We start from the raw sequence: 72,089 nt of genomic DNA, 5'->3' as shown, positions 1-72,089 counted from the left end.
TGGGATTTACAGACATCACTTTATTGTTATTATTTCATTCAGCACCAAGCATGTATTTTTTGTGTCTTCTGAATTCAACTGCTGCTCACTTCTATTTTATTTCAGAATAGAATCTGTGCTGCTCTTTCATTTTCAGTTTTTGAATTTGTGTTGTTGAAAGATGGATCAGCTACACAATTGGATAATTAGAAATAGGAAGTTTTGACTTAAGTCTCCATTTAGATATCAATCAAGTGGAGATAAATATGATTTTGGTTTTCCTGTTATTTGGATCTGAACTTCCAAATTTGACCTGTTACTTCCAAAAGGCAACTGGTGATCTGGACTTCAATGAAGGCATTTAATTGAATTTTCAAGTGTGTTTGCATGAAGTTTTTCTATAAATAATTATGACTCGGGCCTGTGTTGCCTGTTTTCCTATTCTATTTAAAAGTATTCCTTCATAGCTCAGGTGATAAAGAAACAATCCACCTGCAATGCAGGAGACCCTGATTTCATTCCTGGGTCAGGAAGATCAGCTGGAGAAGGGATAGTCTACCCACTCCAGTGTTCTTGGGCTTCTCTTGTAGCTTAGGTGGTAAAGAATCCACCTGCAGTGTGGGAGACCTGGGTTCGTTCCCTGGGTTGGGAAGATCCCATGAAGAAGGGAAAGGCTACCCACTTCAGTATTTTGGTCTGGAGAATTCCATGGACTGTATAGTCCATGGGGTTGCAAGGAGTCAGACACGACTGAGTGACTTTCACTTCACTTCACTTCATACACCAATGCTTTAAAGTGCTCAACTTGGACAAAAAAAATTATAAGCAAAATAAATGAAGTGGAAACATCTTCCTATCAATGGAGACATTTGTTTCAAAACTGAAGCAGTTATTGAGGACAATGCTCTCATCCAGGGATAAAATGATGACCAAAGGTGCTTTTTTTATAAGCATGACTCTTCTTGGAACGTCCAATGTATCATGAAGAGAAGAATATTTCTGCATTGAGAAATAAGCAGTTCATTAAACTAGCCTAAGAGTTAAATGCCACTTCCTACATGTTACTTCATGTATGTCTTTCTTGTCACCTAAAGATAAGTTCCAACTTCTCTGATTGATGTGACTTTTCTTTATTTGGCCCCACTCTACATTTCTCACTTTTCATTGTCCCACATTCCAAGCTTATTCAAGATCTGGGGCATTATCCATTACCCTGTTCCTCATCCTTCTTTGAATTTCTTACTCTGATTTTGGTGCCCAGCTAAATGATCAAGTTTCAGTCCACTCCCCCCCCCCCACCACCATTTTTTTTTTTTTTTTCTTTTTCCAATAGATGACCAAGTGCCATTAATTCACAGAAACCATGAAAGACCCACATATCAGTGAATCTTTTGTTGTGAGAGTTAGGCCATTTTTAGATGCAAACATGGGTTATGATTGAACAGCGGCATACTACAGGAATTAGCCTTTTAAAATGGGCATGATCTGGAAAGGCAAGTCTCCCCTCTAGACATCCCTCACCTTCATCACAAGGTATTTATTGCTTAGTATTTATGTCAGATAAGAGTTTTAACTGATAATTGATGTAAACTAAAAGAATGCTTTAAAAAGTCATTGTTGTTGTTTAGCCATTCAGTCATGTGCGACTCTTTGTGACGCCATGGTCTGCAGCACACCAGGCTTCCCTGTCCTTCATCATCTCCTGGAGCTTGCTCAAACTCATGTCCATTGAGTTGATGATGCCATCCAATCATCTCATCCTCTGTTGTCCATCTCTCCTCCTGTCCTCAGTTTTTCCCAGCATCAGGGTCTTTTCTAATGAGTTGGCTCTTCATATCAGGTGGCCAAAGTATTGGAGCTTCAACTTCAACATCAGTCCTTCCAAAGAATATTCAGGGTCGATTTCCTTTAGGACTGACTGGTTTGATCTCCTTGCAGTCCAAGGGACTCTCAAAAGTCTTCTCCAACACCACAGTTTAAAAGCATCAGTTCTTCAGTGCTCAGCTTTCTTTATGGTCTTTAGGCGAAAAAAGTGATCATTTCACTTAAACTCATCACTTTTGCTTATAATCTCTTTGGCAAATATTAAGTGATCAATTATTAATACAGATAGGAATGCTTTAAGTGTGATCAATAAGATTCTTTTAAAATAATTTTTTGTATCTGAAGTGCTCCCTTTAACAGGACCTTGGCTCAATTGTTTTGTCAATGTGACATATTGTTTACTATCCTTCACTTCCTTGGAATGACCCCCTTTTTCCATCCATGTATGCCAAATTCACCTAGTTCATCTGATCTTTCAAAGTCATGTGTAATTCTCATGCTTTCTTCGAACATTTTTGGGATTAATGACATTGTATATTGACTTTCTATAGTACTTTTAAGCTGTACAAAAGTTTACTTGGAATTATTATTGTAACATTTTAGAATTAGAATAAATGTTAGAGATTTTCTAGTCCTATTTTTAATTTTACACAGAAAAAATTGAGACCTCTAGACTCCCTCCTCTTCTATGTCTCTTTTGCAGAACTCAATTTTGTTAAAGTCATACCTTAGGATTTACTTGGCAGGTCAGATGGTAAAGAATCCACCTGCAATGCAGAAGACCCAGGTTCAATCCCTGGGTCAGGAAGATCACCTGGGGAAGGGAATACATGAATAGATGTGATAAAGTTGTAAAAACCTACATTCACACTCACACACAAATGGTTAAAAGTTAGATGTAAGAAATACAAATAAGATTGATAGGATAACATCAATCTGGATGTAATATTATACTCTCGTTTTGTAAGGTTTTATCTCTGGGGGAAAATGGGTAAAGGTCACAGGAAAAGTGCATGTAAGTTTACTGTTATCTCAAAATAAGTTATTTAATTAAAAATAATATTACCTGCTTTTAAAGTATTTGTTGTTCTTACTTAGAAAATTTAAAATGTCATATGTGCAATGCACTATATTTCTATTGAGAATGCTGCCTTGGGAAAATGATATATTTACCATGAGTAATAATGCTGATGGTATATTTGTTAACATAGAATATATTTCCTTTATTTTTACCACGTGGCACACTCTTTGAAGAGATATATAATAATTTTCCTCCTTATCAACAAGTCACAGACTTCCCAAATGGCACAGTGGTAAAGAATCCGCATGCCAATGCAAGAGACACAGGATGAGTGTGATCCTTGCATTGGGAAAAACCTCTGGAGGAGGACATGGAAACCCACTCCACTATTCTTGCCAGGGAAATCCCATGGGCAGAGAAGCCTAGAGGTCTAACCCATGGAGTTGCAAAGAGTCGGACATGACTGGGCACATGCATACCAACAAATATCAATGAATTACTATACAGTGTGTGGGTATATATTATTATATTCCTGCCAGTCCCTACCTTTTATGCCAATAAATCAATATTTTTAATTTTTATCCTAAAAATTATAGAAAATGGGACATTTAGTTCATTCCTATTGTCTTATACTTAAAATTCTCTACAGAACTTCTTATATTGTTTGCAATTTCAGAGCCTTCCTCCACTAAGAGGCCACATTTTGAGCCCATCTGGAAGGGTTTCTGGAATTTCAGAGGTACTCCATCCATCTTTCAATAAGAAAAATAACATAGTGCTATACTGGGAAGGCATGAGTCTTTCTTTGGGAGCTGACATTTACTCAACATGATGTTATTCCTGCCTTCAAAACTTCCCTCTTATTTTATTCTGAGGGTCTATCACCATAAGAAGCTAATTTCTATGGTACATAGATTTCAGTGGGGGATTCGCTGGTGGCTAAATGGTAAGGAATCTGCTGACAATGCAGGAGAACCGGATTTGATCCCTGGGTCAGGAAGATCACCTGCAGAAGAGAATGGCTATCCACTCCAGTATTCTTGCCTGGAAAATTCCATGGACAGAGGAGGCTGGTAGCTATAGTCCATGGGGTCACAAAGAGTTGGACACAACTGAGTGATTAAGGTTCTTATGCCTTAGGAAGAATTGCTACGAACAAAGCTAGTGGAGGTGATAGAATTCCAGCTGAGCTATTTCAAATCCCAAAAGATGATGCTTTAAAAAAGTGCTGCACTCAATATGCCACCAAATTTGGAAAACTCAGCAGTGGCCACAATACTGGAAAAAGTCAGTTTTCATTCCAATCCCAAAGAAAGGCAATACCAAAGAATGTTCAAAATACTGCACAATTGCACTCATTTCACACGCTAGCAAGATAATACTCAAAATCCTAGGAGCTAGGATCAGTAACATGTGAATCAAAAAATCCCAGATGTACAAGCAGGATTTAGAAAAGGCAGAGGAACCAGAGATCAAATTGCCAAGATATGCTGGATCATAGAAAATGCAAGGGAATTCCAAAAAAACATCTAGTTTTGCTTCATTGACTACACTGAAACCTTTCATTGTGTGGATCACAACAAACTGAAATGTTTTTAAAGAGATGGGAATAAAAGATCACCAGATCACTCCTGAGAAACCTGTATTCAGGATAAGAAGCAACAGTTAGAACTGGACCTGGAGCAACAGACTGGTTCAAATCGGAAAAGGAGTAAGTCAAGGCTGTATATTGTCACCCTACTTATTTATCTTATATGCAGAGCACATCACACAAAATTCTGGGCTGGGTGACTCAGAAGCTGGAATCAAGATTCCTTGGAGAAAATATCCACAGCCTAGGATATGCAGATGATACTATTTTAGAGGCAGAAAGTGAAGAGGAACTAAAGAGCCTTTTGATGAAAGTGAAAGAGGACAGTGAAAAAGCTGGCTTAAAACTCAACATTCAGAAAACAAAGATCATGGCATCTGGTCCCATCACTTCAAGGCAAATAGGTGGGGAAAAAGTGTAAATAGTGTCAGGCATTTTTCTTGGGCTCCAAAATCAATGTGCACAGTAACTGCAGCCATATTAAAAGACATTTGCTTCTTGGAAGAATAGCTAAGACAATTTGTCTTACCTAATAGACAGGGTATTAAAAAGCAGAGACATCACTTTGCCAACAAAGATCTGTGTCAAAACTATAGTTTCTTTCAGTAGTCAGAGTGTGTGAGAGGTGGACCATAAAGAAAGCTGAGCACCAACAAGTCATGCTTTTGAACTGTGTTGCTGGAGAAGACTCTTGAGAGTCCCTTGGACAGCAAGGTAATTAAATCAGCCAGTCATAAAGGAAATCAACCCTGAATATTCATTGAAAGAAATCATGCTGAAACTGAAACTCCAGTCCTTTGGCTTCCTGATACAAAGAGCTGACACACTGGAAAAAAACCCTCATGCTAGGAAAGATTGGGGGTAAGAGGAGAAGGGGATGACAGAGAATGAGATAGTTGGACGGCATCACTGGCTCAATGGACATGAGTTTGAGCAAACTCAAGGAGATAGTTAAGGACAGGGAGGCCTGGAATTCTGCAGTTCATGGGGTCTCAAAGAGTCAGACATGACATAGTGAATGAACAGCGGACAATAGACTTCAGTAGCCTTTCTCATTAAGTGGTTGTATGGCTCATCATTATCTCCCAATATTATTCTTTTCATATCCCCCATCTACTGAGGTCTTTGATTCTTTGATTTTTTCTCACAATATTCCCATTAGAATGAAACAGGTCTACATTGTCAAGTAAACTACTTTATCTCTCCTATTTAAAGAGGTTTGGGGACCTCCTTTATATTTTGGTTGAGATAGCCTACTCCAGCTATTTAATTACCCCTTAGGCATTATCCATATTTTTAATTATTCCTGAATGTTTAACAATTGCTTCCTCTCAGACCTGATATATTCTTGGAAGATAGCTCATGGTCAGCAAAAGTATTGTTTTGAACAACGTCAAAGTAATGCAATAATTCTGACTCATCACATTATTTCATTCTAACTGATGTTGGTTATAACTCACTGATATTCTCAATTTAAAGATATTTTAACCTTTTCTTTTTATTTGTAAGAATTATAAGGCAAAATGAAACAATATAACATAAAGCAAAATACATATCAAAGCAACAGTTAAACACCCTATGACAAAGAAAGGATAGCTACATTATATTTATATGAGTTAATAAGATTCCAGGTTTATCAAGTTTTAATTTGAATTAACTTTACAGTAACATAAGAATGACATAAATTAAAGTTCATGTTACTCTTTCAAAGGTATATTTAAAAAGAAAATCAAGGTTTATTAAAGTGTTAAAATTGTCTTGTCAGTCTTCTGACTTCTAAATGCTACTTTTATCCAACAACTGATTATTATCAATCAATTAGATGTCCAACAATCTGGGTTGTTAATGACACCATTGATTCAATAGGATTATTTTTTTTAACCATGAGACATGAGAGGCACACACTAGGCCAGAATGGAATAACATGTGTTATGTTTGAAGGTAAGATGCTATAAAAAGCCACAAAGATAAGTATACAAGCAGACAGTAGGTGAATGTCAAGAAACCTTAAATAACAGAAAAGAAAATATGGACAGGAAGAGAGGGAGTAGAGTTGAATTATGAGTTCAACATTCATAATTGTTGAATGCCAATTCATGAGCTAAGCATTTTAACTTATTTTTTTTTTCTCCCTCTCATTGAATCACCTCAGTAACACCATGAAACAGTCAATGCTAAATTGGTTCAAAGATAAGAAACTAAGCCTCAGATTACCAACAAGATCCAAAGAGAATTTATGCATTTGAACTCAATTTCTGCATAAATTCAAAAAATTATACTTTATCTCCTCTACCACTGAGGCTCATGGGAATATCATTTTGAAGTTCAATCTCCAGAGCATCTCTCTCTGTTCTGATTGTGAAGGAGCTGGTAACAGGTTAAGCCCAGACGACTGGAAGAAGTAATCATGCAACATATGAGACTGTGTTTTCTAGCAAACAGGAAGCTCTATTAGCAGAAAGAAGCAGAGAATGGTGCTGTGTTCTGTCACCCCCTGCTTTTCCCATCCTGTTACTTACACTGATGGATACTTTTCCATCTCAACTAATGTTAACTCAGCAAAAAGGATATCAGCAAGCTCATCTCACTAAACAGTGGAATCTAGAACTAGTCCTGTGAGTCACAGCAATTCAGGTACTTTCCTGTCACAATGGCCCAAATATTTTGATTCAGTTTTATCCTTGTTTCCTTCATATCCTTCTATTCTAAAAATAGATGTTCTGATATTTTGCTTAATTTTCATAAGCCCTCTGAACAAAGCCATTGTTTATACTTTCCATACTCATAATAGAACTTATGGCATTACTATTGGTTTGGCTTTGGGTGTTATTTAGCATTTGGATTTTACTCTGGAATGAACTTTCTCATATATTAACACTTAATCTAATCAAGCAAAATTTGAAAACTATTTAGTTACCTTTAAGGGGCCAAATCTATAACTAAACTAATCCCCCCCATACATCATCCTTTGCAATTCAACAACCGTCTCTTCCCCTCTTTGCTCATGTGGCTGAGGTCCCAACACACCACGCAGTCAAGCCTAAAAAGAATAAGGTAGGGTCAAATGTGTCTGCTGGTAATATTATGTTTGAAAGGAAAAGAAGACTGACAACAGATACCTATAAACCCGATTCAGAATCTCCTGATATAATACAGCAAATAGACTGTCATTGGCAAAACCACAGGTAATACTGTTATTTAATATCTTCTTTTAGGTTTTAAGTGAATTAATCTTAAATGCTTTCAACTGAGAATTACTCAATAGTCCAAAAGTATTTTTCTCCCCTCAGATATTTAGGTAAAGACTTCAGCAAAGAGACGTTCATTGAATTTGTGAATGTAATGAGACTTTAGAATACAGATTTCAGTGAGACTGGACTTTTGAGGTGAAAACATTATCTCCAAGAAAACTACATGTGGTATGCCATAGAAATCTCATGGTTGCTTCATTCTTTAATTTTAATCCATTCAATTTTCCTTTCCTTTTGATATTTTGGCTACTGTATTTTACTGCAGAACCGATAGTAGATATAGATAGATAGATTAGATATAGGTATGTAAGAGAAGATTTATTGTGGGAATTGGCTTACTCAGCTCTGGGGTCTGAGGAAGTCCCATGATATGCCCTCTGTAAGCTAGAGAACCAGGAAAGTCAATAGTGTATAATTCAGTCAAGTTCAGCAGCCTGGGAATCAGGGTGTCAACAGTATAACTCTCAGTTGGAGATGAAAGGGTTAAGAATGTAAGTCCTGGAGTCCCAAGAACTGGGAGCTCTGATGTCTTAGAGCAGAAAAGGAATGACGCCCCACCTCAAGAAGAGAAAGGTCTTCTACCATTTTGTTCTACTTGTGCCCTCAACAAATTGGATAATTCCAATCCTATTGATGAGGGCAGATCTTTAATTCAGTCTGCTAATTCAAATACTTATCTCTTCCAAGAACACCCTCTCAGATGGATCTAGAAATAATATTTTGCAAGCTAAGTCATCCCTTAGCCCTGCAAAGTTGACACAAAGTTAACTATCATAGTTTCTGCACTATTACATCCCGGCTTCTTTCTACTGCTTTCTGTGATCTTCTCTGTGCAATTTGCCTTTTCTCATCCTCATTTGGCCTGCTTTCTGGCTCCCTTCTTTGTCTTAACCCCTGAGGTATGATAACACTGAGATCCTAGTTCATTCAGCTTATCTGTCTCCCAAATCGTCCTCCTTTTGCAAAATACAGCAAAGAATGACTGGAGGCAAAACTACCTCCTAAACCTGAGTCTTCTTCCCAGTAGTTTACATATTTAGTTCCTGGCTTCTTTGCCTGTATCATTTGCTCTTAGAAATAAAAACAGTTATAAACTTCTCAGGGTTGAGTTTCTTTTCTTCATTCATTGGAGACAGTCTTCCTATCCTGAACAAATAGTCTTCTTCCATGGCTCTGTAAAATGAATTATTTGATCTGAGGATCCATAATGAATTTTTCTTGGTCTTAATTAGACCATTAAACCAGAGGTTGAGATCATAACATGTCATCCTAATGATAGCCATTTAATCAAAATGCCCATTTGTTTTCATTACATCAAGTTTAGAAAGCAATGCCAAAGTGCTCTCCAGAGTGTTAATTGGTCTTTTAGGTTTCTTTCTTTCTTCTTTTTATTTTATTAACGTGGAGGTGAAGAATGTGATACAGTGGACAAAAAGAGAATGATTTCATTAGATCACTCACTGACTCTCCTTCTCTCTCATTATTCTCTGTTCTTCAAAGTTCATCCTAAATGCCAATGTTTCCAAAAAATCTAGACAAGATTTGCCTGTGATCTTTCAGCATGCTAGGTAATCCCTGGATCTTCATTTACCTACCCACATGCAAAGGAAATAGTAAAGAAAACACTTCCTAGAGAACAAAATAAAAACAAATGAAAACAAATAAAGAAACAACAACAACAAAAAAACCTTAGTGTCTTTTGTTTAGAAATGGCAACAGATGACAGCAGGTTTCCCAGAGAGAAAAAGGAAGGCTGCCAGAGTGTTTGACAAATTAGTTTAGCCTTATAAGACATGGCATGTGCTCTAAAACAGAGTTTCTCAAAGTTTGGCCCCAAACCAACAGCAGCAGCATCCCCTGAGGGCTTATTATAAAGCCCCACACCTGAACAGCTGAAGCAGAAACTCTAAAGATGGTTCCAGGAGATTCTGAATGCCTGCTGAAGTTTGAGAATGCTTAGAATAGAGTTAAGCAGTTACCAAAATAGATACTGTTAGGCAACTTCTGATGTGGCTATGAGTAACTGTCAATTCACAGTGTTCATATAATCATATAATCCCATTCCCTTACATATTGACTGAATGTAGACACTTACTTAGAAAATAGAGTATGGCTGTAATTAGGATACAAAAAAAAGAAAAAAAAAATGACTTTTATATTGCTAGTACACTTTTCCTGGCTTTTCTTGCTTGCCTGTCCTAAGAAAGCAAGTTGATGAGTGATGTGCAGTGAGAAACTAAGGGCAAGTTCTAAATAATAACCAACAAAGGACTGAAGCCCTTAGTCCACCAGTCTTGGAGGTAGTGAATCCTGCCAGCAACAATATGAGTGCGCTTAGAAGAGGGCCCTTCCTAAAACAGCCTTCAGATGAGTCTGTAGACATATCAGACCTTGATTATAGACTTGTACTTGATCCTAAAGCAAATGACTTGGCTATTTGGTCTCAAGATTCCTAACCCACAGAAATGGTGAGATAAAAAATTTGTGTTGTCTTAGGCAGCTCAATTGTAGGCCAATTTGCTACACACTAGTAGATAATACAGACAGACACAAACACAGTTACACACTATTTTATACATTTTTTTAAATTTGTAGCATAATTAAGCTTCTTATGTATTTAATGGGCACATATAGCATTGTACATTTGGCTCTTCAGAAGCTGTGGTAAAAATATTAGAAAGTATTATCTACCCTAAAAGAGAAAATATGTCTAAGAAACATAAATTTTTCCTTACATAGCACACTTATGATACAATACTTAAAAATAAACTGTAAAACACTAGATTTAACAAAGCTAAATCTCTAAAATAAAATGGCATAAACGTGAAAAGAAGTTATGTGAAAGAAAATTGTTATCTGTTTATCAGTAAATAATCATATGGAGCAATAGCTATGAGTCAATCATTTAATCTTTGTGCCAGTTTGTTAAATATGTATCAATAATTCCATTTCCCAGGTGAAAATGCAGTAAGTAGCTTAGACCAGAAAAATAACTTACCCCCAAATTGATGTATAGCAGAGCCAGGTTTCAAATGCAGGCTGTCAGACTTCAGAATGTGCACCCTTAACCACTGAAACATTTGACTCCATATTATAAAACTGGCATTTCTTTTGTTCCCACATGCATGGAAACATATTTATATTTATATTTATATATGTATGTATGTATGTATTCCTGGCAAAGACAGACACTTGGAATGTTTTTAAGAATAAATGAAAGAATGGAACTAATTTGAGATGGGTATAGAGAACAAGTAAAGAGGAGTAAAGCCTTTTTGCTTATCTACCCAGATTTTCACCTGCCCACTTTTCACCTACTTTTTATGCGATTCTTCTCTGTTAGGAAATACTTCCATCACTACACAACAGGAACAGATACTCAACTCAAAGTTGTAATGCTTTGTTCTAAGTTGATATCCTAAAAATACAACTGACCCTTGAACAACATTGTTTGAATTCCGCAGGCCCACTAGCCTGTGGATTTCTTGCCCTCAATACATACTACAGAACTACATAACCCTGGATTGGCTGAATCCCAAGAAGGCAGAACCAGGGATACAGAGGACTGGAGGGCCAACTATAAAGTCATAAGGAGACTTTTGTATAACCCTGGTGGAGGGTTGGTGCCCCTAACCCTCTACCCTTTTTCAAAGGTCAACTAGGTAATTTCATCCCTATGGTTCTCAGCTATTGGTCTACATTTGAATCACCTGGTGAACTTTTAAAATTACAAACACCTAAGCTCCACCCTTAGAGATACTCATTCCAAAGTTCAGAAGCAGGAACTGAGATCTAGAATTTTTTTTAACTGAGCCCTAGGAGGTTTCTATGGACATCAGTGAAACTATTTTTTTTAACATAAAGAAGATATTTCAATCTACATAGAAAATTGTTTTAAACCCAAGACAAGGAAATATAAGCAAATCAAAAGTGAGTGAAGTGGCTCAGTTGTGTCGACTCTTTGCGACCCCATGGACTGTAGCCTACCAGGCTCCTCCCTCCATAGGATTCTCCAGGCAAGGGTACTGGAGTGGGTTGCTATACACAAATCAAGCAGGAGAGGATTATAATTCATATTGTTGTAGTCAATATTACACACAGATTTTTCAGGATCGAGTTACAGTTTCTTAGTGATTTCCACTGAGTTATAAAAATATACTGAGGATTAATTTGGGAAAATAACATTGCAAGATTGAGAGAAAAGAGTCCAGTGTTAATGAGAGGTTGATTATATTTGGTATCACTTGCACTAATTGAAGTACACTGATCTTTGTTAGCTGGGTCAGGCAGGGGTCAAGAGAACAGGTGGTTGAGCACAATTTCATAAGCACCTGTTTAATATTTGGTTCTGCATTTTCCCTAACGTTGATAAAAGTGGGGATATGATCATTACCCAAAGATTGTTTAGAGAGACAGCCTTGACTGATGAAAAAGGAGCTAATTAGAAACTCACCTTTCCAATCTGGAAAGTGATTAAGTTTAAAGAAGAATGGTGAGAAACAGAATGACCTGATAATTTTGGTCTCATGCCACTGTTCTTGTCCCTCCTACAACAAAACTTTTTCGTTCACTTTTCTTAATTATCCCTGACTCTATTAGAACGCACATTTGTTTTCTAGTCTCATTTTATTTTTCTCATCCATTATTAACTGGATCTAACATTGTCACAAAATGTTTTAAAATTCAAATAGATCACATACATTGTTTGTCCTTACCCATCTGTAGATTAATCATCTTTAATAGCCTCAGTAAGTTATTTGCACAAAATTTTCCATGTGACTCAGCTGGTAAAGAATCCGCTTGCAACACAGGAAACCTGGATTCCATCACTGGGTTGGGAAGATATCCTGGAGAAGGGAAAGGCTATCCACTCCAGTATTCTGACCTAGCAAATTCCATGGACTGTATAGTCCTTGGGGTCTCAAAGAGTCCCTCTCAACTAAGTGACTTTCACTTTCACTTTCCTTTATAGAACTCATACAGCCTTGATTGGCAACAATATGCTTGCTATGCACTCTTCCTAAATTACTCACTAAGAAGAAATGTGCTGTATGCATGCTAAGTTGCTTCAGTCGTATTCAACTCTTTGCGACTCCATGGACTGTAGCCTGCCAGGCTCCTCTGTTCATGGGGTTCTCCAGGCAAGAATATTGGAGTGGTTGCCATGGCTTCCTCCAGGGGATATTCCAGACCCAGCAATCAAACTTGAGTCTCTTAGGTCTCCTGCACTGGCAGGCAGGTTCTTTACCAGTGGCACCACCTGGGAAGCCCTAAATATAAATGTAGCAATGGGTAATGTGGTCGTTTTTTAGGGAACAAAATGTGTCTAATATAGATATTGGGAGAATTTAGATCTGGAATTAAATTTATAATGAAAACCAGTGAAACTGTTTTAGTTTCAGTAACTTCACAGGGAAGTATTTTGAGAATGAGATATTATGAAAGTATAGAGCACTGATATTTCAGCAAGAGTTTGGAAATTAAGTAAAAGAATGAGTGACAGAAGACTAAACTGAAGATTTGCATCTATCACTAGAATTAATGTATATTTTAAAATAAGCACTATACAATATACAATTTAAAGTAATAATATTTTTCTAAAGAAGTAGAATGCATCACAGAAATGGTAATGCTATTCTGCTTTCATCAGCTCCTGAATAAATTCTATTTTTTTCAAATGAAAAAATAGCATGTTTATAGTTATAGAGAACAGATTTGGGGTTGCTATAGGCACAGGATGAAATGGGTGAAGGGAGTCAAAAGATACAAACTTCCACTTTTAAAACAAATAATTCATGGGGATGCAATGAACAACATGGCAAGTGTCCTTAATAATGCTATATTGTATATCTGAAGTTGCTAAAAGAGGAAATCTTAAACATTTTCATAATAAGAAAGAAAATTGTGACAAGGTATAGAGACAAATATTAAACTTACTGTGATGATCATTTTATAATATATTTCACAATACTCAAATACCAAATCATTATGTTGTATATCTGAAACTAAGGTAATGTTGTATGTCAATTATGTTGTTGTTCAATCTCCAAAATAGTCATTATATTTATGAAAACTTTATAGGCTATAAGCAAGATAACCTCTGAATAAAAGAGAAAATTTATATTTTTAAGCTTTTTGATTGAAAATCACATGGTAGGTAAACCCTGCTAGGGGAAAATAGAATTTATAGATATTAATAAAAGCATAAAGAAAAAATCACAATCACCAGGGTTACATGCATAGACAAAGCTTCAGCATCTCATATCCTATTTCAGGACTGAAAGTTGGTCATTGCTACTAGAATGTACAAACATAAATATAAACTATAAACATATCATCTTCTATCTTTTATTGCTCATACACCTAATTCAACCAATATTTATTGAAGACCAACCGATGGGGCTACATAAGAGAAAGAAGAGCAAAAATCCTGCCCTCACAGCACTTCCATTCTGGAAGATTAAAGGTAGTGAATTTTATGAGGATGGAACTATTTTCTTATTGATTCTCTTTCTTACTCATCATGGAAGCAAACACTCAGAAGCATAGCAACCATACTGGTGAAGGACAAAAGTGGCCACCAAAGTAGTAGATGAAGGAGAGAGTTTAAGAGACCCTGACATTGGTCAAACTCCTTTACATGAAAAGAGCATATATTTCTGATAAATGATGAGAAGAGCATATAATCATTCAAATCCACTACAAGAAATTTTATCAGGTTTGGAAGAACTTATATAGTTTTTGCATAGCCATAGATGTAAATGAGTCACCATTTATGCAGGAGAAATTTTCTTATGTGCTGCCAAAAAATCCTAAATTATATTCAATTAGCAAGCATTTTGTGTCATTGTATCATGTGGTTTAGATTGAAATGAAATGCTATTAGAAATATAAGTTGAATATAGTATATTATCTCTTATATCGGAGAAGGCAATGGCGCCCCACTCCAGTACCCTTGCCGGGAAAATCCCATGGATGGATGAGCCTGGTAGGCTGCAGTCCATGGGGTCACGAAGAGTCGGAAATGAGTGAGCAACTTCACTTTCACTTTTCACTTTCATGCATAGGAGACGGAAATGGCAACCCACTCCAGTGTTCTTGCCTGGAGAATCCCCGATAGTGTACATTTACACTTTGGTTCAGTATATAAGCAAACTCATGGACCAATACATTTATGTGTGTAAGGAGCTGTTAAAAAAACCAGTGTGCCAGGCAGACAAATCTCATATATATATACATATACATATATATTTATATTTTAAAGTTTTATTGGGGTATAGTTGATTTACATTGCTAGATTAGTTTCAGTTGTATAGCGAAGTGAATAAGTTATATTAATATATAAACATATATCCACTTCTTTGTAGATTCTTGTCCCATAAAGGAAATTACAGAGTATTGAGTAGATTTCCCTATGCTATGCAGTCGGTCCTAATTAGTTATTTATTTTAAATAGAGCAGTACGTATGTGTATGTATATCAATTCCACTCTCCCAATTTGTTTCCTTCCTTGCTTAACCCTGGGAACCATAAATTTGTTTTCTTCATCTATAACTCTATTTGTGTTTTGTAGAAAAGTTCATTTGTACCCTTTTCTTAGATTCTATATATGCGATGTGAAGGTGAAATTTGCTCAGTCATGTCTGACTCTTTGTGACCCAATGGACTATAGAGTCAATGGAATTCTCTAGGCCAGAATACTGGAGTGGGTAGCCTTTCCCTTTTCCAGGGGATCTTCCCAACCCAGGGATCAAACCCAGTTCTCTCACATTGCAGGCGGATTCTTTACCAGCTAAGCCACAAGGGAAGCCCAAGAATACCGGAATGGGTAGCCTATCCCTTCTCCAGCAGATCTTCCCCACCCAGGAATCAAACCAGGGTCTCTTGCATTGTAGGCAGATTCTTTACCAACTGAGCTATCAGGGAAGCCCACATATATGTGATATCGCATGATATTTGTCTTTCTCTGTATGACTTACTTCATTCAGTAGATAATACCTAGGTCCATTCATGTCATTGAAAATGGCATTATTTTGTTCTCTTTGTGGCTTAGTAATACTCTACTGTATATATGCATCACATCACCTTTATCCATTCTTCCATGACCTCCTGGCTATTATAAATAACATTGCAATGAACATTGAGGTGCATGCATCTTTTTGAATTCTGTTTTTTCTCCAAATATATGCCCAGGAATGAGACTGCTAGATCATATGGTAGCTCTATTTTTAGTTTTTTAAGGAAGCTTTATACTGTTCTCCATAGACTGTACCAATTTACATTCCAACCAGCAGTGTAGGGGAGTTCTGCTTTCTCCCAATCTTCTACAGCATTTATTGTTTGTAGATTTTTTGATGATGGCCATTCTGACCAGGTATAATTCTGACCATTATACCTCATGGTAGTTTTGATTTGCATTTCTCTAATGATTAGTGATGTTGAACATCTCGTCACGTGTTTGGCCATATATACATGGCCATCTGTATGTTTTCATCTTAGAAATATCTATTTAGATCTTCCACCCATTTTTTGATTAGATTCTTTGTTTTTTTGATATTGAACTGCACATGCTGCTTGTGTATTTTGGAGATTAATTATTTGTCAGTTGTTTCATTTGCAATTGTTTTCTCCCATTCTGAGGGTTGTCTTTTCATCTTGTTTATGGTTTTCTATGATATGTTTTTTTAAAAAAAGCTTTTGAGTTTAATTAGGTCATTTTTTTTGTTTGTTTCTATTTTTATTAATCTAGAGGGTAGGTCAAAAAGGATCTTGCTTTGATCTATGTAAAAGAGTGTTTTGTCTATGTTTTCTTCTAAGAGTTTTATGCTGTCTGCCACTACCTTTAGATTTTTAGTATATTTTGAGTTTATTTTTGTGTACAGTGTTAATAAGTATTTCAATTTCATTCTTTTCTATGTGTTGTGCTTAGCCTCTCACTGGTGTCCAACTCTTTGTGACCCCCACTAAGTCCCTCCATCCATGGGGATTATCCAGGGACGAATACTGGAGTAAGTTGCCATGGCCTTCTTCAGGGGGTTTTCCCAATCCAGGGATCGAACCCGGGTCTCCTGCACTGCAGGAGGATTCTTTACCATCTGAGCCACCAATGAAGCTTTTATGTGTAGCTGTCCAGGTTTCCCAGCACTGCTTATTGAAGAGACTGTCTTATCTCCATTTTATATTCTTGTCTTTGCCAAAAATAAGGTAACCATAGATGCATGGCCTTATCTATGGGCTTTCTACCCTGTTCCACTGATCAATATTTCTGTGTGTGTGTGTGTGTGTGTGTGTGTGTGTGTGCCAGTACCATACTATTTTGATGACTATAGATTTGTAGTATAGTCTGAAATCATGAAGCCTGAATCCTCCAACTCCATTTTGCTTTCTAAAGGATCCTTTGGCTATTTGGGATCTTTTGTGTTTTCATATAAATTGTGAAATTTTCTTCTAGTTCTGTGAAAAATCCCATTGGTAATCTGATGGTGACTGCACTGAATTTGTAGATTGCTTTGGGTAGCATAGTCATTTTCACAATATTGATTCTTTCAAGAACATGGTATATCTCTGCATCTGTTTGTGTCATCTTTGTCTTATCTCAAGAGTATCTTATAGTACAGGTCTTTTGCCTCCTGAGGTAGGTTTATTCCTAGGTATTTTATTCAGTTTGATGAAATGGCAAATGAGATTATTTTCTTGATTTCTCCTTCTGATCTTTCATTGTTAATATATATGGCTGCAAGAGATTTCTGTGTATTAATTTTGTTTCCTGCAATTTTCATTGATCTCTGGTAGTTTTCTAGTTGCACTTTTAGGGTATAGGATCATGCCATCTGCAAAAATTGACAGTTCTACTTCTTTTCCAATTTGGATTTCTTTTATTTATTTTTCTTCTTTGATTGCCATGGCTAGGATTTCCAAATCCCTGTTGAGTAATAGTGATGAGAGTGAACATCTTTGCCTTGTTCCTGATCTTAGAGAAAATGCTTTCAGTTATTCATCAAGTATGATGTGTGCTGTGGGTTTGTCACATTATGGCCTTTATTACATTAAGGTATGTTTCCTCTATATTCACTTTCTGGAAAGATTTTATCATAAATGGGTATTGGATTGTTTTCAAGTTTTTTCATCTACTGAGATGATCATAAGGATTTTATTCTGCAATTTGTTGATGTGGTGTATCACACTGATTGATTTTTGTATATTGAATCTTCCTTATCCCACTCAACCATAATGTATGATCTTTTTAGTGTGCTGTTGGATTCAGTGTGTTAATATTTTATTGAGGAACTTTACATCTATATTCATTCATGACATTAGTGTGAAATTTTATTATTTTTTTATAATATTTTTGTTTTTGTTATCAGGATGATGATGGCCTCATTGAATGTGCTTGGGAATGTTCCTTCCTCTGCAAAATTTTGTAAGAGTTTCAGAAGGGTGTTAACTCTTCTCTAAATGTTGGATAGAATTTGCCAGTAAAGCCATCTAGTCCTATACTTTGTGTGTTTTAAGATTTTTATAACAGTTTCAGTTTCAGTACTTGGTGATTTTAGTCTCTTCATATTTTCTATTTCTTCCTGCATTAATCTTAAAAGGTTGTATCTTTCTAATAATTTGTCCATTTCTTCTAGGTTGGCTCTTTCATTGACATATAGTTGCTTGCAGTAGTCTCTTACGATCCTTTGTATTCTGTTGTGTCCACGGAAACTTCTTTTCATTTCTAACTTTGTTGATTTTAATCCATTTTTTTCTTGTAGAGGCTGCTTGAAGCTTTATCAGTTTTGTTTATTTTTCTCAAATAACCAGCTTTCAGTTTCATTGATCTTTGCTATTTTTTTCATCATCTCTATTTCACTTATTTCTGCTCAGATTTTTATGAATTCTTTGAATTCTTGTCACCTACTAACATTGTGTTTTGCTTTTTTTTTTTTTTTCTTTCTCTAATTGCTTTAGGTGTAAGAATAAGTTGTTTATTTAAGATTTTTTTTTTCTTGTTTCTTGAGGTGAGACTATATTGCTGTAAACTTTCCCCTTAGAATTGTTTTTGCTGCATCCCATAGGTTTGGATCATAATGTTTTTATTTTTATTTGTCTCTACATAAGTTTTTTGTTTGTTTGTTTCCTTTTTGACTTTTCCAGTAATCAATTGGTTATTTAGTAACATATTATTTAGCCTTCATGTGTTTATGTTTTGTTTTGTTTTGTTTTATACATTTTCCCCCTATAAATGATTTCTGATTTCATTGTGATTAGAAAAGATGCTTGATATAATCTCGATTTTCCTAAATTTCCTGAAGCTTGATTTGAGACCCAAGATATGATCTATCCTAGAGAATGTTTCATGTGCACTTGAGAAGAAACCATTCTGCTGCTTTTGTATGGAATGTCTTATAAACATTAAGTAAATCTCTGGCTTAACATGCCATTTAAGGCTATGTTTCCTACTAATTTTCCGTCTGGATGATATTTCCATTGGTGTAAGTGGGGTGTTAAAGTCCCCCACTGTTATTGCATTACTATCAATTTCTCCTTTTATGGCTGTTTGCATTTGCTGTGTGCATTAAGGGGCTCCTATGTTGGGTGCACATATATTTACCGTTATATCTTCTTCTTGGATTGATCCCTTCATCATTATTTAGTGTCCTTTGTTGTCTGTTGTAATAGTCTTTATTTCCTTTGTTGTCTGTTGTAATAGTCTTTATTTTAAAAACTTTTTTTTTTTTTTTTCTGACCAGTCTGTGTCATTTGTTTGGAGCGTTTGATCCATTTACATTTAAGGTAATTATTGATATATGTATTCCTATTGCCATTTTCTTAAAAATTTTAGTAGATCTTTTTTTTTTTTTTTTTCTTTTCTCTTGTTCTCTTCTCTTATGGTTTGATAACCACCTTTAGTGAGGTGTTTAGTTTGCTTTTTCTTTTTTTGTGTGTGTGTGTGTAGACCTATTGTTATTTTTTGGTTTGCATTTCATATGATGTTTTGATAAAAGTCATATATTCATAGTGTATATGATAGACCTTGTATATATATACACATACAAACTGCTTTAAGTTGTTGGTCTCTTAATTTCAAGTGCAATTTTCATTTCCTTTATTTGTACTCTCCTCTTTGGAATGGTTGCTTGTTTTGCTATAATATTTGTGTATGAAAGATTTCCTGCTTTCACTATATATTTAGCTTTAACAGTGAGTTTTCCCATTGGTGATTTTCTTTTTTCTAGCACTCCTCCCCATGCTTAGAGAAGCTCCTTTAGCATTAATTTTAAAACTGGTTTGGTGATACTGAATTCTCTTGGCTTTTGTTTGTCTGTAAAGCTTTTCATTTCTCCTTTGGATCTGAAGGTGAACCTTGATGAGTACAGTATTCTTGGATGTCAGTTTTTCCCTTTCATAACTTTAAATATATCATGACACTTCCTCCTAGCCTGCAGAGTGACTACTGGAAAAACAGCTGATAACCTTGTGCTGATGCACTTCTATGTTATTTGTTGCTTTCCTCTGGCTTTTATATTCAACTTATAATTAAATTTCATATGAATTCTAAAGAAAAATTTGTATCTAACTTTTGTTAGATACTTTGAATTTAACCATGTGTTCTTTCTTAGGTTATCTTGTGTGGGACTCTCTACTTCCTGGACCTGAGTTACTATGTCCTTTCCCACGTTAGGAAAGTTTTTGACTATAATATTTTCAAATATTTTCTCAGGCACTTTCTCTTTTTCTTCTTCTATTATCCCTCTAAAAAGTCTCTTGATAAAAGTGAAAGAAGAGAGTGAAAAAGTTGGCTTAAAGCTCAACATTCAGAAAACGAAGATCATGGCATCTGGTCCCATCAGTTCATGGGAAATAGATGGGGAAACAGTGAAAACATGTCAAGCTTTATTTTTTTGTGCTCCAAAATCACTGCAGATGGTGTTGCAGCCATGAAATTAAAAGACGCTTACTCCTTGGAAGGAATGTTATGACCAATCTAGATAGCATATTCAAAAGCAGAGACATTACTTTGCCAACAAAGGTCTGTCTAGTCAAGGCTATGATTTTTCCATTGGTCACATATGGATGTGAAAGTTGGACTGTGAAGAAAGCTGAGTGCTGAAGAATTGATGCTTTTGAACTGTGGTGTTGGAGAAGACTCTTGAGAGTCCCTTGGACTGCAAGGAGATCCAACCAGTCCATTCTGAAGGAGATCAGTCCTGGGTTTTCTTTGGAAGGAATGATGATAAAGCTGAAACTCCAATATTTTGGCCACCTAATGCAGAGTTGACTCATTGGAAAAGACTCTGATACTGGGAGGGTTTGGAGGTAGGAGGAGAAGGGGATGACAGAGGATGAGATGGCAGGATGGCATCACTGACTCGATGGACATGAATTTGGGTTAACCCTGGGAGTTGGTGATGGACAGGGAGGCCTGGTGTGCTCCGATTCATAGGGTTACAAAGAGTCGGTCACTACTGGGCAACTGAACTGAACTGATCCCTCTGATCCAGATGTTGGTTTGTTTAATGTTCTCTCAGAAGTTTCTTAGGCTGTCTTCATTTCTTTTCATTCTCTCTCTCTCTTTTTATTTTATTCTGTTCTATGACAATGATTTCTACCGTTTTTTCTTCTAACTAATTTATCTGTTCTTCTGCTATTGATTATTTTGCTATTGATTCCTTCTAGTGTATTTTTCATTTCAGTTTTAGTTTGTTCATCTCGGTTCTTCAGTTCCTCTAGGTCTTTGTTAAATATTTCTTATATATTATTGATTTATGCCTTTTCCAAGATCTTGGATCATCTCTATTATCACTATGAATTCATTTTCAGATAGGTTATCTATCTCCATTTAATTGTAAGTTTTTATCTTGCTCCTCCATCTGCAACATATTTTTTTGTCATCTCTCTTGTATTGTTTTCCCTAACTTACTGTGTTTGTGTTCTCCCTTCTGCAGATTTCAGGTTTGTGGTCCTCATGCTCCTGGTGTTTGTGAGGTTGGTCCAGAAATTTGTTCCATCATCCCCTTGATATGGGATTTGACTATTGTTTTCTGCTATGGATATTGAGAGGGACCTCCCCTCTCCTCTGTGGTTGCCACTCCCTTGTCAGGGACAGGGTCTTCTCCTTAGTTATTCTAGTAAAGGCTCCTTGATCTGTTTCTTGGGTTTCTTAGCTGTGTTTCTGGTCTGTGGTGCAAGGTAGGGGGGATTGGAGCACTCCCACTGGGAGAGAAACCACTGAGTATTCCACCTATGGAGTTGTTCACTTGTGAATATGCTCTCTTGTGTCTTCTTTTGCTCTTTGTGTGGCTTACAAAGTATACTGTTGTTGGTACTGTTCTTAGTCCTATCTCAACTGTTGATATGCCAGAAATTGGTCCTGGTGACTCTCAGATACTATTTTCCTGAAACCATTAGCACAGGTCCTCTGAGGTCAGGTCCCAGGACTTGGGTAGTCATGCACCTGGACCCACTGTGGGCACTATGAAGGCAACTGACTCTGGTCATGCCCAATCCCCATGTGTACTTGTCAATAAAGCCCACAGCTGTGAAAGCTAGAACTATCCCAACCATTGCAGCACTTGTCCTTTCAGGTATTTTGCAAATGTTGAATTTAGGAAGCTGTCAACAGAGGTATAACTGCACAGTTCATGCAGCTGTGAGGAGAGACTTCAGCTCTTCATCCTTAGTTACATGGCCCATGGGGCTCAGCTATGGTTTCAGCCTCCATCCACCTCCATGTACATTTCCCCCTCTCATTGGAGTCAGCTGCAGAGGTTGGCATAGCACAGGAGCCCATCTGGCATGAAGGACAAAAGGAGTAATCTGGGTGAGCAAGACACTCAGGCAGGAAAATGCTGGGGTAGTGATTGAAATGTGCAAGCCCATCAGTCATCAGGGCTAGTGGGTTGTATAAGTTGGGAGGGGTGCAGAGGAGGCAATGGCAGGTGTATTTGAGCTGGCTCTGGCCAAACTCCTCCCTAGTGCTGTTGGAAACAGGAGCCAATATGTGAGGAAAGAGTTTGCAATGACAATGCTACCATTTATATATCACTTAACAATGGTGCTTCACTTCTCTGGTAGTCTGAGCTTCCTCTGTGATCATTCCCAGTTGTAGAGCTCCTCACGCCCATCCACTCAGGCTGTCTCCTCATGGCCAACAGTAGTCCCCTCCCCGGGTCTGCTCTCCAAACCCCATGTTACAGCAGCTGTCCCTGTGCATAATGGTCAACACTCATCTCAGGAAACTGTGAGTAGCCTTGTGGCATGGATCATCTGTGTAGGTCTCACTCTGTCCTGCCTGGCACAGATGGGTGGCTGGGCTCTTTCTGAGTCCTTGAAGCACCTCTGTTCTAGTTGCCTCTCCCTGCTAGTGAGAGGGCTATCATAGCTAGATGCAGGAGCTTCTCACTTTCAGTTCCCCACAGGTAGAACTAGTCCTATCCTGTTAGCTCTTCTCTTCCTTTTTCTTTCTTTTCTTTTGTCCTATGGCTACATGGGGATCTTTCTTGTCCAAGGTATCCAAGGTCCTCTGCTAGTGTTCAGCAAGTTTGTTCCATTTGTAGATGTATTCTTGACGCTTTTGTGCAGAAAGATGAACTCCATGTCCTCCTACTCTATCTTATTTTCCCAAGTCTCACATATTTTAGAAAAAGAGCTGTTGTAACCTTTTAAGGGTTAAAACAAAACAAAACAAAACAAAACACAAATAGCCACAATAAAATAAATAAAACCAGATAACCATGATGGAGTGATCACTCACCTAGAGACAGACATCATGGAGTCAAGTGAGCCTTAGGAAGCATCACTATCAACAAAGCTAGTGGAGGTGATGGAATTCCACCTGGGCTATTTCAAATCCCCAAAGGTGATGCTTTTACAAAGAAAGGCAATGCCAAAGAATGTTCATACTACCACATAATTGCACTCATCTCACACGCTAGCAAATTAATGCTCAAAATTCTCCAAGCTAGGCTCTAACAGTTCATGAACCAAGAAATTCCAGAAGTTCAAGCTGGAATTATAAAAGGCAGAGGAGCAAGAGATCAAATTGCCAACATTCATTGCATGATAGAAAAAGCAAGAGAATTCCAGGGGGAAAAAAAATCTACTTCTGCTTCACTGACTATGCTATGGTCTTTGACTGTATGGATCTCAACAAACTGTGGACTATTTTTCAAGAGATGGGAACAGCAGACCACCTGACCTGCCTCCTGAGAAATCTGTATGCAGATCAAGGAGCAACAGTTAGAACCAGACATGGAATAATGGATTGGTTCTAAATTGGGAAAAGGGTTAAGTCAAGGCTGTACAGTGTCACCTTATTTATTTAACTTATATGCAGAGTACATCACTGTAAGGCTGGGCTGAATGAAGTGCAAGCTGGAATCAAGACTGCTGGGAGAAATATCAACAAACTCAATATGCAGATGACTCCATCCTTATAGCAGAAATCAAAGAGGAAATAAAGAGCCTCTTGATGAGAAAGAGGAGAGTGAAAAAGTTGGCTTAAAACTCAACATTCAAAAAATAAAGATTATGGCATCCGGTCCCTTCACTTCATTTCAAATAGATGGGGAAACAATGAAAACATTGAGAGATTTACTCTTTTGAGCTCCAAAATCACTGCAGGTGGTGACTGCAGCTATGAAATTAAAAGACACTTCCTCTTTGGAAGAAAAGCTATGACAAACCTAGTGAAGTGAAAGTTGCTCATTCGTGTCCAACTCTTTGAGACCCCATGGACTATACAGTCCATAGAATTCTCCAGGCCAGAAAACTAGAGTGGGAAACCTTTCTCTTCTCCAGGGGATCTCCCCAACCCAGGGATCGAACTTAGGTCTTTTGCATTGCAGGCAGATTCTTTACCAACTGAGACACAAGAAGCCCTAGACAAACCTAGACAGCATATTAAAAAGCATTACTTTGATAACAAAGGTCTCTATAGTCAAAGCTATGATATTTCCAGTAGTCATGTATGGATGGGAGAGCTGGACCATGAAGAAGGTTGAGCCACAAAGAAAGGATGCTTTTGAACAGTGGTGTTGGAGAAGACTCTTGAGAGTCCCTTGGACTACAAGGAGATCAAACCAGTCCATCCTAAGGGAAATCAATCCTGAATATTCATTGGACAGACTGATGCTGAAGCTCCAATACTTTGGCTACTTGATGTGAAGAACTGACTCATTGGAAAAGACCCTGGTGTTGGGAAATATTGAAGTCAGGAGGAGAAGGGGATGACAGAGTATGAAATGAATGTACAGCATCACCAACTCGATGGCCATGAGCTTGGGCAAGCTCCAGGATTTGGTGATGGACAGGGAAGCCTGGCATGCTGCAGTCCATGGGATTGCAAAGAATCGGACATGACTGAGCAACACTTGCCAAAGTATTGAAGTTTCAGCTTTAGCATCAGTCCATCGAATGAATATTCAGGACTGATTTTCTTTAGGATTGACTGATTTGATCTCCTTGCCATCTAAGGGACTCTCAAGAGTTTTTTCCAACACTACAGTTCAAAAGCATCAATTCTTTGGTACTCTGCTATCTCTATAGTCCAAATCTTACATTCAAACATGACTCACATCATCTAACCGCAAATGGTAAAGGAAAAACAAATTATTGGTAAGATGAGAAGTAGGAAGCTCTAAGAAAATACACGTGTTAAACCTCTTCAATTTAGAGAGAAAGAGAAAGAATGTGAGACAGACAATGAATTTTCTTTAAACTTTACATAAGTAGTGTCTGTAATTTGTGAATCCAGAGATATAGAATTCTCAAGGATTCTCTTAGAGGTTATGTGACTTATTGGAAGTTATGGGTCTAGAAACAACATGCTAATTTTCTTAATTTTATTTTTTCATTTTTGGCCCTCATATGCAGACACCTATCATCACTGGCTTTGAAAGGTTTTTATTTTGTTATCTTATTTCATATGACTCATCTTTCTATCTAAATCCCTCTACCACGCTCACATATGCACTTAATCTTCACTTTCCTTTCTAGTGTTTTTATGCATGTCTCTGTGTATGTATTTTTTTAGTATAGTATTATTTTGATATTTCAAAATATGTAAGTGGTATTGGACATCGGATATCTAATTTGTGCTTTTAATAATTAATATTACATTTTAACAATTATTCTTGATCCTATACTTTAGAAGTTCTTAAGTGTTTTTGCTCTGGAGAGGATTCTGCAGTCTAGAAACCTCAGAATAATGTTTTATAGAACACTATGGACCATAATGTCTTTAATACTTATGGTAGGTATACACAAGTACAATGGATTACAAAATAGACCAATTATACTGAAATACACTTAACAAAATAACAAAACAACAAATGTGTGGCATAGCAATATATGAGCTTACATGTTCATACATTAAAGCAATACAATCTAGGAGCCAGTTTCATAACTACCAGCATTTCATTATGGTGACTAGGACATACAATATTTTAGAATGCCTGATATAAGTAATATAAAAATAAATGTGACTTCTGTTAGTGATAAGGTCAGTGCAGTTCAGTTCAGTGGCTCAGTCGTATCCGACTCTTTCAGACCCCATGAACTGCAACAGCCAGGCCTCCATGTCCATCACCAATTCCTGGAGTTTACTCAAATTCATGTCCATTGATTCAGTGATGCCAACCAACCATGTTTTTCTCTGTCATCCCCTTCTTCCACCGTCAATCTTTTCCAACATCAGGGTCTTTTCAAATTAGTCAGTTCTTTGCATCAGGTGACCAAAGTATTGGAGTTCCAGCTTCGACATCAGTCCTTCCAATGAACACTCAGGACTAATATCCTTTATAATGGACTGGTTGGGTCTCCTTGCAGTCCAAGGGACTCTCAAGAGTCTTCTCCAACATCACAGTTCAAAAGCATCAGTTATTTGGCACTCAGCTTTCTTTATAGTCCAACTGTCACATCTGTACTCTACTATTGGAAAAATCATAGCCTTGACTAAATGGACCTTCATTGGCAAAGTAATACCTCTGCTTTTTAATATGCTGTCTAGCTTGGTCATAAGTTTCCTTCCATGGAGTAAGCATCTTTTATTTCATGGCTGCAGTCAACATTTGCAGTGATTTTGGAGCCCTCCAAAATGAAATCTGCCAGTTTCCACTGTTTCTCCATCTATTTGCAATGAAGTGATGGGACCAGATGCCATGATCATACTTTTCTGAATGTTGAGCTTTAAGCCAACTTGTTCACCCTCCTCTTTCACTTTCATCAAGAAGCTCTTTAGTTCTTCTTCTCTTTCTGCCATAAGGGTGGTGTCATCTGCATATCTGAGGTTATAGTTGTTTCTCGTGACAATCTAGATTGCAGCTTGTGCCTTATCCAGGCCACTGCTTCTCATGGTGCATATAAGTTAAATAAGCAGGGTGACAATATACAGCCTTGATGTACTCCTTTTCCTATTTGGATCAGTGTGTTGTTCCATGTCCAGTTCTAACTGTTGCTTCCTGACCAGCACACAGATTTATGAAGAGGCAGGTCAGGTGGTCTGGTATTCCCATCTCTTTCAGAATTTTCCACTGTTTATTGTGGTCAATGCAAAGAAATAGAGGAAAACAAGAGAATGGGAAAGACTAGAGATCACTTCAAGAAAATTAGAGATACCAAGGGAACATTTCATGCAAAGATGGGCTCAATAAAGGACAGAAATGGTATGGACCTGGCAGAAGCAGAAGATATTAAGAAGAGGTGGAAGAACTGTACAAAAAAGATCTTCACGACCCAGATAATCATGATGAAGTGATCACTAATCTAGAGCCAGACATCTTGGAAAGTGAATTCAAGTGGGCCTTAGAAAGTATCACTACGAACAAGGCTAGTGGAGGTGATGGAATTCCAGTTGAGCTGTTTCAAATCCTGAAAGATGATGCTATGAAAGTGCTTCACTCAATATGCCAGCAAATGTGGAAAACTCAGCAGTGGCCACAGGACTGGAAAGGGTCAGTTTTCATTCCAATTTCAAAGAAAGGCAATGCAAAAGAACGCTCAAACTATTGCACAATTGCACTCATCTCACATGCTAGTAAAGTAATGCTCAAAATTCTCCAAGCCAGGCTTCAGCGATACATGAACCGTCAACTCCCTGATGGTCAAGCTGGTTTCAGAGAAGGCAGAGGAACCAGAGATCAAATTGCCAACATCCACTGAATCATGGAAAAAGCAAGAGAGTTCTAGAAAAACATCTACTTCTGCTTTATTGACTATACCAAAGCCTTTGAGTGTGTGGATCACAATAAACTGGAAAATTCTGAAAGAGATGGGAATACCAGACCACCTAACCTGCCTCTTCAGAAATCTGTATGCAGGTCAGGAAGCAACAGTTAGAACTGGACATGGAACAACAGACTGGTTCCAAATAGGAAAAGGAGTCCGTCAAGGCTGTATGTTGTCACCCTGCTTATTTAACTTCTATGCAGAATACATCATGAGAAACGCTGGACTGGAAGAAACACAAGCTGGAATCAAGATTGCCGGGAGAAATATCAATAACCTCAGATATGCAGATGACAACACCCTTATGGCAGAAAGTGAAGAGGAGCTAAAGAGCCTCTTGATGGAAGTGAAAGAGGAGAGTGAAAATGTTGGCTTAAAGCTCAACATGAAGAAAACGAAGATCGTGGCATCTGGTCCCATCACTTCATGGGAAACACATGGGGAAACAGTGGAAACAGTGTCAGACTTTATTTTCTTGGGCTCCAAAATCACTGCAGATGGTGGTTGCAGCCATGAAATTAAAAGACACTTACTCCTTGGAAGAAAAGTTTTGACCAACCTAGACAGCATATTCAAAAGGAGAAACATTACTTTGCCGACTAAGGTCCGTCTAGTCAAGGCTACGGTTTTTCCTATAGTCATGTATGGATGTGAGAGTTGGACTGTGAAGAAGGCTGAGCACTGAAGAATTGATGCTTTTGAACTCTGGTGTTGGAGAAGACTCTTGAGAGTCCCTTGGACTGCAAGGAGATCCAACCAATCCATTCTGAAGGAGATCAACCCTGGGATTTCTTTGGAAGGAATAATGCTAAAGCTGAAACTCCAGTACTTTGGCCACCTCATGTGAAGAGTTGACTGATTGGAAAAGACTCTGATGCTGGGAGGGATTGGGGGAAGGAGGAAAAGGGGATGACAGAAGATGAGATGGCTGGATGGCATCACAGACTCAATGGACGTGAGTCTGAGTGAACTCCGGGAGATGGTGATGGACAGGGATGTCTGGCGTGCTGCAATTCATGGGATTGCAAAGAGTCGTACATGACTGAGCAACTGAACTGAACTGAACTGATTTTGGTCACAGTTGAAGGCTTTGGCATACTGAATAAAATAGAAAGAGATGCTTTTCTGGAATTACCTTGTTTTTTCAATGATCCAGCAAATGTTGGCAATTTGAACTCTGGTTCCTCTGCATTTTCTAAAATCGGCTTGAACATCAGGAAGTTCACGTTTCATATACTGTTGAAGCCTGGCTTGGAGAATTTTCAGCATTGCTTTACTAGCATGTGAGATGAGTGCAATTGTCTGGTAGTTTGAGCATTGCCTTTCTTTGGGATTGGAGTGAAATCTGACCTTTTCCAGTCTTATGGCCTCTGCTGAGCTTTCCAAATTGGCTGGCATATTGAGTGAAGCACTTTCATAGCATCCTCCTTTAGGATTTGAATTAGCTCCACAGGAATTCCATCACCTTCACTAGCTTTTTTCATAGTAATGCTTCCTAAAGCCCACTTGACTTCACACTCCAGGATGTCTGGCTCTAGGTGAGTGATCACACCATCATGATTTTCTGGTTCGTGAAGATCTTTTTTGCATAGTTCTTCTGTGTATTCTTTCCACCTCTTCTTAATATCTTCTGCTTCTGTAAGGTCCATACCATTTCTGTCCTTTATTGAGCCCATCTTTGCATGAAATATTCCCTTGGTATCTCTAATTTCCTGAAGAAATCTCTAGTCTTTCCCACTCTATTGTTTTCAACTATTTCTTTGCATTGATCACTGAAGAAGAAGCCTTTCTTATCTCCCCTCGCTATTCTTTGGAGCTCTGCATTCAAATGGGTGTATCTTTCCTTTTGTCCTTTGCTTTTCACATCTCTTCTTTTCACAGCTATTTGTCAGTCCTCCTCAGCCAGCCACTTTGCTTTATTGCATTTCTTTTTCTTGTGGATGGTCTTGATCCTTGTCTCCTGTACAATGTCATGAACCTCCATCCATAGTTCATCAGGTACTCTGTCTATCAGATCTAGTCCCTTAAATCTCTTTCCCATTTCCACTGTATAATCTAAGGGATTTGTTTTAGGTCATACCTGAATGGTCTAGAGGTTTTCCCTACTTTCTTCAATTTAAGTCTGAGTTTAGCAATAAGGAGTTCATGATCTGAGCCACAGTCAGCTCCCAGCCTTATCTTTGCTGACTGTATAAAGCTTCTCCATCTTTGGCTGCAAAAAATATAATCAATCTGAATTCTGTGTTGACCATCTGGTGATGTCCATGTGTAGAGTCTTCTTTTGCTTTGTTGGAAGAGGATGTTTGTTATGACCAGTGCATTTTCTTGGCAAAACTCTATTAGTCTTTGCCCAGCTTCATTCTGCATTCAGAGGCCAAATTTTCCTGTTACTCCAGGTGTTTCTTGACTTCCTACTTTTGCATTCTAGTCCCCTATAATGAAAAGGACATCTTTTTGGGGTGTTAATTCTAAAAGGTCTTGTAGGTCTTCATAGAACCGTTCAACTTCAGCTTCTTCAGCATTACTGATTGGGACATAAACTTGAATTACTTTGATATTGAATAGTTTGCCTTGGAAATGAACTGAGATCATTCTGTCATTTTTGAGATTGCATCCAAGTACTGCATTTCGGACTGTTTTGTTGATATGATGGTGAGTGATAAGGTCAAGATACTGCTAACAGAACTGTGATTTGTTGCCTTCATTCTCAATTAAATGAAATACTAAAATCAGATATTTGTGAATTTGAAAATATAATTTTTCCCAGTTTAATTTCATTGACTCTCTGAAATCCCCCTGATTTTTAGTCAAGGATAACAACTACTGCTCTAGTTTACGGTCTTTCTTTGCATACACCCCTTTTACTTTTTCATTCCCTTAGTGATGGGCACCTAAGTTGCTTCTGACTTTTTGATTCCACAAGTAATACTAGATTTTATTCTTCATAGTTAAAAATGTAGTTAAATATTGAATTATTATTCTTGCCTGGAGAATCCCATGGACAGAGGAGCTTGGTGGGCTACAGTCCATGGGTCTCAAAGAGTTGGACACGACTGAGCAACTTCACTCACTCACTCAATGATCATTTATGTCTCACTCTGAGGTTTGGGGCAAATTACATAGGATGTATATAGTAATGTTGTTGAATTGGATTAAAATGTGTAAATGGTTTATAAAATACAAAATGTTATATACAAGTAGGAAAATATCACTTCCTTTCCTCACTGTCAAGGTTTATTCAGTTAACCATATTGAATTCTTCTAGAAAACAGAAAAAAAAAATACTTTTAATATAGTCATCATGCAATCTCTAATAAAGTTTTATACTGTCTCTTATAGATGATTTTCTTGAGATTTGCATATGTTGTTTACTATGTAACTCTTGCAGATATGAAAACCCAAACTAGAAAATTATAATTTAGGCAACTGCTAGACATAGAATGAAGTATTTTAGAATTGAAACTGACACTGTGGCCCTGAGGAAAAAGAAAGACACTCAGACCTCAGGCATGAATATCACAGAATTCTGAAAGTTTGAAAGCAGTAATGCTGGTATTTTGTTATGCACAATAGTGTGCTGATTTTTTAGTATAATAAATATATATAATACTTAAAAATTGAAATTCTTGTCTCTGGAAGCACACCAGAATTTTCCTTTGGTTGAAATTAACAGTTATTAACTTTAAAATATACTAGAATAGGCAATTTTTGTATACCTGTTATATATCTCTAACTGGAAACTTCAGAAAACAGTTGTAAGAGTATTCTATACACTACCATTAAAATATCATGGTAATGGAACTTGACAATTGTTATTTGGTAAAACTGAAACTATTTTACCTATTTAAAAACCCAAGATTAGCAAATGATGGACAATAATTTAAGGTGCGTGTGCTTAGTCACTTAGTTATGTCCAGCTCTTTGCGACCGCATGGACTGTAGCCCACCAGTTTCCTCTCTCTGTGGATTTCTCCAGGCAAGAATACTGGAGAGGGTAGCAATTTCCTTCTCCAAGGGATCTTCCCAGCCCAGGGTTCAAACCCATGTCCCCTACATTGCAGGCAGAATTTTAACTGCCTGAGCTACCAGGAAGCCCTGGAATAATTGAATATCTATATGCAAACCAATTACAAAACTTTATAGCTCATACCACACACAAAATATTAACTGTGTGTTTTCAAAAACTACTACTATTAAAAAATGAAAAGACATGGATGCAACATGAATGCAACTAGATATTATCATACTAAGTAATATAAGTCAGAAAGTGAAAGACAAATACCATGCAATGCCATTCTTATATGTAGAATCTAAAATATGACAGAAATGAACCTTCTATGAAACAGAAACAGAATCACTGACATAGTGAATAGACTGGTGGTTGCCAAGTGGTGGGGGAGGTGGGAGAGGAATGGACTGGGAGTTTAAGGTTAGCAGATGCAAACTGGTATATATAGAATAGGTGCCAAAAAGAGCACATATTTAGAATAGATAAACAACAGAGTTTTACAATGCAGCATAAAGAACTATATTCAATATCTTGTTATAAACCATAATGGGAAATATTATGAAAAATAATGTATATATATTTGTATATATATGTACATGTGTGTGTGTGTGTGTGTATGTATAACTGAGTCAATTTGCTGTACAGCAGTGATTAGCACAATACTGTAACTCAACTATGTGTCAATAAAAATAAATAACTCATAAAAGAACAAAATGAAAAGACCACTCACAGCCTCAAAGATCATAATGTGTAAAGAATCTATATTATATAAGTATATATTACTTTCAAAGCTCAAGTAAACAATACATTTTTTAAATGACAAAAGATCAATATCAATATTTTACCAAACAACATGTATATTTGTAGCAAATAAGCACAGAAAAATATGATTAATATTATTAGTCATTGGGGAATGCAAATTAAAACTATAATGGGATACTGCTACACACCTATTAGAATGGAAAACATTTAAAAAGGTGATCACTTAAAATTTGACAATGATGTGGAGTATTTGAAGCTCCCAGACACTGCTGGTGAAAATCTGTTATATTCACTTGGATAAAACATTTTGACAGATTCTTAAAATCTTAAATATTTACCTACCATATGATCCAATGATTCCATTCATAGATATTAAACCAAAGAAAATAAAGCATATATTCACACACACACACAAAAACAAACTAAAAGCACTTATAACTGAATACCCACTAAGGCTTTACTTGTAATAGCAGAGAACTGGAAACAACTCAAATGTCTTTCAAGAAGTGAATGAATAAACAAATTTTGGAATATCCATGTAAATCTAATCAGAAATCAAAGCAAACTCCCACTATACATAACAGCTTAAATGTAACTTAAAGTTAAAATGTTGAATGAGAGATTTCTCCAAAGAAGACATACGGATGGCTAACAAACACATGAAAAGATGCTCAACATCACTCATTATCAGAGAAATGCAAATCAAAACCACAATGAGGTATCACTTCACACCAGTCAGAATGGCTGCGATCCAAAAATCTGCAAGCAATAAATGCTGGAGAGGGTGTGGAGAAAAGGGAACCCTCCTACACTGTTGGTGGGAATGCAAACTAGTACAGCCACTATGGAGAACAGTGTGGAGATTCCTTAAAAAATTGCAAATAGAACTCCCTTATGACCCAGCAATCCCACTGCTGGGCATACACACCGAGGAAACCAGAACTGAAAGAGACACATGTACCCCAATGTTCATCGCAGCACTGTTTATAATAGCCAGGACATGGAAACAACCTAGATGTCCATCAGCAGATGAATGGATAAGAAAGCAGTGGTACATATACACAATGGAGTACTACTCAGCCGTTAAAAAGAATTCATTTGAATCAGTTCTGATGAGATGGATGAAACTGGAGCCGATTATACAGAGTGAAGTAAGCCAGAAAGAAAAACACCAATACAGTATACTAACACATATATATGGAATTTAGAAAGATGGCAATGACGACCCTGTATGCAAGACAGGAAAAAAGACGCAGCTGTCTATAACGGACTTTTAGACTCAGAGGGAGAGGGAGAGGGTGGGATGATATGGGAGAATGGCATTCTATCATGTATACTATCATGTAAGAATTGAATCGCTAGTCTATGTCTGACGCAGGATACAGCATGCTTGGGGCTGGTGCAATGGGGATGACCCACAGAGATGTTATGGGGAGGGAGGTGGGAGGGGGGTTCATGTTTGGGAACACATGTAAGAATTAAAGATTTTAAAATTTAAAAAAAAAAATGGAAAAAAAAAAAAAAAAAAAAGAATGAGAGAAGCCAAGACAAAAAAAAATGAAAAAAATACATGTGGTATTATGTTTCTGTAAAACTCTAGAAAATGCATACTAATCTATAGTGACAGAAAGAGAAATGCATTAATGTTGGGAGGGCACATTTTTGCACACCAGTAATCTCACCAGTTTGATTTCTCTAGGTAAGAATACTGGAGTGGGTAGCCATTTCCTTCTCCAAGGGATCTTCCCAGCCCAGGGATGAAACCCATGTTTGATCAGACAGGAATAGACTCAGCCTACTTTGAGGTAATTAGTACAATAAACCTTTTTCCTTTTCCTAATCATCTTTTTAATCCCTGATTCTTCTATGATCAAAAGGTCAGGAAAACACTTTATTTACATGAACAATCAAAGTATTTGTTGATTCCTCTGTCAGTGCCTCAGATGAGATGGGCAAAAGCTTACTATTAAGCCACATTTTCTAAACATCAGTGGAACCAAACAACTCATTTTTGGAAATACTAGAATTTGCTTAGTATCAGTCTGGGTTTACATGCAAAATATTAAAATGATAAATGGCATTCACATTAAGAAGAAAGTTAAAATATATTTACTTTTATCTAAGAATCAACTAAAGTAGCTTTACCAAATATAATGGTCCTTCATTTCACCTAGGGAGACATTTTAAGCACTTTCATATATATATCAATTAATTTGAAGTTTCTTTTGACAAAGTTTGAGATTGGCCCTTACTTACAGGTGAGGAAGCTGAGTGTCAGAAGTAAATTGTCACACATGCCTTTATCCATGGAGGCTAGAGAATTAAGGCCCAACCATGTGAATTCAGTGATTTTTGGACTTCAGTATTTCATTTCCTAATATCAAATATGTTTGCTAAATAAATGCACATTAATATCATATGCACATTAATCCTTATTTTTATATTGCCCAGGCTTTTCAACTGTAAAATTACTACATTAACAACAACAACAAAAAAAAAAACACACCAGAGAGAGAGAGAGAAAATGAAAGATAGAGTGAAATAAAAGACAGAGAGTGCCATCCATGAAAGGACCCCTGTTATGCAGGTGGTCTCATCAAGTTTCAGACCCTGGAAGAGATCACAAAACAGTGCAAAGAAGGGAGTGCCTAGGTAGTTGTCAGTCAACCTCCAGGGCCTGATTCAGACAACTTTTAACCCTAACTTTTTAGTCTTTTAATCAACTTTTAATGTTAGTGACATCTAGAAATTTCCAAAGTATTTAAGAGATTCTCTCAATCCTCTAGAATGCAGGGCATCTGACATGAAGGGTGTTTCTGGGTCAGGATTATCAAACAGAACATTTGCATTTTGTTTCCATTTTTCATGAGAGCTACTAAAGGTTTCAAATAAAGATAGCCAAATCAGTAATTAAAAGAAAATATCTCTTTGTTCTAAACTGACATTGTCACTACTGACTTAAGCAGTATATCTTTAAAATAAAAAGATCCACAGAAAATCTTCAATTTAAAATCCCAGGCTTGTCTGCCCATCTAGACATCCAGAGTCAGACATATGTGTGTGTTTGTGTGTGCTAAGTTGCTTCAGTTGTGTCCAACTCTTTGAGACCCCATGGACTGTAGCCCACTGGGCTCCTCTGTCCATGGGATTTTCCATGCAAACATACTAGAGTAGGTTGCCATTTTCCCATCCAGGGATCTTCCCAATCCAGAGATTAGACATATGCAAAATAAGTCATCAATACTGATGTAGGAAAAGAGAGTAATCAGGGTGAATCCTTCTGCTCTAATTTAATCTTGACCTAATCATCCCAAAATGGGTTCAGTGGCATCATATTGCTGGCTTTGGGGAGAAAGATAAACAGAGAAGAAAAAGCAAAGTTCAGAAAATGAAAACTAGATCTCCATACTATCTGTTCCATCTATTCCTGACTGAGTTTTTACTTACCTCAAAGGGGTGGTGACAGGGAAAGGCTCAGAGACTCCAGAACTGCTGGAATGGAAAAGGAGACCTCTGCAAGGTCTTCTGCTTGTACTGCACAAGCCAGTTGCCCCTAAAAGTGGGGGCAGGGATGATCATTGAAGTCAATACAGCACTCACTGTGGAAATTATTTTCCAACAGCTTTGCCACCTCCTGGGAGAAAATCCTAAATGCTATTGTTGATCCCAGACCAGCTGCTTCCTTAGTCCTTTCTTCTCTACCTTTGTAACCTTTGAATGGCACCTACATTGATTTAATGCTCCACATTATCCCCCTTACCCATCTCTTCCCTTGCTGTGTTTCTTAATGAGAATTTACTACTTATTTAACACTTCTAAGTTTGAGCAGAGCCCTATGTACTTGGCTTATTTGCCTTTAACTTCTCTTAGGAGTATAGGACTTGTTGGGCCCCTTTGAGATGATTGAATGGCATCACTGATTCAAGGGACATGAGTCTGAGAAAACTTCAGGAGACAGTGAAGGACAGGGAAGGCTGGTGTACTGCAGTCCATGGGGGTAGCAAAGAGTTGGACACGACTGAGCGATTGAACAACAAGATGATGCTTAAGGATGCAAATAAATGACATAAAAGGTAGAGGAATCTATGTGTTTTTGTGAACTAAAAATTCAGGTGCATTGTTATAGTCTGGTATTGCTTCATACTGGATCCTTTAGGGTATGATAGATGATGCTGTGAAAGTGCTACATGAAATATGCCAGCAAACATGGAAAACTCATCAGTGGCCACAGGACTGGAAAACGTCAGTTTTCATTCCAATCCCAGAGAAAGAAAATGCCAAAGAATGTTCAAACTGCCCCACAACTACACTCATTTCACATGCTAGGAAAGTACTACTGAAAATTTTCCAAGCTAGGCTTCAACAGTATGTGAATTGAGAACTCTCAGATGTTCAAATTGGATTTAGAAAAGGCAGAGGAACTGAGATCAAATTGCCAATATCTGTTAGATCATAGAAAAAGCAAGAGAATTCCAGAAAGAAAACAAAACAATACAAAACATCTGTTTCATTGAATAACTTAAATCCTTTGACTATGTGGATCACAACAAGCTGTGGAAAATTCTTCAAGAGATGGGAATATTCTACCACTTTACCTGCCTCCTGTGAAACCTATATGCAGGTCAATAAGCAACATTTAGAACTGGGAAAGGAACAGTGGACTGGTGCCACATTGAGAAAGAAGTACGACAAGGCTATATATTGTCACCATGCTTATTTAATTTATAGGCAGAGTACATCATGCAAAATGCTGGACTGGATGAAACACAAGCTGGAATCAAGACTGCCAGAAGAAATATTAGTAACTTAAGATAAGAAGATGACACCATCCTTAGGGCAGAAAGTGAAGAGGAACTAAAGAGCCTCTTGATAAAAGTGAAAGAGGAGAGTGAAGGAGTTGGCTTAAAACTCAGCTTTCAGAAAATGAAGATCATGGCATCTAGTCCCATCACTTCATGGCAAATAGATAGGGAAACAATGGAAACAGTGAGAGACTTTATTTTCGTGGGCTGCAAAATCACTGCAGATGATGACTGTAGCCATGAAATTAAAAGATGCTTGCTCCTTGGATGGAAAGCTGACAAACCTACAAGTGTATTAAAAAGCAAAGACATTACTTTGTCGGCAAAGGTCCATATAGTCAAAGCTATGGTATTTCTGTAACGTATGGATGTGAGAGTTAGACCATAAAGAAGGCTGATTACCAAAGAACTGATAATTTTAAACTGTGGTGTTGGAGAAGACTCTTGAGAGTCCCTTGGACAGCAAGGAGGTCAAATCAATAAATCCTAATAGAGATCAATCCTGAATATTTATTGGAAATACTGATGCTGAAACTGAAGCTCCAATACTTTGGCCACCTGATGGCAAGAGCTGACTCATTAGAAAAGACCCTGATGCTGGAAATGATTGAGGGCAGGAGGGGAAGGGGACAACATAGAATGAGATGGCTGGATGGCATTACCAACTCAATGGACATGAGTTTGAGCAAGCTCCGGGGAGATGGTGAAAGACAGGGAAGCCTGGTGTGCTGCAGTCTATGGGGTAGCAAAGACTCAGACACAACTGAGTGACTGAACAACAAGAGGATGCAACTGGAATGGAAACTCTGCCACCTCATTCTGTATTACAGTGAGTTACCTTTGGCTTAGATGTTTTTCTTCAATACAATCCCTTCCAAACGTGAATCAGAAGCATAGCTGGGGAAAAGTTCGATTCAAACACGATTTAGTTCTGATGGGAAGTGGAAATGAGGCCACTCAGTCCCACTTTTTGTATCTTTACTTGCTTTTCATCTTGCTTCCTCCAATAATCATTATTAATTTTTTGAAATGTATAAATGTAGTATATGTTCTCCAGTTCATGTACCTTCAGTCAATATATATACTACAGATGAACCAGACTATACACCACCAGATAACATTTATCAAACAAACCAACAACAACAAAAAAAAAGTTATTTGTCTTGTAAGGGCAAAAAAAAAAAAGTGTACATTTTTAAAGTCCTAATTCCTTGGCTAGGTATCAGGTTGGTCTGGCCTCATGGGCAGCACCTCTATTTTTAACTATTTGTCTTTCTACAGTCACTAGATAATCTATTTGTTTGATCTTTAACCAAGATAAGGGGCTTTTCATTGACCACCTTTCTTGCAATCTACATTTCTTTCTAATTTCCGTTTGTTAAATTATGCCTTTCCCCCAAGTAAACTTTTTCACCCTGAAAGACTTACCCATCTTTCAAGGACAAGTGAATTACTTACATCTGATGTGAAGTCAGCTTAATTCCAGTTTGTTTAGACATTGGTTCTATGAAATTACCAGATATTCATCTTCTATACCAATTGCATTGTCATTAAAAAATACATGAGAGACAGGATGACAAACTGGAATGGGAAATATCTTAAAAAAAAAAAAAAAAGATGTTTCAATTTGAACTCTGTTCAAATGCATGACTTCCTTTTCTTCATCTGAAAACAGGGTAATATCTTAAAACGACAAGAACCTTAGAGCACTATTATAATTGTTAGATGACATATGTATATGTAAGCATCTGGCTTGAAGTGGCCTCAATTCTCCTTTCCTCAAAATGTTTTTCAGTTTAGTATCACAATGGTATTGCTGTGCACATTTATCAGGCACTGCTTTGGATTCTTATTTCTGATATATCATGTTTCAAATCATATTTTAGTATCCTAAGGGTAATAACCAGGTTTATTGTTTAATATCTGTTTTATCTAATCATAATAGGTTCTAATTAAATATTAATTTTCATTCTCAATATATTATCTATGAATGCCAAAGAGCTATTTGGAATAAAACTATAATTTCTTTACATACACAAAATCATATATTGATATTTTTTTAGTAATTGTTTGATAGGGAATGTGAGTCAAATCTGCTCCTTTTTTCTCAAATCTTATCTCACTATTCTTATCTTTTTTAAACATTTAAAATCATTTTTTGAGCCCAAATCTGACATCCCCATTGTTGAGTTATTCTTGGGATAAATGAAGTAGCCATATGGTCAATTCCAGATGTGACAGAGAAATTTGGAGAGGTTGATCAGAATTCAGTGAAGATCCTTCAAATTAGTCTGCTAACACTTAGGAAATCTTCTAAAATCACTTCATATATATATTTCCCACCTAAACTCTCTATCTTTCTAAAGACCATCTCAATATTGGGTCAGATTATGCATGTTAAAGGATCTGCAAAAGCCATGCTAATTTAAGCTTTAAGCACTACGCATTATAAATGACCCACACTACTAAAGCCTCTAAGTCTCCATGTGGTGACGCATCAACTTCCAGAAAGTCAGGTCAGAGACTGCCAGTTTTAACAGTTAAGGCTCTGCAATGGAACAAAAGCCATGCAGACAGAATGCTTAGCAGTATCACTGAACTGGACTTAGTATCACTGAACTGCAGCAGATTTTAATGCTTGAGTCTTTTCCTCACCTTTCATCTAAAATCTAAGCAAGACAGTTCCTATTGTTTTTTTGATGAATCATCAGAGAACACTTTGCCTCCCACCCTCAGCTTACTATGTATTATCCTGTTATATATATAGTTCTATATTCTTTCTTTGCTTAATGCTATCAAAATAAATGTCATTAACTAGTGAAAATCAAGATATAGTCTGACATCCAGCCTGACATTCAAGGTCCTTGGCAATGGGACCCCAACATCCTAATAGCCAACATTATGTAAACATTTAAGCACATATTGCATCCCTACCAGTTGCTCCAAGTTGCTTAGAGTCCAGTGTAAAGGACAGATTAGTACTCAGTTCAGTTCAGTCGCTCAGTTGCGTCCAACTCAAGAAAGTACAAATGTCAGGGCAAACAAATAGATTTATAGAAGATTTAAAATAATGTTAAAATAGTCCTGATGAAGGAGCCTAATGGGGGCTAGGGCTTTAAGAAGAGGATTTAAGATAAGATGTCAGCCAAATTGAATCTTGAAAGAATAGGACATCAGAGAGTGGTAACCGGTTTATATTCCATCTACAGAGATGAACATGTGTAGAGGAAAATATACTAAATATTTTAACTATTTTGGAAATTGTAATTAATTCAGCAGAGTTAAAATACAGATTACAATGCCAAATTATCAAACAATGAAATTGTGTGTAAGATTAGCGTCTTAAAAAACAGCATCAGTGGTATTTCTGACTCCAGATACTCTTCCAGAAACTTGTTTTTCTCCCATTAAGAAACAGAGTCCATTTCCCACTCCTTGAATCTAGCAGGACATGTAACTAACCTATATAGTGTAGACAGAACGATCTCACATGACTTGAGGCTACATAATAAAAAGTTCATCGGTTCCATTTGGCTCCCTCTTACCCCTTGCAATCTTTCCATTACGCTGTCAGAAAGCCAAGTATAAACTTGGAAAGTCTATGAGTAAATATTTTCACTGTCTGCTTCAATTGTGTGAGTCTTCCCAGCCAACCACCAGCACTGACCAATAGATGTGTAAAGGAGTCTGCCCTCAGATGGTTCTAGATCTCAACCTTTGAGCTGCCTCAGCTCATACTGAATGAACAGCAAAGATTTGTCCTTGCCCAACTCTATACAAGTTGTACTTTTTGAACAAAATAAATGGCTTTGTTGGTTTAACCCACTAAATTTGGGGATAACTTATAACAGAGTAGTAAATAATTGACTCAGACTGGAAGATGGCTAGGTCCTGAACATTTTTAGGGTGTTAGTGATATGATTGCATTCTCCTTTCAGTACAATTAGTCTAGAAGCAGAATAGAGTCTGAACTGGACAAAAATGAAACAAGAGTCAGGGAACCCAGTTGATATGATAGTTCAATAATTCAGACTAGAAATATAAAAGTTTGATATACTTTAGTAATTTTCAGAATGGAAACTTAGAATAGGTTCATAATATCTCATAAACAAAAAAAATACCAAAAAATCTTGGCATCTATTACATGTGCTGAGATTAATTTCCAATTTCTAATTTTCATGATAGGAGGAGTGACAAAGTCACCACTTAGACAAAGAATACTAGATGATAATCAAGTTTGGTGAGGAAGGTGCATGCTGAGAATAACATGTATTTGAGGTCAAGTCTAAAGTTATATGTCAAGTGGAAATATTTTGAGGGAAACTGAATGTATGATCTATAATTCAGAGTATACCTGTGGGATGCAAACACAGATCTGAGAAGTATTAGCATAATGGTGGTAAGTGAAGTCATGGGAATGAAAACAATTTTTCTAAGATATTTTATAAATGGAAAAGAGAAAAGATCAAAGAAGATTACCTGGGAAACAGCAACTTTAAAAATGCAGAGAAAGAAAGAAAGAATATACACAAAAGGAACCAAGAAGCATCCAAAACTGAGGAAAGGGATCAGAAGAGAGTGTTAGGAAATCCAGGTGTAAAGTTTATATCTATTATTTTGTAAAGAATAAACCAAGGGCTTAGACAAAAACAATGCTAAGAATTTGTTATCTCACAATCTGTAGGTAAGGGTTTGGAAACAACTTAGCTGGCTGGTTTTGCTTAGCTCCAGACCTTCTCATAATCTTGCTACCAAGATGTCATCTGGGGCTGCAGTCATCTGGAAGCTTGAAAAGGCCTAGAGAATATGCAATAGCAATATAAGCTATTGTCAAGAAAGCTTCTTCAAAGAGGAGAGGCACAATATGGTAATTAAATTTTCTAGGAATGAGTGATTAAGAAAGCAAACAAAGAAGCCACAGCACCATTGTGACCTAGTCTCAGAAGTCATGCATTATCATTTCTACAATACCCTATGAGTTATACACGTCAGCTCCATTCAGTGTGTGGGACTGCAAAAAGCACAAATATCACAAGATGGTCCATCTTGAAGGATGGCTCCCCTGCAGGGAAGGTGACTGTCTACAGAAGAGAGTAGTGTTCAGTATAAAAGAAAAATGTTGTTCTACATGACCACACATCATTTTTCCATTCAAGTAGCTTACTCACTGTCTTAGACTGTATCATGAAATTTTTCTGTTTGGTCTATTATTCTTTTTTCTCTTAACAAAAAGTTCTCTTCTTATCCTCTACTTCCCATCACCAGTCTCTAAATCCTTTTCTACTTCCAGTTCAGCTTGTAAGCAAATCCCTCCTTGTTATTTAACCTAATAATCCACTATGATTTCTTTAATCTCTGAACCAGCCTGGCACTATGCATCTCACTTATCAGACATATACTTACAAATAGTTAGTAAGTATTGGCTATATGCCAAGTCATAATCTAGAAAGTGGATACAGCAATAAATGAAAAGAAAGTCCCTCTTCTTGTAGATCTTATATTCTAATGAAGCAGAGGGTAATAGACTCACACAATAATTAAGGAACTTTTCCTGTGATAAAAAATAAAACAAAGTTATAGGAACTAGCTAGTTAGCAGTGTGTGACTTTAGGTAGGATTGACAGAGAAGATCCCTCTGAGGAGTTAAGTTTGAGAGAAGTCTAAATGAATTTAGAGGGAGAAAAGAATGTAGAAATAATAACAAAACAAAATATGGTGCTGTGCTTAGCTATTGCTACCTAATAAGCCACCTCCAAATTTAATGAATTAATATTTCAAATAATATTTTGTTTTCTCAGAGAGCTGTAATTTCAGCAAGGCTTGGTTATAGTGGCTTATCTGTCTGCACTAGTATCAGTTCAAGGAACTTGACTGGGGCTGGAATATCCATTCACAAGACGACTCACTCATATGGCTGGCAAGCTGGTTCTGGTTGTCAGTTGTACTTTTCAGCTGGGAACCTTAGTTCATTCTACTTGAGCCTATCAGTGAGACTTTTAGGAACCTCTTATAGAAAGATGGCTGGTTACCAAATTCAAGTATTTACAAAGGAAATGTAAACTTCTTATCTCTTAAAATCCATGCAGGTTAACTATTTTAGTAGAGTCACTTCCATTGCATTCTATTGGACAAACAGCCACAAAAGCTACCAAATTCTAAGAGAAGTGACGTTTGGCCACTTAAAAAACTACTGCAACTCATTTTTATATCTTGTTACTTATAATTTCTAATCAGAAATAGTCCCCAAATTAAACTTTAAATATTTTGAAAGTAAACACTCTCTTATATTATCTTTAAATGAGCACTGAAATACCTTGGAAATCATGTAAGGAATATTTGTTTAAATGAATATGAATATGTAAGGTTCAGAATGGTGCATACCTTAAACACAACTGTATTGATGTCGATATTCTTAAAAAGTTTTTTTTTTTTTAGTAATATCTTATTCCAGCTCCACCTTATGGACAAATACGGAAGCATAGCTTCTGACACCCAGTTCATCTATTAACAATGTTAGATTCTAGTTACACATAAAGGCATAAACAGGGACTTAAAAACTGGAGATAGATTAGGATACATGCAAGGCATCATTTAAAATTAGTTACAAGGAGGGAATGAGGTCAAGGAAGACAAATTTTCAAAGTATTATTGTTTGCCTACAGTATATCCTATTGAGGTTATGTTGAGCAAAGAAAAATATGTTTTTTAAAGGGCAATTGTAGCTATATAGTCACAAAATATCTCTTCTGAATCTGTCTTTATTTTTCAAGCAAAAGATCCTTGAACGACGTTTTCTCAAAGTAGCGCTATACTTGAATTCTTAAACAACTTTTAAGACTCCTTTAAGTTTAGATGAATTGTGAGATTTGAGTTCAAATCCTGATTATGATATTTACCATATCTCCTTGAGATATTGTAAAAATCCTTTAATTCATTGTTTTATAATTTTTGATCTGTAAGGTAAAAATTATGAGTCCTGTCTTAGGGAACGAGATAAACAGGTTGTTTAAACAATATAACTGTTCTTCTAATCAACACTTTCTTTAGTCTTTAGGTTCATCTTCCCCAACAAGTCACATGTATGCTAATTGACTGAGCATGAAATTAAGTGCACCAAGTCAGAATTCCCACGCTGGTCAGGGTTCTTCCCAGGTTGACTCAATCCTACCTATATAACCTACAGTCTCAAATTAAATGCTTCATTGTGTTTAGCCATCCTGTGCACCTGTGATGATACCCTTTTTGAATCTAAGATGTTACACTATACAATTTAATTTTAATTATTGGCAGTTGAAAAATTTAAAATTGAAAAGGTCTTCAGAGATCTTTGTCATTATCTCCCTATATTTTACACATCAAGACAGCAAACAAAAATAAGAAGCTCAGAGATACTGAGTTTTCCAAGATTAAAAGTCTAGAATTTAAATCTCTTAAGTCCATGAATGCTGCCTTTTAAAGTACAACGTGCTATTGATCTCTATTTCCTGCTAGGGTTGTATGTAAATCCTTTCAAGTAAAATTTTTAAAAAGTAAAATAAAATATATTGCCTGACAAATTTCTGTTTGATCTTTTATTTTAGAATCAATTTGTGACAAAATTATGGTGAATGATGCTGCAATATTAAACATGTGTACCCATGACAGCCCCTACTGGTTCACCACCCTTCTTCAAATTATCCTCAAATAATATTGGCTATTTTTTCTTTTTTCTTTTTTTTTTTTTTTTTTTTTGCATTCTAGCATGAATATAAGCTGTTGGAATGTGATACTGGGGAGTTTTGAGAAGGAATTTATATTCTAGGGCTAGACACTTTCCTGAAAAACCCACAGGTACATCACCTGAGTGGCTATATGTTTGATCTTCTCTATAATCTCTTAGTATTATAAAATATATTATTTCATTTTGAAGTAATCTTTTTCACTTTGTGTATTAATATTTTTCCTTAGTCAATGAGGATATGTGTCTGGTGCACATAAGTCTGGGGAGACTTGGGGGAATGTTATTTCTGACACATGATCTTCCAGATGCTAAAGGAACCAACAACTAAATATGTAAGTCCTGACTAAACTTAGCTAAAGATAGTGTGCTCTCTCAAAATTGCTCCTGCTCAAAGGCTCTTATTTCAGCATTACATATTTACAAGCAAAATCATATAGTGCTTGACTTTAAAAATGAATTCTCAATCCTGTGAATGTTAATGGTGAATAAGGGATATGTTTTATAATAGTTCACTTCCCCCTGTGGACAGGTACCTCTTTGATGCTGGCATTTCCAATTGCAGTGATTGCATTTATATGTTATTTTTAATCATATTTTAGCACATTTCCTCCTGTCTTCCCTCCCCTGACATCTGCCATTTTGAAAGCCTCTACTAAAAAGATAATGAAATTGATATCAGACCTAGAAGTTATGCTAAACATGACCTAATCATTTTTTACATTGTTATTTTTGTTTGTTTAACAGATTATCATATTAAAGGCTGAAAAGTCCACCTGGCTATGCAAAGTCCCATGGCCAAAAGGAGCAGAGGGTAGAGGTGGAACTAAAAGTCAGGCTTCAAGTCCAAGTTCTCCACCTTTCAAGACAAACTAGAACTGCCTACAGCTTATCACCCAGGTTAATTCAACTTACTATGCCCTCCTAGTCCTTCTTACTCCAAATAAATTCTATCCCACCTTTTTCAATCAATATGTAATAGTTATAAGTATATACCAGACACGGGACTTATACCAGTAAACTAACAAGCATGGTCCCTGTTCCTGCGATTAGTAAGATTTCACTTCTGAGTCCTTATGAAGATCAAGAAGCATATCTCATGTTTCCCTGAGACACTCAAATTTATGCAGCCACCCCCTTCACCTTGTTCCTTGCGGCTTCTCCATCATCAGAAGGCTAGCCTCTTGCCACACCTGCTTAGACACCCACTCTCTTTCTGTCATTTATACAATCCTCTGTTGATAGCAGTTGCTGGCAGCATCTTTTACTCAAGGTATTGTGGTTTGGAGATAAATTAAAAGCATGGAAGAGTGCCTTGAGCAATGGTGGCTGCTGTTAAAATGCTTTGGCAGTTTGTCAAGATTTAGCCACCTGCCTGGAAGTTTTATTCACCAGCGAATTCTCTGCTCCCTGTCACCTCCCTGCTTCTCTTCTCCAAAACTCATACACTCATCAGCAGTGGATCATTTCTGTATTTGCTCATTATAATCTTCATGAAAATCAAAGGTGTTTGACTCAAAAAGCCACATGGCATAAAACCAGACTTTTACTTTTTTTTTTTTTAATCTCTAATTTATTTTCTTCCAGATGACTACTTTCCAGTTTTCCTTCAAACACGGCATCATCCATTGCCAGAACACCTGATGGTTATGAAAGAGCAAATCCAAGTGCAAACAGAGTCATCTTTTCTAATTCTTCTCTGTTTCTCAATGGAGACAAAATAAATACATAAAAATAAAATCGAACTGATGAAAAATAATTAAAGCAAATCTCAAGATATTGGAAAGAAATAATTTTGAGTGATGCCAAAAAATTCTCCCATCTTGCCAAATTTCACACATTTTGTTTACTTCTTTAAAAAAAAATAACAGAGGAGACGTCTCTTTGTAAAGTTGTAGATATTTGGAGTAAATTATGAAATTTCAAAGAAAAGGACAGATGTGGTTTGAAGCCTGGAACTCTTGGGTTTTATTAAGAGAGAGGTAAACAATGGAGCCCAGCATTGGAGAGAAATGAAAGTAAACATTTTAGAGTTGGACCATTCTGTAACCCTGGAAAATTAATTTGTGCTGTGTAGAAACACAACAAGCACTCTGTGCCAACAGCTCTGTACTTAGAGAATCTGTTCATTAGCACAGCTGAACAGGCTGTACCAGTTCCACACTGGGTCATCTACCTACTTGTACTCGTGGCCATGGTCTCACTGGGACTAATTTCACAAAGATACGAAAGATGAACAACAAGAAAGGTGCAGTTTGTAAAGTATGTTTTGTGGCTTACGCCAGGAATCAAAGAAAGCCAGAGTGACACTTCAAATCACACTAGAAAAGAGAAGAAAACAATATTCTCCTTACTTGAATGTTCAGTTTTAATGGTAATTTTTATCTTGAGACTGTAAATTGTTTGAAAGAAGGAATCACACAGTGTGCTTATTTCATAATTCCCAGGTAAGCAGACTAACATATTCCATGCCCAATATCTGGATGGTGGATCACAATTTTCAGTGTTACACATAAAAGGGCAGAAGTAGAAGGAAGCAAATGGGTCCAAGAAGCAACTCCTTTGTTCTACAGAAGAAACCTGGCACGCACAAAGTGAGATTTTTGGCAGAACAAGGACAACCTAGACAGCATATTAAAAATCAGAGGCACTACTTTGCCTACAAAGGTCAGTCTAGTTAAAGTTATGTTTTTTCTAGTAGCCATGTATGGATGTGAGAGTTGGACTATAAAGAAAGCTGAGCACTGAGGAATTGATGATTTTAAACTGTGGTGTTAGAGAAGACTTGAGAGTCCCTTGGACTGCAAGCAGATCAAACCAGTCAGTCCTAAAGGAGATCAATCTTGAGTATTCATTGGAAAGACTGATGCTAAAGTTGAAACTCCAATACTCTGGCCATGTGATGCACATAACTGACTCTGGGAAAAGATCCTAATACTGGGAACAGGTTGAAGACCCTGATGTTGAAGGCAGGAGAAGGGGATGACAGAGGATGAGATGATTGGATGGCATCACCAACTCCATGCACATGAGTTTGAGTGAGCTCCAGAGTTAGTGATGGACAGAGAGGTCTGGCGTGCTGCAGTCCATGGGGTCACAAAGAGTCGGACACGACTGAGCAACTGAACTGAACTGAAGGACAATATTGATACATAAGTCTGAGCTTCATGCTTGTCCAATGCTAGTTTGAGTCTCTGGGCTATACTTGACCCTACTCAAATGACATGCTGAATATTACTAGCTAGTCAACTGTTTTAAATGTTTCCTTTTCTGTTCCTGCATTTTCAAATCCTATTCATCTTTTAAAATCCAGGGGAAACTCCATGTCCTTCCTAAATAATTCCACCATCAACCTCTCTATTCCAGCCATTCTTCACTAAAGCTGGGGGGTTGTCCATGCTTCCCTGATAAATACTGTGGCTGCAGAATCCACATTACCCACTGCTGTTGCCACAGAAACTGGCTTCTCTTCCTCTTTCTTTTCTTTGACGTTTTGTCTTTGCCTAAAAATCCCTCGTAATTCTTGCTGTGATTGGAAAACATTTTAAATATTAAGAAAACATTGCCTTTTGTCTTCCTTTTTGCCTGCTTTCTCCTTCCTTTCACTGAACTACATCTCTGATTCTATTATTATCCTAATGGTGGAAGGATGGAGTAGCACACAGATATTTATAAATTCTTAAAAGGTTAAATCTTTCAGAGCAGGTAGAATGTTCTCAAAGATCAAGTGAACGACATGAAAGAAGCCCTTAGAAGAAAAGTGAAAACAGAATTCACTTGCATCCTTTGCTATAATAGCATATTTTCCTAAGCTGATTTGGAAAGTGGAGAAACAAAGTTCTGGAAATCCCACAACAAGGAAGGTCTGGTCCTTAAATCACTGCAGTATTGCTGGTTAATGGCAAGACAACCCAGTTGGAAAGTCAGCAGAGTTTCCGAGTTCTAAGCACAGAGTTCTCAGATTTAATCAAAATTTCCAAGTCCCAAGCATGGATCTGAGGCAAGATAGAGCCTGAGAACTTGAAGAGGTCATGTGCCTGGGAACTGTGGATGCCTTAGAAGTAAACTATAGAGATGGATGATGGGGTTTCAGATATTCCCAAACCTTCAACCTATACATAAAATCCTAGAATTCTGTACTAGCTTAAGAAAATTCCAAGAACAACTAAACTAAAGGTTTGAACACCTGGAAGAATGGGAAACCATATTTAGAAATAAAGCTGAATAACCGAGAAATAAGAAAAAGGTATTTCTTATACACTAGACTTTAAATTTGAAAATTCATTTCTCCACCTCACCTTGCTAGATTTAGAATCAGTTCAGACTTGAAGGGGCTGAACCAACTGGGAAAAAAAGGGAAGTAATATCCTCTTAACAAAACCTTTAGGCGGCTGCAAGAGCCGGGGCGCTAGGCGCAGGCGGCTGCGGCCGAGAGGAGCTACCCCAGGTTGGAGGTCAGGGGCAGCGGCCTAGAGTGCCAGGCTGCAATGGCACACGAATGGCCAAGAGGAGCTACCCTGCATCCGAGGTCAGGAGCGGCAGCAGGGAGGAGCTACCCCGTGTCCGAGGTATGTGGTGGCCAGGAGGAGCTACCCCGCATCCGAGGTCAGGGGCAGCGGCCGGGAGGAGACACCGTGGCTGGGAGGAGACACCCCGTCTGAGGTCAGGGGCAACGGCCGAGGGGAGCTACCCCACATCCGAGGTCGGGGCAGTGGCAGGGAGCAGACACCTCGCCTCCAAGGTCAGGGGCAGTGGCCGAGAGGAGCTACCCTGAGTCCAAGGTTAGTGGCAGCTGGGAGAAGACACCCCGCGTCTGAGGTCAGGGGCGGCCAGGAGAAGCCACCTCGCACCTGAGGCCAGGGGCGGTGGCCCTGAGGAGCCACCCCTAGCCCAAGGCCAAGGGTGGCAGCTGAGAGGAGACACCCATGCCCGAAGCCAGGGCTGGCGGCCGGGAGAAGCATCCTGAGGAGCAGTGGCTGCACAGGCGCAGGAGGGCCTAGAGGAGCTATCCCACGTTGAAGTTCAGGAATCGCAGCGGTAAGGAGATAACCCTCGTCCAAGGTAAGGAGCAGCAGCTGTGCTTTGCTGGAGCAGCGCTGAAGAGATACCCCATGCCCAATATAAGAGAAACCCAAGTAAGATGGTAGGTGTTGCAAGAGGGCATCAGAGGGCAGACACACTGAAACCATACTCACAGAAAACTAGTCAATCTAATCACACTAGGACCACAGCCTTGTCTAACTCAATGAAACCAAGCCATGGCTGTGGGGCAACCCAAGACTGGTGGGTCATGGTGGAGAGGTCTGCCAGAATGTGGTCCACTGGAGAAGGGAATGGCAAGTCACTTCAGTATTCTTGCCTTGAGAACCCCATGAACAGTATGAAAAGGCAAAATGATAGGATACTGAAACAGGAACTCCCCAGGTCATTAGGTGCCCAATATGCTACTGGAGATCACTGGAGAAATAACTCCAGAAAGAATGAAGGGATGGAGCCAATGCAAAAACAGTACCCAGCTGTGGATGTGACTGGTGATAGAAGCAAGGTCCAATGCTGTAAAGAGCAATATTGCATAGGAACCTGGAATGTCAGGTCCATGAATCAAGGCAAATTGGAAGTGATCAAACAGGAGATGACAACAGTGAACGTTGACATTCTAGGAATCAACGAACTAAAATGGACTGGAATGGGTGAATTTAACTCAGATGACCATTATATCTACTACTGTGGGCAGGAATCCCTCAGAAGAAATGGAATAGCCATCATGGTCAAAAAAAGAGTCCGAAATGCAGTACTTAGATGCAATCTCAAAAACGACAGAATGATCTCTGTTCGTCTCCAAGGCAAACCATTCAATATCACAGTTATCCAAGTCTATGCCCCAACCGGTAATGCTGAAGAAGCTGAAGTTGAATGGTTTTATGAAAACCTACAAGACCTTTTAGAACTAACACCCCCAAAAGATGTCCTTTTCATTATAGGGAATTGGAATGCAAAAGTAGGAAGTCAAGAAACACCTGGAGTAACAGGAAAATTTGGCCTCGGAATGCGGAATGAAGCTGGGCAAAGACTAATAGAGTTTTGCCAAGAAAATGCACTGGTCATAGCAAACATCCTCTTCCAACAACACAAGAGAAGACTCTACACATGGACATCACCAGATGGTCAACACCGAAATCAGATTGATTATATTCTATGCAGCCAAAGATGGAGAAGCTCTATACAGTCTACAAAATCAAGACCAGGAGCTGACTGTGGCTCAGATCATGAACTCCTTATTGCCAGATTCGGACATAAATTGAAGAAAGTAGGGAAAACCGCTAGACCATTCAGATATGACCTAAATCAAATCCCTTATGATTATACAGTGGAAGTGAGAAATAGATTTAAGGGCCTAGATCTGATAGATAGAGTGCCTGATGAACTATGGAATGAGGTTCGTGACATTGTACAGGAGACAGGGATCAAGACCATCCCCATGGAAAAGAAATGCAAAAAAGCAAAATGGCTGTCTGGGGAGGCCTTACAAATACCTATGAAAAGAAGAGAGGTGAAAAGCAAAGAAAAAAAGGAAAGATATAAGCATCTGAATGCAGAGTTCCAGAGAATAGCAAGAAGAGATAAGAAAGCCTTCTTTAGCAATCAATGCAAAGAAATAGAGGAAAACAACAGACTGAGAAAGACTAGAGATTTCTTCAAGAAAATTAGAGATACCAAGGGAATATTTCATGCAAAAATGGGCTCAATAAAGGACAGAAATGTTATGGACCTAACAGAAGCAGAAGATATTAAGAAGAGGTGGCAAGAAATCACAGAAGAACTGTACAAAAAAGATCTTCATGACCCAGATAATCATGATGCTTTGCTCACTAATCTAGCACCAGACACCTTGGAAAGTGAAGCCAAGTGGGCCTTAGAAAGCATCACTATAAACAAAGCTAGTGGAGGTGATGGAATTCCAGTGGAGCTATTTCAAATCCTGAAAGATGATGCTGTGAAAGTGCTGCACTCAGTATGCTAGCAAGTTTAGAAAACTCAGCAGTGGCCACAGGACTGGAAAAGGTCAGTTTACATTTCAATTTCAAAGAAAGGCAATGCCAAAGAATGCTCAAACTACCACACAATTGCACTCATCTCACATGCTAGTAAAGTAATGCTCAAAATTCTCCAAGCCAGGCTTCAGCAATACGTGAACTGTGAACTCCCTGATGTTCAAGCTGGTTTTAGAAAAGGCAGAGGAACCAGAGATCAAATTGCCAACATCTGCTGGATCATGGAAAAAGCAAGAGAGTTCAGTTCCAGAAAAACATCTATTTCTGCTTTATTGACTATGCCAAATCCTTTGACTGTGTGGATCACAATACACTGTGGAAAATTCTGAAAGAGATGGGAATTCCAGACCACCTAACCTGCCTCTTGAGAAATCTGTATGCAGGTCAGGAAGCAATAGTTAGAACTGGACATGGAACAAGAGACTGATTCCAAATAGGAAGAGGTGTACATCAAGGCTGTATATTGTCACCCTGCTTATTTAACTTATATGCAGAGTACATCATGAGAAATGCTGGACTGGAAGAAACACAAGCTGGAATCAAGATTGGTGGGAGAAATATCAATAACCTCAGATATGCAGATGACATCACCCTTATGGCAGAAAGTGAAGAGAAACTAAAAAGCCTCTTGATGAAAGTGAAAGAGGAGAGTGAAAAAGTTGGCTTAAAACTCAACATTCAGAAAACGAAGATCATGGCATCCGGTCCCATCACTTTATGGGAAATAGGTGGGGAAACAGTGGAAACAGTGTCAGACTTTATTTTTCTGGGCTCCAAAATCACTGCAGATGGTGATTGCAGCCATGAAATTAAAAGACGCTTACTCCTTGGAAGGAAAGTTATGACCAACCTAGACAGTATATTCAAAGCAGAGACATTACTTTGCCAACTAAGGTCTGTCTAGTCAAGGCTATGGTTTTTCCTGTGATCATGTATGGGTGTGAGAGTTGGACTGTGAAGAAGGCTGAGTGCCGAAGAATTGATTCTTTTCAACTGCGGTGTTGGAGAAAACTCTTGAGAGTCCCTTGGACTGCAAGGAGTTCCAACCAGTCCATTCTGAAGGAGATCAACCCTGGGATTTGTTTGGAGGGAATGATGCTAAAGCTGAAACTCCATTACTTTGGCCACCTCATGCGAAGAGTTGACTCATTGGAAAAGACTTTGATGCTGGGAGGGATTGGGGGCAGGAGGAGAAGGGGCCGACCAAGGATGAGAAGGCTGGATGGCATCACGGACTCGATGGACATGAGTCTGAGTGAACTCCAGGAGATGGTGATGAACAGGGAGGCCTGGCGTGCTGTGATTCACGGGGTCGCAAGGAATTGGACATGACTGAGCGACTGAACTGAACTGAACTGAAGACCTTTGTTAGCAAATGTGTTCTGGTCTCAACACTAGTCTTCTCAGCAGCATTCCTGGGCCTCATCCCTTTGAAGAAACTGTCATCACTTAATTGCCTATGAAGCTCTGAGATCTCAGGTAGTGCCCCCAGTTTTCTCATCTTCTACACAAGGGATACTAATTGTCCTTATAATTTAGGAAGATTAAATTAATTAATACATGTTGTTGTCTTGTCGCTAAGTCATGTCTGACTGTTTGTGAGCCCATGGACTGCAACCCACCAGTCTCCTCTGTCCATGGCATTTTTTAAGTAAGACTACTGGAGCGAATTGCCATTTCCTTTTTCAAGGGATATTCTCAGATCAGGGGTCAAACCTGCTCTCTTGCATTGGCAGGCAGATTCTTTACTGCTGAGCCACCTGGGAAGGCCAAATTAATACCTGCAAATTACCTAAAACTCTAATTGTCACATAGTATATGATCAGTAATCTGGAGTAGGAAAAGGCAATCCACTCCACTATTCTTGCCTGGAAAATTCCATGGCGCCTGGTGGGCTACAGTCCATGGGGTTGCAAAGAATCAGACACGACTGAAGCAACTAAACACACACATTGGGCTTCCCCAGTGGTTCAACAATGAAGAATCTGCCTGGAATGCAAGAGACACAGAGGAAGTGAGTTTGATCCCTGGGTCAGGAAGATCCCCTAGAGGAAGAAACAGCAACCCACTTCAGTATTCTTGCCTGGAGAATCCCATGGATATAGGAGCCTGGAAGGCTAGAGTCCATGGGGTCCTAAAGAGTTGGATACAATTTAGGGACTAAACAAACAAACCAAAGAAACAAATTTTTATATTAATGAGCTATCTTCTTGATTCTCTCCTTTCCTGGATTGGGATGATGTGACTGCTCTTGTTCTTTGAAATGGAAATTATTATGTAGAGATATTGGCTTTGTCTCTAGAGTGTAAAATACAACATGGAAAAGGACACTGAGGGGAGAGAAGGTGGGTATAGAGAAGTAGAATCTTTTGTTGGACATCTTCTTTGCCTTCACATAAGGAGTTAAAAAGAAATAATCAAATCTTTAAAAATTCTCAAAAGAAATATGCAGTCCCTTCCAGGATGTGATGAAAGGAGAGAAAAATGTGAGACCAATCCTGGGGAACAGCCAGAAAAAAAAACCCTCATCCTTTTCTTGGAGGACATAAATGAAAACTTGACAGCCAGGAATCAGCCAGCCAGACAGAGCCATCCCCTCAGGGATGAAAACAGACTGGTAGCCTCAGTTTCTCAAGAATCCTTACCATCCTGCTGTGACACCTCCCCTTTAAGCCTCAGCACCTACTGCTACATGTCTGCAGGCCCTGCCCTGCTGAATCACTGAGTGCAAATGAAAGGGATCCTGAGGACTTGGAGCTAAGATAATTCCCCTTCTTACATAGCAGCAGAGACCTGATCCTGGAGATGCAAATTTAAATTCTGAATGCATTACCCCACAGGAACATTGCTATGCTTTGTATTTAGTTTCCATACTGTTATTAGGACATTACTGTAGTTCAGCTACATTATGACTTAAATAGGCTTTTGTGAGTAGCTTAGGAAGTAAAACACCATATCTAAAACATATTTCTCTGGGAAAAATGCCTCCCAACTTCAAAAATGGACTTGTAAATCAAACTTCTTTTCAATATATGGAAAGGAAAATATTGGTAGCGTGTGTTTCATTTTTATTTGAATGAGTCTTATATTACAAACTCAACCTAAAATACTAAAAGGCAGATTACACTAGAGATTTCTTATAACAGTGTACCTACACATATCATCCAATATTTGTACACATGTTCAGCATAGTATTTCTTACATAGATATTCAATTAATACTGGTTAGAACTGACTTCTTAGGCCCACCAGAGCTGGCTTTTCTGAGAAAATGCTCTCTGAGTCATCAAACCAAATTTGTTGTTGTTGGCTAGTTGCTAAGTTGTGTCTGACTCTTTTGCGACCCCATGGACTGTAGCCTGCAAGCTCCTCTGTCTATGACACTTGCCCAGGCAGACATACTGGTTGCCATTTCCTCCTCCAGGAGATCTTCCTGACCTAGGAATGAACCTGCATCTCCTGCATTGGCAGGTGGATTCTTTACTGGTGAGCCACTAGCAAAGCCCAAAGCATACCTGTTAACTAATTTGTTTTGATTGAAGTTTGTTTTTCCCAAAAGTTGTGCTCTGTATTTCTAATACTCGGATGGAAACAAACAAATAAACACACACAAAAACTGTGCACCGTATTTTCTAGGAACTACTTGCTTACAGTAGAGCAAGCACATAGGCAGCAGCAAGTCCTGTGTAATCGACACTGGCTTGTATAAGAGACCACTAGGAATTACCCCTAATGATATTTCATTTCCTGTTCTTTTCCCCAAGAGCAAAATCATCATGGAGGTCACATTAGACACAACGTGTTTGTTTTTCCCTTCTCAGTGTTTGTCTCCATGATTGGGAGCAAACCTCACCTCATTTCCTCTGCTCAACACCACCTCTCTTCCTCATGCTTCCCCTCCTGCTCTTCCTTTTTTTATTCTCCACCCGCCCTCCTGCCAACTTTGAAAACTCTAATGACTAGAATAAACCAAAATGTCAACATTTGCAATTCTGGAGCTTCATTTAAGCAATAAAAATAATAATTAAAAGGGTAAAACCTTAGAGAAATTTCTTCATTTTATATGGTTTGCCAGTGATGATAGAAACTCAAAAAAGCTAGTAAAAGAATTAATTAGAAACAGCCAAAGCTCGACAAGCTTTGCAAGTTAATGAAGCAGAGAGGAAAATGTCATCTCTGAGACCCAGAGCTGCACTGGCTTGGATAATATCCACTCCTGCCTTACTCTCCTAACTAAACCTCTTTTAATCTCTCCTTGAGAAATCAATGCTAATGACACGGATTTACCAAGAAATGACAGCAGCATAATACGCTGAGAGCTGCTCCTATTTAATGTAAGTTAGTTCTGATGGGAACACTCAGAGTTTCATTTTGACAGCAAGTTGTTGTTTTGCAGGCTCCTTATGGGACTCAAAATAATGGAAGAGCTTCAGTCTATTTTATTTTGATTCTTTCCATTGTGCGTTTGTTTTTTATATTGCTCCCTCTATCCCTCTTTCCAAAGCAGATTTCTCTTCTCTAGCCATAAGACTCCCCTCCCTGCCATCCCCATCCACATTCTACAATCCAGTCTTATTTCCTCTATCTTTTTTCAGAATAGTTCTCTTAAGGCCACAGGTGGCATTGTTGTGTGCAGTTTTTTTCTCCATGTCTCCCCTACAAAAGATAATTTATGTATATACATCTACTTATTTGTTTCTATCTCATTTGCCTATTTGTGTGGTTGCTGTGCTCAATACAGGATTTTTCAATAATATATCTAAAATGCAAAATTCATATAAATATAAGAAATGCTATTAAAAATAAATATTCACAGTACGTAACAGTCCTGTTCTTAGGCACGTTGTAGTAACAGAGACACATTCCACTATTTATTGCACCTGTAAAGATTTAGAGTCATAAGAAACAAGTGTGTCTGTTTGCCCCCTTACTATATCTAGTAGTGACTTTGGGAAGGAAATTCAATTCTTATGAAGTTATTTTTTATCCTGTAAAGAGATGTAAGTAAAGTATCTATCCTATATTTCCTGGTCTGTAAGAAGTAATGCAAAATGCCTGTCACATATCTGGTCCCCAATAATCCTGCTTTCTTCCTTGTTTCCTTCTATAATTTCTTCCTTTGTAGTTTTGAAAATATATTGCACCTCATTTTTGCATGGGAGTCCATCAGTCATTTAAACACAAGCCACTATAGTCACACAGGCTTCTTTCCTTTGGGATAAATATCTCAGTAGTAGTGTCAAGCATCCCTTCAATGACACAGATATCAGCGAAAGCAATTTGTCATTATTTCCCCTAATGTGAAGCTTGTACAGATGGATTAATTAGTGTAAAATATAATGCTTATTTCTATGGCCTTTCTAAGAATATTGTTGGGAGTAGATTCAGGTTTTGTGAGGCTTAAATCTTGCACAATTAGACTGTCCTCTTTTAATACAGAGAATGCAGAATTGGATACAAAGACATGGAGTAGTCATAAAGCTCAAGCTTCATTTAGTTTCATAAAAAAGGACAAATAAGATTCCTCTCACGTAAACATCCCACCCTGCCACCTAGCCAGGTCATTTGGGGAACTCCTAAAATTTAGTTGGCAGTTAGTCTGGTGAGGAGGAAAGAAGAGACAAAAATGTTCCTAAAGGTACTGAGGTAAAGTTTCTGCTTTTAAAACAGGAATCAGTTTGGTAATTTAAAAAAAGGAAAGCATGAGTTCCCCATCCTGAACCCCCCTCCCACCTCTCTCCCCATACCATCTCTCTGGGTCATCCCAGTGCACCAGCCCCAAGCATCCTGTGTCCTGCATTGAAGCGAGACTGGTTATTTGTTTCTTACATGATATATTGATGTATGGCAAAAACCAATACAGTATTGTAAAGTAAAATTAAAAAAAAGTAAAAAAAAAACTTTTAAAAATACTTATATTAATAATGTTTACCCATGTCAATATAACCTGGGGTAGGTTAAGGCACACCTTTGTATGTGATAATGCCTTTTTATGTAACTTGGCATATCAAATAAACCAAATTAGCTTAGAATCTCCTTTTTTTTTAATGTAAGGGAAAAAATCATTTAGATTTTTCCAAGAGCTCTCTGGGAGATTTGAAAGTCTGTTTGAAAACAAAAAAGGTTAATTTAGAAATTGATTTTGGAAAGTTGTCAAAATTTCAAAATTTTTGAATACTTGATTAAATGGTATCACAGAAAAAAATTAAATAAAAAAAAAAAAGAAAGCAGAAAGCTCTGCTTTGGAGCAACTGCTGCTGCTGCTGCTGCTGCTGCTGCTAAGTCGCTTCAGTCGTGTCTGACTCTGTGCGACCCCATAGACAGCAGCCCACCAGGCTCTCGCATCCCTGGGATTCTCCAGGCAAGAACACTGGAGTAGGCTGCCATTTCCTTCTCCAACTAAATATGTGAAAATAAAACCAGAGTCACACTACATTAGTAATTTCAGATAGGTTGCTATTGATGGAAAGGTTCTAGAGATATCATGAGTTTGGGTGAATGTGACTTTATATACTGGGATCCGGGAGATGAGTTTTCAGTCTCATAAAGAATGAGAAGAGTTCTTTAAACCAAGAGGCAGGAAAAGGGAAGACCCAGTAGATCGAGTAGAGGAAACACGTAGCACAGAGCCTGGTAGCCTGGAAAGGCTATGGAATATGAAAAGAAAGAAAAGAAGGTTAATGGTATCCGATGAATTTAGAAAGATTGTGCCTATTTATTTAACAAAATAAAAATTACACAATTATCAGGCAAAATGCTAAAGTGAAAGTGGCTCAGTCATGTCTGACTTATTGCGACCCCATGAACTATACAGTCCATGGGATTCTCAAGGCCAGAATACTGGAGTTGGTAACCTTTCCCTTCTCCAAGGGATCTTCCTAACCCAGGAATCAAACCTAGGTCTCTGCATTGCATAAGGATATTTTACCAGCGAGCCACAAGGACAATCCGATAATACTGGAGTGGGTAGCCTATCCTTTCTCCAGAGAATCTTCCCAACTCAGGATAAGGCAAAAAGCATAAGGCAAAAACATAAGCAAAAATGTACTTTGTTATCATTGAATACACTAAAGTCTTACATGTATACTGTTTGCCTTTCTATCAGAAAGTAAGTTAGGAGAAAAATTGGTACTAGACTTCAGATCATGTACACAACTTTATTCATAGTGAATGCAATGATCACCTAAAGCCTACAATCTCTCAAACTCAAACTAATTGATTATTCCAGTAGATAATTTTTAAAAACTCATTGATAATAACTGTAACACTTTTCAACATTTCTCACAAAATTAGAAAATTGGAATTGTTGGTGGGATTGATGTTGCTTCGTTTCTCTCAGATTCTCAGCATTTTAGTGCATCATTTCATAGGTTATGTAGCCTGAAATTCAAAGTTCAAATGCCAAAGTTCCGTTAGGATCTTGAACGAGGCTGTGCCACCTTTAAAGTACAATTGTAGATAACTTCTATCAACCAAATTTGGAATCTGGGGCTTAATTCCTCTCTTGCTGCTGCTGCTGCTGCTAAGTCGCTTCAGTCTTGTCTGACTCTGTGCAACCCCAGAAATGGGAGCCCACCAGGCTCCCCCATCCCTGGGATTCTCCAGGCAAGAACACTGGAGTGAGTTGCCATTTCCTTCTCCGATGCATGAAAGTGAAAGTGAAGTCACTCAGTAGTGTCTGACTCTTAGCAACTCCATGGACTGCAGCCTACCAGGCTCCTCCATCCATGGGATTTTCCAGGCAATAGTACTGGATTGGGGTGCCATTGCCCTCTCTGGATTCCTCTCTTAGAACATCAAAGAGGGAGGGCATATGAGTTACAAGGATGGGTATTAGTTTTACTCTGGAAAAAATTAAAGAGCTCAGAGTATAGCAGCATAAACTTCATGTTGCAGAGATAATTCACTGTCTACAAGTCTCATGCTTCCTTTGTTTGCTGTTATGTTTTTGCTACTTAGTAGTTATCTATCCAAGGACTTTATTTCCCAATTCCTTCACTTCTACTCCCTGGTTTGAGGAGGGGTTGAGTATTCCTCACCAGTAAAGTGTGAACATAAGTGACATCACTTCTGAAACAAGTTAAATAGCCAATGTATTTTCTCCTGCCTAATTTATTGCATAATGAAGCCATATTGAATCATGAGAAAGAAATAAATGTATATTAAGATGCTAAAATTTTGGGGTTTGTTATAGCATCTTATATAACCCAATTAATGTATAGAATCTTCAAAATTCTTGAGGTATAGCAACCTTTGTTAACTATGTACCCCACTAGAAGGGTAAAATTAAAGAGTTTTGTTGTGTTCAGTCATTGTTTTATTTTCTTGAATGAAAGAAGATCTTCTGGGGATGGCTAAAAGTGGCTCTCCTGAAAGGTAGGCATGGAACTGATTGAAATTGTAGCAGAACAAACCTGACCCCACATTGATTCTATTCCTTTAGCTCTACCTTTGTACTCTGTTGCTTGTGCTTAGTCATGCTGGCTCTGTATCTTTGCTGTGTATAACGGACTTTTGGACTCAGAGGGAGAAGGAGAGGGTGGGATGATTTGGGAGAATGGCATTCTATCATGTATACTATCATGTAAGAATTGAATCGCCAGTCTATGTCTGACGCAGGATACAGCATGCTTGGGGCTGGTGCATGGGGATGACCCACAGAGATGTTATGGGGAGGGAGGTGGGAGGGGGGTTCATGTTTGGGAACACATGTAAGAATTAAAGATTTTAAAATTAAAAAAAAAATGAAAAAAAAAAAAAAAAGAATGTTGACTGTAGCCTGCAGTATACAATGTAGTCCATTCTCAAGGTTCCACCCTTTAAACAATTGTCTATTCATAGAGAGGTTTAAAAGTTATGAATAAAGAATAGCTTCTGGCTTTTTTGAGATTTATAAAAAACATTATTACCAGACCTATATGGACAGCTGCAAGGACAAAGGATTCCAGCAGGAAGAAGTATTAACATCTAGCCATATCACCTCCCCTTTTAGTATAAAGAGGCCTAAATTCTATCTCTGGATAGATGGTTCTTTGGAATACTAGTTGACAATCTTCTCAGCTCTCTGGCTTTCTGAATAAAGTTGGTATTCCTTGCCCTAACAATTTGTCTCTCAATTTATTGGGCTGTCATTCTTTTAGCAGTATGAGCTTGGATTCAGTAATAAAATGACTTTGGAAGATACTATTTTCTTAATTAATTAATTTTTGATTGCATTGGGTCTTCACTGCTGTGCATAGGTTTTCTCTAGTTGCAGCAGCAGGGACTACTCTTCCTTCCAGAGCATAGGCTTTTCATTGTGGTGGCTTCTCTTGTTGCAGAGCATGGGCTTTAGACGCACAGGTTTCAATAGTTGTGGCACATGGACTCAGTTGTGGGATCTTCTAGGACCTGGAATGGAGCCGATGTCCCATGCATTGGCAGGCTGATTCTTAACCACCAGACCACTAGGGAAGTGTAGAAGATATTATTAGAGAAGCAAATTATCCTAAATTCAAATTCATTCAAGTTAGCATCCCATAGGACAACAGAGTGTATCAAAGTATAGGGAGTGTAGGAGAAAAGAATGACAATTCTCAGTCTGTAGTATGGTTGATAATAAACCTGAAGTGAACTGGGTCTTTTGGGTCTAGTTATGTCCTGGAAGATACAGAAATGAAAATGTGAACTATCTAAAATAAAAATGAGAACTGTCTAATTGTAGCCCATGCAGAGCATTTTGTTGCATTTAGTGTGAGTAGGACTGTCCTCCCTGCAAAGTCATGCAGTAGTCTAGCACAAGCAGGCATATTGTGTGTGATCAATTTTTAACAGTGATACCATGTCACAGCAAGAAATTTTGGCAGTAGTGGACTGATCAGATCCCAGCTCTTTTCCAATTATAAAGTGAAAACTGAACATAGCCCCTTTTTAGGACAATTATCACTCTGAATGTTGCTCAGTAGTCAAGAGGGAGATACTGATGTTCTGTCAATAAGGCAGTTTAGGAATCAAATCATATATATATATATATATATATATATATATATCAAATCATCAAACATATGCATACATACATACATACATATACATACACACACACACACACACACACACACACACATATATATATGGTCTTCCCTTATGGCTCAGCTGGTAAAGAATACACCTGAAATGTGGGAGACCTGGGTTCCATCCCTGGATTGGGAAGATCCCCTGGAGAAGGGCAAGGCTACCCACTCCAGTATTCTGGCCTGGAGAATTCCTTGGACGATATAGTCCATGGGGTTGCGAAGAGTCAGACACGATTGAGAGACTTTCACTTTCACTTTCTCATATATATATATATATATATATATATTTTATAAGTATAATGTGGGAAAATCTTTATATATATGTGAAGATTTTTCAACATGTAATATTTTTAAATTTGTATAACTTCTTATACTTTATAAAGGATTTTCACAAGCTTTATTTTATTTGACCTTCTTAGCAACTCAATAAGATAGATATTATCATCTCAATTTTATTGATAAGAAAACTGTGGTTCATGGAGATAAAGTAACTTGCTCAAGATTACACTAATATTAAGTTGATGAAGGCACAATTCAAATACTAGATTTTATCTAACCTACAATCTTAAACTTTTACCTCAAAACCATGATGTAACCAACTATAATCCAGATAAATGATGTATCAAAATTTGCTCTGAAGATTTTTGGTTGCTGCCTTATAGCTGCCTCTGTGGTTTTTCTCCATAATCTCTGCTGGTTACTTGCAAAGAAGCTACAGACAACTTCATCGTTCTTTCCTGCTTCACGTATTCCTTTCCAAAAGCTGGCTGACATCTAACTGCATTGGTTTAAGAAAGATGAAAAGCAACTTCTACCTAGTCATACACACCAGAGACATTTGATTTTATACAAAATAAGTTAATTATTTGAAGTCTACATTGATAAATGATTGACAACTTTGTACACTTGAGTAAATTCAAAAGAAGCAGCACCTAAATACTTACGTACAGATTCTGTTATAATAGATTTGGATAATGTTCATGAAGATGAGCATGTTGGCAGAAGGGGGAGAAAGCAAAAATAATTTGTTTTACATCACACGGTTTCCTCCTACTCCTTCCTGAAGGCAGAAACTGAACACTCAGAGTTTTGTGGCACTGGATCCTAAAAAATCAATAATACTTTGCAATAGTTAAGTTTTCTTCTTCAGGGTATTAGCCCCTGCTCCTCCATTCTGATGTTTTCATCACAGGGGTTACTTTCTATTTTCTTCAAAAACTAAGTAGCTAAATATTGTGTATTTCCCATGTGATATGAGTGACCCAACTTCTGGGTGAGAAAACCGGGACATATAAAGAAAACCAGCTTCCATCTATGTCAAAAAGCCAATGGGGATGTTTTTCTCCTCATTGGGAAAAAAAAAAAATTTATATATATATATATATTCAATGTCAGCTTCAGACTATGGTCCCCATGCAGCAATTTTCTCAAATAGTGACCTTTTAGGAAATGATGGTCATGAAACTAATTTATAAAAGCATGAGATAAATACTAAAATAGAAACACTGAAGGTTTTAGCCTCCTGCAGGATCTAAGAAACTTGAAGGAAATATTTACCTTGACTTTTCCGCCATGGAATTACTTTGTGAATCTCACCATGAAGATGACTTTTTTCCAGTTATTCTCAATAGCATTTCTCTCAGGATGATCACTGCCTTTTCTCTTTCAAACTCTAATATTATATTGAAATATTGTGAGCATGCTCACATACTGTTGTGAATTCAAAAGGGTACTTACAACAAAAATAAACAAAAGACATTTCTTTCCCTATGACTTCCACCATCCTTACTTGAGTAGCTGATAAGTTTGTTCTTTATGAAGGCTTTCACATGAGAAAAATAAAAATGTGGAAATTTATGAGATGGAGGTTGAGGAGAAGTCTTGTTTTAATAAAAAGACTATATTCATCTGCGTTTATAGGACAACAACCCTGTTACCTGCAAAGTAAAAAGTCCAAATTTGTCAGACTGCTCTTTCTGTGTCTATAAGTTACCACACACCCAGACTAATGGGTTTTCCACACTGAATAGATTGGTTGTCTTGAAGTTAGGGACAACAATGTGCTATCTTTGGAAATTTGGTCATCTTGTCCATATGTTCATCATTTACACGTCTGCACAGAAATGTATAGGAATATGGATCTAGTGTGTATTTGTTTATGTAAACATTTCATCTGCCATGTATATGTTTACCTTTTTGTTTGCCTTTTGATTTGTTCCTGATACTCTATGGTTCCTTAAGATGAGTTCCCTATGAAAATGAGTTAGGCGGTTCAAAGAAATTATCACTTTCTAACCAAATGAAACATGCAATAATACTGTTTTTATATTTGTCAGTCAGTTATTAAAATATAATTTATTCAAATATGCATCTCTCATTGTTCTGAAGAGAGAAAAGAAATTTTCCCCGGACTTCAATCAAATATACTCCTGAGTTTCTTATCTATAGACACCTACTATTTTTAAGAACCAAGGTTGGGTGCACTTGCCTTTGCACAGTAAAGTCAATCTACCTGTGGATGGTTGTGGTGAAGGAAAATGCAGTGTTTATTGCAGAACACGAAGCAAAGAGTGCAGGCAACTAGTGTTTAAAAGGCCCAAGCCTTTCAGGAAAAGGTTTCAAAGAGAGACTGAGGAAGGAGCATTGTTGGGTGTGTGATTAGCTTATGGACATTCTACTGATTGGTGGTGGTAAGGTAATTGAGACTGAACATCATCAGCCATCTGGTTCCAATTGATCTGGAGTGTACGTGCTGGTGGGCAGCATACAGTTAACTTCTTCCACCTGTGGGAGTTTCAGTATCTGCAAAACAGCTCAAAGGACTTGGCTCAGAATGTTATCTAGAGAGCCTGAGGAGGAAATTTCTTTTTTCTTTTTTTTTCTGGTAGTCATATATGGATGTTAGAGTTGGACTATAAAGAAAGCTGGACACTGAAGAATTGATGCTTTTGAACTGTGGTGTTGGAGAAGACTCTTGAGAGTCCCTTGGACTGCAAGAAGATCAAACCAGTCAATCCTAATAAGATCAGTCCTAAGTATTCAATGGAAGGACTGATGCTAAAGCTGAAGCTCCAATATTTTGGCCACCTGATGCAAAGAACTGACTTCTTTGAAAAGACCCTGATGCTGGGAAAGATTGAAGGCAGAAGGAGAATGGGACAACAGAGGATGAGATGGTTGGATGGCATCACCAACTCAATGGGCATGAGTTTGAGAAAGCTCTGGGAGTTGGTGATGGACAGGGAGGCCTGGTGTGTTGCAGTCCATGGGGTCACAAAGAGTCAGACATGACTGAGCAACTGAACTGAACTGAGCTGAGGAGGAAATAAAGTTCCTTGACTTTGTTTAATGACTAAACTATTATTTTGTCTTGCTTGAGTATTTTCCTTTCTGTATTTCCTCACTTTTTCTGACAGAATGCAGACTGAGGATGTATAGAAGCAGGTGGTCTGTTCTGGGAAGGCTCCATGGGATCCTGCTTGGTTACACTTTCAGCACTTAAATGAATCAAATAACCAAACACAGACAAGTTTTATGACACAGCTGCCCTTAATCTTTGCCTAGTTAACCCACACATGTCTCAGCAAAATATGGCACTTAACTCCATGACTATGACAGTTGTTTTCATAAAATGTTTTAATAGTTTTGTATCTGGTAAATCCAATAAATGTATCTTTATTGTCTTCATGATATTATTTGAAATAAAAAAAAATACCTTTTTCTTGAAAGACTTTTATACCTTTGGAATCTATGTCTCTAAACTGTACTTATTTCTTCCCCTCTATTTCTCTGATTCTACTTTTCAGTTTCCTTTATTTTCTATATTCATCTGCTTATGGATGTGTGATATATTCCTCAGGGTTTTTCCTCTCCCTTTCTAAATACTTTCTCTGGAAAACCTCAAATCTACCACCATTGAGTCAATTATTACTTTTTTTTAATTTTATGAATATATCTTCTTTTCTAAAATCTATTCTCATATGTATATATATACATATGTGTGTGTGTGTGTGTGTGTGTGTGTGTATTTCACCTTTCAACTGAATCTATACACTTGAATATTCTATGACACTTCAAGCCTTACATGGTCTTCTATATTCTCCTCCTTCTTTGTTTGCTGTATACTAAGGACTAAATGCTTATGTCCCCTGAAATTCACACTGACACCCTACCCCTCTACATATTGGTACTATGTTGTGTACCTTTGAGGTTATTATGATTTGATGAGGTCATGAGTGGAAACTTCATGATGATGAGTGCCCTTATAAGAGTCATGAAAGTGTTAGCTTCCCCGGTCTCTGCTTTCTACCCTGTGAAAATATAATAAGAAATTGGCAGTCCACACCTGAAAGAATGTGCTCACCAGAACTTGACCATACTAGCACCCTGTCCTCAGATATCTAGCTTTCAGAACTGTGAAAAATAAATTTCTGTTTTTAAGTTGCCTAGTCTATGGTCTTTTGTTATAGCATTCCAAGAAGACCAAGACACAGCTCCAGTGACTACCCTTCTATCCCCTCACGCATACTGCTTCTTGGCTATTCATGTCTGAGACCCAGCTTACATATTACTTCCTCTGGGAAGATGCTTCTGATTTATCTAGATGAACACTCTTGTGTAGGGCTGTCCTAACTCCGTGTTCACAAAGTTGATATTCTTGCCTGTTTCCTCAACTGAGATGCAAGTTCTAGAAGGAAGACCCTAGAGCCCCCAAAAATCCTGACAAAAAACCCATATTAAAAAAAAATCTATATAAATGAATGCATCCTTAAAAATGTTTATGATCCCACTGTTTACTATAAATAGCCCTATTTTACAGGTTATGGGCAAGCTGTGACTTACTTGCTAAGTCACTTCAGTCGTGTCCAACTATTTGCAATCCTATGGACTGTAGCCCACCAGGTTTCTCTGTCCATGAGATTTTCCAGGCAAAAATACAAGAGTGGGTTGCCCTGCCCTCTTCCAGGGGTTCTTCCCAAACCAGGGATCAAACCTGCATCTTTTATGTCTCTTTCATTGGCAGATGGATTCTTTACCACTGTGCCACCTGGGACACCCAAGCTGTGACTTACTACTATATATTTTGTAAGTCTCTTATTTTATTGCCCCTCATCTCCTAGTATAGTGTATAGTTTAAAAACAAAATAAATGTATCTCGTTTGAAATGATAAACTACTCTAAATTAAGTAAAATGTCTGAGAATTCTTATTACTTTGGGAAAAAACTGATACAATTTACAATACCATTCTTTTTTTTGTCCTTCTTCCCATCCCCATAATTTCTGTTTCCACAAAACTCCCGTAATAGCTGCATTATTAGTAAAGGCCTCATCTGTAGGTTCAGTTTTCCAATTGATTCCAATTAAAATAAATAGCTTCTCCTTTTCCAGGACTGTTTAATCCAGGATTTCTTAATCACGGAAAGGGAGGCTATCTCTGCAAATATTAGTGGTTAATTAATTTCATAGTTTACCAATTGGAACACTCAGCCATTTTTATTACCTGTGTTTGGATATAATCAGAGTTACTTTGGAAAATGGTTACTAATAGAGCTCTGTTACAAAGAAATCTTGTCAATGAATACCAATCTTCTCTTGATAGCTGTACTTTTTTCTGTAATTAGTTTAGCTGTTATTGTAGAATTTTAAATCTAGGAAGAACTTCAGGGAATATTGTAATTCTCTTTTTCTCTTAGATTTTTCCTCATTTACAAGTAAATAAACCAAAAGCTTCAGAGTATGAAGTGTGCACTATCAGTAATTGAGTCAAAGTTTAAAATATTTGACACATTGGTAAGACTGAAAGTTTTATGTTGACACTAAATTCAGATTCATTTGCCCTTTCTCTTGACTTTTGAATACCATTCATTCGATAGACCATTTACCATTCCTTCCTTCGTAAAACGATTTTTTCCCTTAGTTTCCATCGTTACATTCCTTGATTTTCTCACAACCTTCCTAATTATTGCATCCTAGCCCCTCTTGTAAGATTTTTATCCATTTCCCAGCCAGGAAGTTGGCATTCTTAAAGCTCAGTTTAGTGTCACTCTATTTTGGTCTTTCACAATTGCCTTTGGTTTATTACTTTGTCAGTGATTTTGAACTTGGTAATGGCAATTTGGTCCATCCAGTTACACAAAGCAGAAAGCTTAAGATTTCTTCTTCACTCCATTTTCCTCTTTCCTCATATCTAACACATCACTGATCCAGTTGGCTTTAACTGTTGAAAAGCATATCCAAGTAGATTTTCTTCTCTTTATTCCCATCATTGCCAAACTATGTCACCAAAGCATATTTGTAAAGACTATTACAATAACCTGGTTGATATTGGTCCATCTCCACATTTGGACTGTGGCTATCCATTCCCAGTAGTGAGGTCAAAATAATCTGAACACCAGTTATCTTCATAGGGACAAACAGACACTACATATACTTAAAATCCTTTAATGGCTTTCCATCATCTTCAAAATATGAATAAAAATCCTATTATTCTTTAGTTCTATTTGGCAATACAGCTGTATTCCTGGTTTAAAAAGTTGTTTGTAATCAGGTAGATAATATACAAATTTTAGTTTCACCATATGATAGCTGTTTGACTATGGATAAATTATTACACTTTTTTTCTCTAATCTCCTCACTTGAAGTATGAGGATAACAACACTAACCAATTCTTAGAGTTTACTATGAGGATTAAATGGATTAATTCACAGAAAGTACTCAGAGTGTTTGATACTCATAAGTATTTGATACCTATTTGCATAGTATCATCATAGCCACCATTATCATAAATCATCATACTGATCATCATCATCTTCATCATCTGAGTGTAAGAATTTCTGTTAGAAAACCTTCCTTGACCTCTAAATCAGCTTTTCTTCTCTGTATCTCTACTTCATAGAACTTGTCACAGATGATGAAAGCAAAGGCTTATTTCTCCCTTACCAACGCCTATTCTGAAGGAAGTTAATTATCATATCTTGGCACATTTAGGGCACAAACTGAATATGCAATAAATGTGTGTTAAATGAATGAATAAAGTCATACTATCTAAACACTACTAGTGACATACATTGCAAACCAATGTTTTATATATGTCTCTAACACTTCATTGCCTTCTGATAAAAATATCTCAAGAAGTTTCAAACAATGGAAAGTGTCAAAGGTCAAGTGGAGAAATTATTTATTATATGGGAACTAATAAAAATATGTTAATGCTCATCATTCATAAAATTTAAAAAGTAATACAAAAAAAAAACCCTTTAACTTTGAATTAAACCAGAACACTACAATGAGAGTAAGCACTGCTGTGCACTAAATCTTGAAATAAAAATATAATAAGTTATTGTATTGGTGCTTTTCAGAATTTAGTACACGTATGAAGCTTGGTTCAAAAAGTAATACAAGCTAACCACACAGATTTAGATTATTTTCAGGTATAGCCATGTATAGTGTGTGATGCATGCTAAATCACTTCAGTCATATCTGACTTTTGTGACCCTAGGGACCACTCCTCTGTCCGTAGGATTCTCCAGGCAAAAATACTGTAGTGGGCTGCTGTGCCCTCCACCAGGGAATCTTCCTGACCCTGGAATCGAATCCCTCTTCTCTTTTGTATCCTGCATTGGCAAACTGGTTCTTTAGCACTAGTGCCACCTGGGAAGCCCACATGTAGAGTAAACACTCTTTGATAAGTGAAAGAAAAGATGAATATTTAGAAAGATATTTCCATTTTAAAGAACAGCCTCACTCACACTATCACAAGTCATGTCAGAATGGTCTGACAGCATTCCCCAAAATGTCGTCATCACACTTCTATCTCAATTTTTAAAAAGTGCAATATGTACTCCCAACAATTTATCTTTGTACTTATTTATATGCATTTTATTATAAAATAATATATATAAAACATATTCCCTCAATATAGGGTAAGATGAAAAATGAACTATCAAGTTTTAATAACTTACTATCACACCCTAATGGATTTTGTTGCAAATTGCCTTATCTTGGTGTACCCTGCTTTGAAGACTCCTGGTGTAATCCATGTAACATGGTACTGGAATGTGTCCCTGAACTGATCCTGAGTGACTTTTTCTTTTTTTTTCTCTACCCTTATCATCGCCATTTTTTAACAGAATCTTTTCCAAAGATATTAATTCCTTCATTTATTTCTTAGCTATTCCAACTTTCTACTTTTCTCTAATGAAAAAAATCATTTAAACGTGAGAACTATGGTACATTTTATTCAATATCAAGAATTTTTTAAAAAGTATCAAGCCTATACTTTCTTCAAATTAAGATACTCCTTGTGGTTCATTTCCAGTGATAGGTAATCCCCATCTCAAATCACTTTGCTAAGAACATTGGTATTTGATAAATACATTTGCAGGGAGCAGTTATCCTCAAACTCCACTTTCATCAAGCATTGTCCCACCACAAAATATGATCAGAGATTAAGGACTCTGGGGACTCATGGGCTCTGAACTCATCAGCCTCGAATCCTACTATAAATTATCCAAATGAGGCACTTGGCAAGATTCTTAACTGATTGTGCTATTCGGAACACCTCCATTTCAATTAGAGGTAACCATGATACATGACAGCACAGAACAAAACTAATAATTTTTACTGATGTCAGGGAAGGTTATAGGACTTCAGGGAATTACAGCAAGTATTTCAAGAAATGCACGTTCACGGCAGCATTCCTGGTCCGTGTGTCTGCTTCTTGAATGAGAGGGTTTTATCTTAGTTTTCTGGTTCATGTCAAATGGATTCAGAGAATATTCATATATAAAAGTCTGGTTCGCAGGGAAAATTACTATGCTAAGGACTAAAAATGTCTGCTGAACCCCTGAATTCTGAATCATTTAGGTGATGAGCCTGGGTAAGCAATATGCAAGCAGGTGAAACACCTAACCCTCAGAAGAAGTTAAAAGATTTAGGGGTCACAAATATCTACTCTTCCTGGACCAATAGAAATCTTTAAATCCCTCATTAATGTTATATCTTAAAGCCAGTTTTAACTGAGTATATCTGAGCAGTATACCACATCAGCTAACATATTAGGTTCCCTAAGTTTAAAGATTGTACTGAAGATTTATTTCTCTTAATTTTGGAGTATTTGCTGAGCAGGAAACTAATAAATTTCATTCTGGGAGCAAACTGAGATATGAGGAATTAGGCATGTCACATACCATTAGAAAGCAGTTAGAGTCAAAGATTTTGGTACAAATATGAAAGTCACAAAAAACCTTTTTTTTTTTTTTTTTTTTACTAACTGGACTAATTACCAACTTTATGGCGTTGGCCTCCTTTTTCTTACTTTTATTTATTTTTTAATTTGGTTGCATTGGGTCTTGGTTGAGAGAAGCTCACGGGCTCAGTATTTGTGCTGCTCAGGCTTGGTTGCTCTGCAGCGTGTGGAATCATACTTTCTCGACCAGGAATTGAATCTATGTCCCTACATTGCAAGGCATATTTTTAACCACTGGACCACAAGAGAAGTTCTTTCTCCTTTTTCCTGACTCTGATTTTAAAAATTTACACTCCCTGTCCTTTTCTCCAGATAAGAAATATTGTGAGAATTTATTCATTTATTCCTTTTAAAAAATTAATTCAGAACACACATATTGTGTGCATTCTACGTCACTCAGTCATGTCTGACTCTCTGCAGCTCTAAGTACTGTAGCCTGCTAGACTCCTCTGCTCATGGGATTCTCCATGCAAGAATACTGGAGTGTGTTGCCATGCCCTCCTCCAAGGGATCTTATCAAACCAAGGATCAAAACCTGCTCTCTTACATCTTCTGCGTTGGCAGTGTTTTT

This window comes from Budorcas taxicolor, chromosome 22 (genome assembly GCF_023091745.1).
Source record: "Budorcas taxicolor isolate Tak-1 chromosome 22, Takin1.1, whole genome shotgun sequence".
Lineage (NCBI taxonomy): Eukaryota > Metazoa > Chordata > Mammalia > Artiodactyla > Bovidae > Budorcas > Budorcas taxicolor.
Note: the sequence above shows the minus strand (reverse complement) of the source record.